This window comes from Panicum virgatum, chromosome 9K (assembly GCF_016808335.1).
Source record: "Panicum virgatum strain AP13 chromosome 9K, P.virgatum_v5, whole genome shotgun sequence".
NCBI lineage: Eukaryota > Viridiplantae > Streptophyta > Magnoliopsida > Poales > Poaceae > Panicum > Panicum virgatum.
The window spans coordinates 51,516,915-51,589,003 of NC_053144.1; the positions used below are offsets into that span (position 1 = coordinate 51,516,915).

The window sequence follows — 72,089 nt, forward strand, 5'->3', positions numbered from 1 at the left end:
CCCGATAATTACTATTCTGAAAGTTTTGAACTTTTTAAAATGTTCCCAAATAATTTGTTCAGAACATTTATTGATGTTCAGAACATTTTGTGGTGTTTTAGAGAAATGTTCCAATCTGTCCACAAAATGTTTGAGAACAACTAAAAATGTTCTGGATAATTACTAGAAATATTATGAAAGTTTTGAACTTTTTAAAATGTTCCCAAATAATTTGTTCAGAACATTTATTGATGTTCAGAACATTTTGTGGTGTTTTAGAAAAATGTTTCAATCTGTTCAAAAAAATGTTTGAGAACAACTAAAAATGTTCCTGAAGATTTGGTTGAACACAACTCAGAATGTTCCATTAGAACATTTTAAAATGTTCCTAAATATTCAATGTTTTGGAAAAAATGTTCCAAAAATGTTCCAAGGTTCTGGGGATTTAAGAAGTGTTCCAATATTGGACAAGAGTGTTTCGAGGTGCCAGATATGTAAAGTGTTCTATAATTCACTGGAAAAAAGTATAAACTAAGTGACGCAGCAATTACAATTCAGAAAAAAGTTTCTGAGCATCAAAATAATACACTAAATGAGCATGTAGAGAAATATTTTCATTTGAGGCTATGAACTCAGTCTTCAAGATTCTTCCGCAGATTGTAGTCAAAAGCTTCTCTGCCAACAATTGTTGAAACTGATCTTGAAACTTAGAAGAAGCCAACGTTCTATAGAAAAGCAAATGAAGATAAATTAATACATGTTGCATTCAAAAAATTATAAAAATACGCAGAACGATTTTGGAAAAAAAGAAAAATGGACTAACATTTTGTCTCCTAAACGTTGTAATTATATCTGCTTTAGCTTTATTCTCCTTGCTGAAAATCAAGTGAAATAGCTTTTTCTCTCTTAATTTAGGGCCTGATGCATGTTCTTCGGCGAATATATCAAAATTTGGAAAACCCTGCTGCAGATCAACTTTTGTCATAGTTCGGCCAAGCAAAGCTTCATTCAATGATAAGCCGTATTTGGGTCCTTTGATGAATGTTCCACTGACTGATTGGATACCAATTCGTTGGTTACCATCATTTACAGGTCTCGGAATGTCCATCAGAACATTGGCTTGTTGGGGGATGAAAGAATCCAGTAGAACTTTCTCTTCAGGAATTCTTTTTTTGGCTTGTAAAGAATCTGGAGCAAACAAATGAAGGATTATTAGTAAAAATGAAACATAACAGCTGAAAGTGTTTGTAAGAAGAGTTAAATAATTTATGAGAATATTTTACCATTGCATTTGTATTGACCAAGCTTTATCAAGTCAACAATTTCTTCATTACTGAATAGATTATAATCAGATTTCAGCTCATGTAAACCAGAAATCAAATGATCAAAACTATCATAAGTACTATCGAGAGTACTATCAAGATCTGTGACTTTTGGAAATTCAAGAATTTCAGAACACAGTTTTGAAAAAACTTGTTCAACAATGCTTGTGTATTTCACTTCTTCTTTGAGTTCAGGGACAGGCAACATTTTGAAGTCAAGTTCATTTCTCTGCAGCTTTTGCCTCTTTTGAAAATGAGTCTCATGGACTGAAAGATGAGCATGTTCACATTCTGAATCTGAATCTTCAAGAAATTCCAAAGTCTTCTCTTTGGTTTTCTGCAGTGTTTTCGATGACACTACAGAAAGAACACTATGAACAAAGTCTGAGGTGTCTTTCATGATTCTCTGGGATATAGAATGTTGGAACTTCTTTGAAAGTGTAGATATTTGAAGCTTGACCTATTTACATAATTTGTTAAGATGTTAAAATGAAATATAGTTGAAGAGTTAAAACAATACTAAAACAGAAAATGGTTAGTAAAAATGAAAATATAAGAATATGATCTTACACTTTCAATTTGATCTGGTGGACAATTTTCTTTTATGATACCTTCTAAATCATTTGCAAAAACTGAGTAATGATTCTCTTCATTAAAACATTCTTTGAAAGGGGTGCAACAGAGATGTTTTACCTAGCTGAAAAAAAGAGGAAATGAAGTCAATGAACTGAAATGTAAAAAGAGTAACAATAATTATTAGTAGAAGACAATGTTGTTTGGCTTACTGGTAATCTGCCAAATTGATTATTTGAACCAGGCTGTGCATCAAGTAGTGTGAATGTTTGTATGACAGTTGTTGACCAGAATTTCAATCTTGGGGGTGCCATTCCGAAATTGAATTCAGAGGAATAGAGAAACTCAAGATAAGCCACCTAAAAACACACAGTAATTAAATTTTTTGCGTGTGGAATGATTTATAGATCATTGTTAGGAATCTGTATTATTGTTCTCTAAGATGTAAGTACTTACCACTAAGAGAAGGACACAACCACCAGTTGGAATGCTTTGTCCGTTACTCTCCATATTCTGATACTTTTTCAAAGAAGAATTTAACCACTGCAGAACCAATGAGCACCAGTCTAGTTGAATAATTTCATCAACAACAATGACAGCAGAGTAGTATTTGGAGCTGCAAACATTCTTAGTGTTGGGGCAAAGAAATGAAGACAATGCCAACAAGACGAAAGCTCTGGTGTTATAAAACTTGCATTCAAAGAGGGAGACGACTTGATTTGCACTTGAACTAAGAATGGCACGACTCAAAATAAATTGGACTAGCAGACGAAGAAATGAATCGGAACAAAGTCGTCTCCCTGGGACTTGACCTAGAGAAGAAGAACAAAGGGAACAGCCAAGAGAAGCTGGGAACGAACCTAGAAAGATGCTGCAAAGAGATCGAGTGCCACCATGAAGACGCGCAGAGGAAATGGAAATTCACCAGAAGAGAAACCCTAACAGCGAACCCGGAATGGGGGAGGGGCGGCGGATGAATCGAGATAGAACGACGACCGGGTAAAAAAAAAATGGGCCAACCTGGTTAATGGCCCGTGAGGGGTTAAAGGGCCACGGGGAGGCTCAACGGTGACTAACTGCGAGCGGACGGAAAGCCCTTCTGCGATGGATTGGAGCGCAGAAGCGCGCGCGATGAATAGACACGCTGGAGGAAACGTCCAGAGAGATTCCGCTCCACGGCGTCACGATCACTTCCTCACCTAGCAGTCAGTCAGTAAAAAAAAAAAGATCCCAATTCTCCTCGATCCCCATCGGCAACCTCCTCCTCCGATCCAAGCTGCCAGCCGCGCCAGAAATGTCGATGGATCATCTACCCATGCGTGAGTACAGTAGCAGACTCCCCCAGTGCAGTAGGTATACTTGTACGTACACGAGCAGATGGGAAGATCCAACCCAACCACCCTCCGTATGGAGTATGGTGCCATGGTAGATGCGTCCATTCAATTATTTGTTGCTTTGGGGGAAAAAGAACTCTCCTCTTCCCCAACCCAACCAGATGCAGCTGCTTGCTTACCAGGACGGGCGACGGCAGGGACCAGGCGGCCATTATGCTCGATTAAAGCAGCTCTAGAGCTTCTGTTCGGGCAGGAAAAACAAACAGAGGACAGGCGCAGGACCCTCGTTCATCGGAGCGTCAGATGAGATCTCTGAAATCCTACTGCCATCTCTGAAATCAGTCGCAAAAAGTTCATCTGGAACCGGATGACATGCGAGCGCTTGCTTTGGCCTTGTTCGGTTAGGTGTGAAAAAGTTTTGATGAAATTTTTTTCTCCTTTAATCACTAATTAGAGGTATTAAGCGAAGTCTAATTACAGAACAACTTCCACAATTATAGTATTGTAGCATGCGATGTAGCTAATAAAGCATTTGACGCATGATTAGAAGATGATCTGAGGTGGTTACGGTAGCATCACTGTAGGCAATTATGATGAAACTAATCATTAGATTAGTCTTGAAAAGTTACACATATCCGTGAAAAAAATTCGCAAATAAATTTCATTTAATACTCATACATACATTCATCTTGAGGGTGGAAACCAAACATGCCTTTCATGGAGTTCTGAGGTCAGATTTTTTTTACACTACTTTTCTTGATGAGAAGAATAAAATAAAGCTTCTTCGCCATACGAAAAGGCGCCGTTCAATGAGATGGACCATCTTTGATGTGATTCATACAATCAGAGCTCTTTCTGAACGACATGGAACGGATTGAACAAAGGAGGACAGAAGGTGATTGTTATTCATTTTGAAGACAGTGGAGAAACAAAAGGGAAGCAACAATCCTTGGAAAACTTGCCATCATCCCCTTCCCTTCCCTCCTGCTGCTGCTTACAAAAACATCCCCTCCCCTCCCCCCATCGCATGATCATCATCATCATCATAGTAATATACTACTAGTAATACAAAAAAATCAAGATCGAATAATAGTACCAAAACCCCGTGCTTCCTCCTCGCAAAGAAAGAGAAACGGCAAAAATTTCCCCACCCCCATCTCTCTCTACACAGACCCACGCACGCACCCTTATTTTCTCTTCGTTTTTTTATTGTTTTTTATTGTCTTGTTTATGTTACAGCCGGCCGCCGGTTCCTCTCTAGCTTCTTTTGCTTTGGTTACTAGAAAGATCCGTCGTCCGTCAGGCGGCGACGATGCCTGTGGTGAAGAAGATCTGCCCGCCGCCGGCGGCGCCGCCGCACGGCGACCCGGACATGTCGGCGGCCGCCGACTTCCTGGGCAGGCCGTCGGCGGCCGCGGCCGCGCGGCGCTTCCGCTCCTTCTCCTCCTGGAACTCGTCGCTCACGATGGCGTGGTACCGGCACTCCATGCTGCAGAAGGCGCGCTCGCCGCGGTACATGAAGATGTCCTTCCCGTCCAGCGGCCGCCGGCACATGTTGCAGCACGACAGGAACTCCGCCACGCGGAACGCCGCGCCGGGCGGCGCCGGGAGGCCGCCGCCGCCCGGCGAGGAGGGCTTGCCGCCGCACAGGCTGGTGGCGCAACGGCCGCTGCACCCGAGCTCCGACACCTCCAGCCGCGCGCGGCGCGCGATGGAGACGGGCGCGGACACCCTCGGCACCGCGGCGGGGGCGCCCGCGGCGGGCTGCGCCTCCAGCGCGGCCAGGATCCCGAGCCCGACCCCTCCGACGGCGTCGCGGTGGCGCCACCCCCGGGGCGACGCGCGGTCCAGCGGGCTCGTGGGCGACGGCAGGCCGTCGGGCGCGCCCGACTTCCACTGCGGGATCTCCAGCTTGCGCGCCATGGCCCTCGCCTTCTCCACCATGCCTCGCTGCTGGACGCCGGAGAAGAGGAAGAGAAGGCCCTTGTTTGCCGTGCTCCTCCCTGGCTGGCTGCTCGCTCCCCCCTGGCTTGGTTTGTCCTCTCTGGCTGGGTTGTCCAGAGGAGGAGGGAGGGGGGTGAGGGAAGTGGGAGAGAGGCCGGAGCGGTTTCCTGTATTTGTAGCCCCTGCGAGGGCGGTTCGTGGGTTTTGTTTCCCTGCATTATTTTTTGCTATTTCTATTCCAGAAAAGCTGTTTTGTTGGTTTCCTTGTGCGGCTAGAGGAACCCGGAGCAGTTGCAATTATCTGTACGCCAACTGGTAAAGCCAGCTTATTAGTGCTGCTGCACTGTTTTTTGTCTCGATTTGAGTTTTAATATAGGAAGGATTTGTCTTAAAACAGTATGCAAATATAAAAAAGTTGTAATATAATTTTGTTTCGTGAGTTGTGAGACGGATGAATCAGCACTCAAAATATGATCCTAGCTAGTTTTTGAGAAACAAGATTGTCACATCTTTTTTTTCTGTCTTCTGTTCTTATTACATTTCTGTTCTTATTACATTTCTTAGGCTATACGTGCATATTGTATAGAGTGTAATATGAATATTTTAGTATTTTATTTTTAACTATAGTGTAATAGCTTTTTTATATAGAGTATTTTTCAACTTTATTGTTGGAAAAGGCAATATACAAACAAATCAAATTGAGCTGGATTACAACAATGAAGCTATACATAATATTTCAATGTAAGCTGGCATCCTATTATAGCCATTTCGGATCTCATAAGTGGCTCATGTACAGATAAAAATCTCATACAAAAAATCTTTAATAATCACACAAAAAGTAATATAAAATTCAGCCAATATGATACACCGGTAGGCACATGGCTTTTCCTCTGGCGAACTTTTATGAATCATCAAATAAGCAAGACAACTTCATATAATTCTAGAGTTTAAGAATTTAGTTGATAAATTCATCAAAATATAACTCTCATGTATTTCAACCATGTACATGTACAATTGAGTACATATACTAAAGCTACAAGAATTGGAGCGATTCCGTGAGCCGTGGCCCCACATGGGGGTCGTGCACTGTTTCATGCGGGCCTACGTGGGCCTGTGCACTGTTCATGTGGGACCATGTGGGACCCGCGCACTGTTCATGCGGGTCCCACGTACTATTTAGGTGGGGCCCACATGGGCCCACGTCCTATTCAGGTGGGCCCCACGTACTATTCAGACGGGACCCACATGAGGCCGCGGTTCTATCAAATGAGCCTCTCTATCTTAAAAAAATTATTATTATTTCATTATTTGACAATACAAAATATATTTAACTACTTCCTACATATAAAAATAATAACTAAATTTTGTATACTACATTCACATGTAATAGTTGTACTACTTTTTGTGTTTGGGTTTCCCTCTGTAAACTCACAAAATATAATTAAACTGTTCATTCATTTCTAATCTTACTTTTTTTTCCTACTAAAGTAATTAAACTATACCGACTGACACAAAAAAAATAATGACTTCATAAGAAAAAATTATCTGTACCTCTATACTAGAATGCTTGAGATTGGTGCGCTCTCAGACTGTAAACTACTATTCCGCTTTACTATAATTTTTAAATTTAATTCAATACATCGATACGATGTTGTTTCGAACACAGTAGCGGATAATATCTTTCCATTAATATTATCCACATACTATTCAGACGGGGCCCACGTACTATTCAAGCAGAACCCACGTACTATTCAGACGGGACCCACGTGAGGCCCCGGTTCTATTAAGTGAGCCTTTTTATCTTAAAAAAATTATTGTTCTTCCATTATTTGACAATACAAAATATATTTAACTACTCCCTACATATAAAAATAATAACTAAATTTTGTATACTACATTCACATGTAGTAGTTGTACTACTTTTTGGGTTTGAGTTTCCCTCCATAAACTCACAAAATATAATTGAATTGTTCATTCATTCGTAATCTTATTTTTTTCCTACTAAAGTAAACTATACCTACAGACACAAAAAAATAACGAATTCCTAAGAAAAAATTATCTGTACCTCTATACTAGAATGATTGAGATTGACGCGCTCTCAGACTCTAAACTACTATGCCACTTTACTGTAATATTTAAATTTAACTCAATACATCGATACAATGTTGCTTCGAACATAGTAGCGAATAATATCTTTCCATTAATATTTTAGATTAATATTTTTGATATAGGCGCGCGTAGCGCGCCAACCAGACTAGTTCATATAATTGCTCTCGTGGATACACATACACTGTGCGAAAAGCATTGTGTAGGATGTTGGCGTACGCATAGCGCCTGTTGTGGAGCAGTGGGGAGCGGAAAGCGGTGCGGAGAGAGAAAGGGGGACGATCGGGGTTCGCTGAAAACCATGGACTTGGAAAATGGTGTGCTGGCAGGTGCAGCAGCAGCATGGGAGTCTGCCACGGCCAATACATCACGTTACATCACATCGTCCTTATTTCTTCCCTCCGGTTCCTGCCACTAGGTGACTTATTGGGTGGCGAGCATTTGTTGGCGAGCGAGATGGGAATTATTGGGTGGTTTTTGTTACCACTAGTGGAGAAGTGTGTGAGGCGGAACTTGGAGAACATTCCAAACTCTCCGGATGCGTTGCGAGCGAGCTCCATGGGTAGTAGGAGTAGATCTACTTCTTGAGATGTATGCGTGGCGGTGGCTCTCCAGTCTCCAGTGAGCAGTAGGCATATGGAGCTCCATGGCGTTGTGTGTCATATGGCAGTGGCCGTAATTTGTTGTGATCGGGCCGATCCGACGACTGAAAAAAAGACGGGTAAAAAGATCAGCCGTCCATGTCCGACGCCCCTTCTTTGGCGGAGCAGCGCGGCCACCAAAAACCACCCATAGCAGAGGCAGAGCGACGGGAGATGCGGTAAACAAGGAGAAAAATCTGCGAGCGCGGGAGAGTAAAAGATAAACGTGTCGCTCTCCGCGCTGTCGATTGCAAATACTAGGCGTCCACATCCGCAATGCTTAGCCAGCCAATAGCGTCATTAGCGGCCTAAACAAATACCCTAATCCACCAGCTAATCCCTGATTTTTTTTAAAAAAAAGAACAAAACGCTCCCAGGTCACTCACCCCACCGTTGAACCTTCTAGAGCGTGGTAGGGAGAATGGGGGAGTGAGGAACGGGGGCGACGCTGGCGCGGGAACACCGGCAGTGGGCGACCGGCAGCTGGATCCCGGCGGGCAGCCGCGGGCACACGCACGCACTCCGCCGCCCGGGCCAACCAAGCGAGGGGATGGGAGGCTCGCGGCGTGGGAGCCGGAGCCCTGCCACGACGCCCCCGTGCGCGGCCGGGGCGGACGCGTGTGAGGACACGCGGGCGGCTCGTGTCCCCCTCCGTGCACACACGGCATCGCATGCCCGGATCCGGGCTGCCACGCAGGGGCGTGCGGTGCCCTCGGGAGGCGCGCCGGGACACGTAGTACTCGGAGTGCCGCAGGGGCGGAGGGCCCCACTCCTGCGGCGCGGGTGGGCCCCGCATCTTTTATTCCCCTCGGCGAGGGTGCGCCCCGTGTCTCCTTCCCCTCCCTCTCGGTCATGATGGATGATGGCGTTTTGGAGGGGTGCGGGTCGCGAGGGATGGACGGAAATGCCCCCGAACTTGGGTCCACTCCTTCCAGCGCCGGTGGTAGTACGCGTGGAGGGTGGGCTGGTCTGGGCCGGTGGGCCGGATTCCGGGCGTAACAGCATGCCAAGGCCGTCGGATTGAGCGCAAGGGTCCAGACGCATTGATTCGAGCAAAGGCAAATGATGCGCTGTACTACCGTACTACGCTTGCTGAAATTGTCGAGGCGTGTCCCCTCCCCTCATCGTACTAGTAGCACGGTTCAGTTGCAGGGCTACGCGTAACGTTTACACAGCAACAACCACATTACAAGGTTTATCTAGGGGGAACGACAAATTTCCAGCCACGATATTTTGAGCTTTTTTTTCTTTCTTTCGCTTCGAATCGAAATCTAGACCAATAATGCCAAGTGTAGCCTGTACGTACGACTCTAGTGTTCGTGTCACGGTGTTAGTGTTTTGACCTGGTCAAAAGGAATCTTTAAAGCGCGTGAAAACTTATCAATGCCAAACAGCGTACTAGCAGCACAGTAGTGACTCCACACACCTGTTGACGGCACCACTATTTTCCCATCGAACGAAATGGACCGGGTGCGAAATTCTTATAAGGCGGGAGTTCGTTGCTGGCCGCTAGCAACCAACGGACACGTATCCAAGGAATAGGCATCCACGTGCACGAGGGAGTATGCAGACTCTTTGTGTACTCGTTTATTTCTCGTGACTCGTGAGGCCTCCATCCACATCTTTTTCCTTCTATCAGTTTCTCTCTCTCCAATTCATAGGTTATAGGTTCGTGATTGTTTTATTGTATTGGGGTTGTAAATAAAATTAATCTGTTCTACGTGTTGGTATTTTGTTCAATTAATCCTGCTTTTAGATTTGGGTTTTCATGGTGTCCCACATGACCCATATGAATATACTTAAGTCTGGCTAATGCTAACAAAAATGCAAGCGGGAATGTGTACCACCTGCCACTAGGCATAAGTGTATTAGCAATGTATAATAAATATAAAATATATTTGCCGCAAGCTAATCCGTATGGGTGCACGCCGCTAGCAACCACCAACGAGCATTCGCTAGTAGAGCACAACAGTGAACCGCGCGCCCATTATCAGCCCCATATTCAAAGATCATAGTTTTATATTTTAAAGTTTTTGGAACTACAAAGTTTGTTAGTGTGCTAATTCAAAGTTCATAGTTTCGGATTTCAAAGTTTGTGGAAAACTATAAAACTTTTATTACGGTGCTAGTACTAAGTATATAAATTCAGATTTCAAAGCTTTGGGACTACAAAGCTTATTAGCGTGCTAGTATAAAGTTCATAGTTTTGGATTTCAAAGTTTTTGGAGCTGCGAAGTTTATTACTGTGGTAGTATAAAGTATATAGTTTAATATTACAAAGTTTTTGGAGTTGCAAATTTTATTACTGCGCTAATACAAAGAATATGATTTCAGATTTCAAAGTTTTGGAAGTACAAGATTATTTGTGTGAGGGTACAAAGTTCATATTGTCAAAGTTTTGGAACTATAAATTTATTAGTACTCAAGTACAAAGATCATAGCTTCATACTTCGAAGCTTTTTGGAGCTAAAGTTTAGTAATGTGATAGAAAAAAGTTAATAGCTTCAGGTTCAAAATTTTTCGAACTAACACATTATTATTGTAGTATAAAGTTTATAGTTTTAGATTTGAAAGTTCTTTAGAACTACAAAGTTATTAATGTGCTAATACAAAATTTCACAGTTTTTTAGATTTGAAAGTCTTTTAGAACTACAAAGTTATTAATGTGCTAGTGCAAAGTCATGTAGAAATATTCTCACCCTAAAAGTTTTGGATATGAAATATTTCAAATACAATTTAAAATTTTCAATATAACAGTAGTAATAAGGTTTTGACCTACAACCCAAAGTTTTCCGTGTATATATGAGAAGTTTCCATATTCATAATGCAAATTTTCGAATTATGTTGTTTGCAAATTAAGAGTAAAATATTTAAAATCTGCATGTAGTAAGTTCCAAATTTGTAGTGCTAAGTTTTGGATCTAGGAGTACAATGTTTCAAATATGCTAGCAAAAAGATTATGAATATGTGATCATAAAGTTTTTGAATTCTAGCTACAAAGATTTTAGATTTGTGGTTCAAAGTTTGAGAACAGTTAAAAGTGGGGATATGCAAAGTTAATTATATTTTATTTTTTATGCCTGGTGAGAAGTTGCATGTATAAAGTTCTATATATTTTACTAGAAAAGTTTTTAACATAGTGGTATAAATTTTGAAAACATTCCGTTGAAAATACGATGCACAAAGTATTTCATATATGAATTTGCTGTTTTCAAATTGTGGTGTATAAAATTTTGACTATGTTATTTAAAGGTTAGTGACATAGAGGTATAGACTTACATGTGGATGCTTTTAATTTTTTGTATCTATTTGCAATTAGATTACAATGTTTTATTTTCTGTGATCTTTTTTATATAAAGTTTTAACTATATTATTTAAAGGCTAGTTGATCCATAGGCTCTTGGAGATGCTCTCACATCTCCGACTTCTCCTGCTTTTGTTGAACCTTTTTTTCTTCTTTTTTATATTACTAGACAATTATGTCCGTGTGTTGCTACGGACAAATTTGGTATACGTACTGGATAAATATTGGTACCCATGTATTAATTTGTAAAGATCTACGTGATCGTAAACGGAGAGGGTTGGTACGACTCGTATACGAGACAGACTAAGACCCACCTGTAAATAATACAGGCGGACCGAACCAACGTACCAAATCAAAATTTTGGTTGAAAACCTTACTCGATTTAGTAATAGGTATAGATTGCACCATTATATACCATTTTCTGGAGATTTTTTCACGTGATGCAGTAAAAAAAATAACACACGTTTTTCCTGCATGCTTGATGTTTTTATTCGTCGAAATCCTAAACTTCATACCATGCACGTCTTTTTTTTTCTTGTATTTTTGCTTTATTTCGATATTTTTTTCAACATATAAACTTTTGGTAGGATAAAACAACGTTCATCTTCTGCTTCCATATGTATGTGAAAGCAACACTCCCGCCCGTATACTTCCCTCACCCTGAAAGAAAAGTATGAAAAAATTTAATGCTAGAGCCAGAGCAGGATAGTACTAGCTGATTTCGTGTCCGCTAGGACCGCTCGCGCGCCGCTAGCGTCAGTAGCGATTGCGCGCCGTTTGCATGTAGCAGCGAACGCTCGTCTAATATGAGCCCCCGACCGGGTGCGCCCCACTCCAACGACTAGGCTAGCTGATGACGATTTCAATCGGTCCAATCCATACGCTCGCTGACCGTGGGCCAACGCCATACGAATGACCAGCGAGCTGCCGCACATAGTATATTCGATTTCCTGCATCTCTAAATTAAACCCAAAAATACTAGATCTCAAATCTCAAATCAAACCCGTGGACGCCGCTGCACTCCGGCCGCTGCGGCCTGCGGACGCGGATCCCCCTCCTGGCCTGGGTTCGTCTCCCTGTTGTTAGTTGTTACCCGTAGCAATCGTCACAGTAACTTTTGGGAACGGACAAGTGCGTACGCGATGCCTTTGGAGCCATGCCGCCACGCGCCAATCTGTGCACCGGCAGCCCACAGATTTTTCTCTCTGACGAAACGCTTGAGCCCCCCTCTTGTTCCTTTTCCTCTCTTTTTTTTTTTGAAACACATCTTGTTGCTTTTCCGTGACAGGGGGCCACGCCCACGGGGGGAGTCGCGGTCGCAGCGGGCAGGGGCATTCTGGTCCGCCCGGCGGAACAGCGACGCGCCCTGCCTTTGGCTGGGGGGATGTCCACCCCCCGGTCACGTGGCCCGCGCCCCCGTGGGCGCCCGCCATTCGCCGGCGCGCTAGGCCCGCACGCCCCCCGCTACGCGACGAGCCGGGGCGCACCACGTCACGCGGGGACCCTCCCTGACGTTGACGCATGCTCCCCACTAAATGGGCCTCTCGGGCCCCACTGCTGGGGCCGCCAGCGAGCTACTTTTGCCACCGAACCCCCCCCCCCCGGGGACATCTCGTTCATAAAAGCCCTCATGAACATCTTGTTATTACAAGAACGCCCCCCACACGCCACACCCAAAGGAGGAGCTGTGAGGGAAGTGGAGATGTTAGCTCGCAGGGGCCTGACCGCAAAACGCAGCGTGCAGGACGACGCTGCGGGGCCCGCGTGGCGGTGAGCGGCTAGGAAAGCGACAGGCGTAGGAGGTGAGGGTACTACGACTACGTTCACTGTAGGAGTACCCAATAATTTCCACTGCGCAGTCCTCACGCGTGGCTGGGCCCCACGGGCCTTGAGGCTCTGTTTGGATGAGAGTAGTAACAAAAATTTTGACCAATAATTAGGGATACTAAATAAAATTAATTTACAAAATTAACTCCACAGCGCTGTACTACTTCGTGAGACGAACCTAATGAGGCCTTTAACCGTACGATTAGAGGATGGTTACTGTAGCATCACTGTAGCTACTCATTGATTAATTACTATCATTAGATTCGTCGTGAAAAGGTTTTGCAAATAAACTTCGTTTAGTACTCCATGTATTAAAGATTCTTTTCTCAAAAAATGTGTGGTATGCTATGCTGGTGAAAAACAAACACTGCCTGAATCCGCGCACTGTATACCAGTCGTTGTCAGCGACGGGCTAGCCGTGTGATGGAGCCGACGGAGACGCTGCCGGGGGCTGGGTCCCACCGGGGCTTTCCATCATCCAATCCCATCCGTCGAGTCCAGGTCGAGCTCATTCATGCGCACTTGCGCAGCTCTATTTGGAGGGCTTAAACGATATCAAATTTGATCAATTTTTTTGAGATTCAAATTTGATCAATTTATAGAAAATATAATTAATATTTATATTATAAAATATATTACTAGAAAAGCCCGCGGCAAAGAAGCCCGTAGCCCGCGTCTTAGTTGCGGATTAATTCGTGTATTTTGTAGTAGTTGTGTTCAGGGCAAATGTACAATCTTTTAAGCAATATATAGTTAAGATAATCTCATTGTTTCATTATTTTCGCATAAGTGTCATGGTCTATAGCCGCAGTTGCACTTGGTATAATTTTGGGCACTCCATTGTTGTGACATTATTATTTAAGTAGTATATTACTTTGGGCATCGAAATAGAGGTATGACATTTGTTGCTATATCTATTGTGGTGAAAGAAGGAGTAAAGTAATTTATTAGGGAGGGCAGAGTATAATTAGTCGTCGGATACTTAATGTATTTGTAAAATCATGAGGCTATTAATAGACGTGATGGTTATTAAGAAAATAGTGGTTTTATTAAAATATGTCGTGTTATTGTGGAGGTCACATGAGAAGCCATAGAAGAACGATAGTACAATATTATGTTTTCTAGCAAAATAAGATGCTATGTTTTTTTTGAGATCACATAGTACAACTCTGACACTCACAACGCATGCACACTCACACCCTTATGAACACACGTACGCAAACCCTACCCCTATGAGCATCTTTGAAGACTGAGCCGGTAAATCCTCGAGATTGACAAAGTGACCACAGGCGTCTCGCTGTCGACGGGAACGTCGCCTACCACTGAATGCACAACGTCGATAAATCCCAAAATATTCGCTCCCATAAGGAGTCGAACCCAGAATCTCAGGTGCTACCGAGACTCTTGTAACTACTAGGCTACATGCCCTTTCGCAAAATAAGATGCTATATTGAATGACTGACGAAAATATTTTAAATATACAATTTTGTTGTGTAGCAAAGCTTGAGGTTTTTAAATTTTAGGCAATTTTTGAATTCAAATGTTTTAGAAGTGTTTTGAATTTGAATTTTTATTATATAGTAAAGACGTAGATTTTTTTAATTCTACGTGACTTTCGTATTGACCATTTTTCTATTTGAAGACGTTTTGGTGGAGAAATTGTAGGTACAACGGGTCGCATGTTAGCGTCTGTGCAAATGAATTGCGAAAGTGTTTTGAATTTAAAATTCGCTCAATAATAAAGTTGTAGATTTGAATTCTCGATGAAATTCTATGTTTGGCAACTTTTAATTCCAACGTATTTTGGTATTCAAATTGTACGTATAATATTGCTCGTGTAGACATTACGGATAAAATGGGTTGTAGTTTGATTTGATTAAAATCTGAGGATTTTTAACAATGCCGAGAGAGGACCAAGATGGAGGATTGATTTTATTAAAATTTAAGGTTTTCTTTGTAAATTTTCTTGAACCTGAACTATTGGACTGCAAGTTGATTTCAAGAAATGTTAAGGGCTTTTTCGCAAAATTGTCTGAGAGAGGAGGCCAGACCGTGGGTTGATTTCTCTAAAATTTGAGAACTTATTTGCAAAATAACCGAGAAATACACAATATGAACCATCCACCCGGCCAATTCGATGGCCGGGAATTGCCGGTGACGTGGGCACGCTGGGAAGCCTTCTTTTTGTGCGTGAATAGTATTAAGAGAGTATATTATTCATGTAATATGTTTTTATGCCAAATCTACATGGAGATATAAATCTTAGTATTTTTTTACAAACTTAGTTAAATTAAAATTATTTAACTTGTTAAAAGTATATATTCTTTCAAAGATGGAGGGAGTACTATCGCTTTTTCCCTGCTGCCCGAAAAGCGGTTCGAGCCTCCATCATAATTCGGGTGTACGTGTGTTCCAAAAAAAAAAATTTCGGGTGTACGTGTCCCTCTTTTTTTTCCTTTTTCTCCTTGCGGTGCAATTTATATGTGATATATAAATGTACAATACATACAGCACAACTGATCGCCCCACCCGACGAGAGCTCTCCAAGGAAAGGTGCGTTGCATGCCATACACCGGAATGCTCATCTTGGCCCATGGCACGAAAGGACGCGCAATTTTGCGACTCGGTGATGGTAGCCGACTAGCCGAGTGTCACGGGTTAGGAAAGTGACGTTGGGGCAAAGAAATTTAAGAGACTCTCTGTCAGGGTAAGGTTCGATGATTTGGATTTAGGCTTCAGATCGGACTGAGGACGCGTTAAATGGTTTTCGGACGTCAAGCAGTGTTTCAGTCCGTACGGTCGCTGCCACTCTACGTACAGTGTGGGCGATTAGTGCGTTTCAGTGGAGCTGTTACGTAGGTACTACGATGGCAGAGCCGCAGAGGAATCCAAGATGATCATAACAGCAAACGGTGACGCCGGTGAACGGGGGAACAAACGATAGAATCATGGAAATGCTCCCTTCATCCAAAACTTAGCACAAAAATGCTGCATTATAGTATTTTTATATATTTTTTATATGCTGGTCCATCAGCTGCCGAGGCTACAATATTATAAATCTAGGACCAATAGTTAATCAAAATTACTTACTTCTATTAAGTGGCAAAAAAAATTGTTAGAAAACTATAAAAAGAACCCATGAGAAAAATATAAAGAAGAGTAAAAAACCCTCATCGAATTAAGCGGAACACTTTGAAATTGTTGAATATACTCTAGTGTGAAGACACCTTACTTACCTGTGGACTTTATTTTCAAGAATTAGTAGAAATTAAATCTCACATTTTTGGTATTGATTTTTGCCTAAATTAAATATTGATCATTCCGCGTTATTCCAATAAATAGAAACGAGCATCAGCTAGAAAGTGACGTGGGGGTAAAGAAAATTAAATAGACTCTGTCAAACCTCAATGATTTGGCTCAGACAACGTATTAAATGGTTTTGAAGCAGGGAGCAGTAGTCCAGTCTATACGGTCGCTACCAATGTATACTCTGATATAATGCAGCCTTCTCCTAATAGTATGTGACAAAAAAAAAAACATCAAGGGCTCAACATACAGAACTAGAAGAAATGATTAGATTTATATTGTATAGCCCGTTTGCAATATGAATCTAAGTATCTAACCACCACTACGATTCTCTCCAGTCTTAGTAGATGAAATCTTGATCGGAACGAAGTGAAGGAAAGGGGCAACCAAACCACTAGCTCCGCCACCGGCGAGTCCACGAATTATTATCTACCCATCTCGATGATATTGCTCCTTAATTGTTTTAGTTAGCGCAATTAAAGTAGAGATAGCGATTCGATAGAGTTGATCGCCATGATGGTACTCATTGTAGTGGGTGACATCTTTTTTCCTTTCCCTTTGGTCGCCTTTCTATCCCAACACAACTTTTGGTTCTGTGCTAGAATGGCTTTTCCCTCCGTCCCTAGATTATATGCTAAACTCAGATTGATCTGTTTCCACTTATTAGTGCTTTCAATTGATCAGTAGGCGACCAGTTGATGGCCCGTCGATTTGAGGCCTGATTATAATAATTAGCTGTCGTTGGAGGCCAACTAGTGAATTATATTTGACTCGGCTCCAGATCGATCGATCGATCTAGTATCTCCTTAGTTAGCAGAGCAAATCTGCAGAAGCAACGTCTGGAAACAAGTGGCGGCCATGGCATTCCTGGGAAATAAAAGCACAGCACACAGGGGAGATGGTGATGGTTTAAGATTCCCACTTGCGCAGCTTTTGTTAGGGTTTATGTTGTTGTCTGAATGTATTCCTATGGAAATGCAGCAACACCTAAATGACTCCTTCATCAGGAGGCAGACGGTTAGGTTTTGATCAAGCGGAATGAATTAAGTTTAAGTTTGTGATCGAAGGACGACTGAAACGGGAATTCACTTACATGGAGTTAAATAGGAAGATAAACCTTGCAGTTCGGTGTCCAAACTATATAGCTCCGAATGGCATGCGTGATAGCACAACGCCGGGAATCAGAGCAATGCTTTCCCCAAAAGCAAAATCAACCGGAATTCGAGGAAGAAAAAAAAAGAAAGAAAGCAAGCAAATCAATCAGAGCCTGCATGCAAGCCAGCTCGATCGCCTATATATAATTGAGCGCCTTGATAATTATAATACTCTAGTAGTACTCTCGTGGACGCATACGCACCGAGTGATGCCGTAGCCCGTATGCAGTACAGGCATTAGCATACGACCAAAGCAGCAGTTCAGAAGATCTCGATCATGTATGAGCAATCAGCACTCGGCCGCGCGATAGAATAGAGCCACCGGATCAACTTGGGGGGACTAGTGAATCCAGGCCTCATGATAGCCCTGGCTGGCGGTCTGCATAATGCATTGCATGCAGGCCGCCTGTCTTGCTTTCGCACAGCAGAGCCTATATTCTATCCCTACTCGCGCATCACAATCACGATTAACTTAAGAAGCAAGCTCTGATCGGCGGTTTGATGAATACAATACAGTCGATGGAGAGGGCACCAGCGGAAGCATTTGTATACTGTGTGATCTCATCAGAGGCAAAAAAAAGAAGAATATTTGTGTAACCTGTGTACATACAGACATACAGTACATTCACTTGGAGCAGGTTGGGGGGGAGTACGCGCCAAACCTGTGCATCTGCCTTTTCTCGCGGATTCGCAACATGGAGCCGGGAGGGCGCTGGCACACCCTCCTCCTCTCCTCCATTCTCCATGTGTTTCTCATTCGTTGCTTGCTCTCTCGCGCACATCTTTTCATGGCGGCGTGCGCGCGCGCGCATCGGATCCCTCCCCCCCCTCCGCTCTGTCGGAAAGCCCTAGCATTCCTCCCCGCGCACGCGGCCGTGCCGATCGCCGTTCGAGGCCAAATTGGCCGGTGCTCCGGGCTCTGCATACCTTTTCAGCTCGAGCGACAACGCGCGTGCGCTCCTCCTTCCCCTTTGGCCGGCGAGTTCGCGATGCATCCGGTAAAAGCGGAGCCTTGACACGGGCACAACGAGGCCCTGCAAATCCGAGAGCTGCTGCCCCTCACCTCACTGTAATCATGATTCATTAACGATTGGTACAATACAATGCCGGCTTGCTCGGGACTGGCCTTGTTGCTTTCTTGCACGATAAAGTCGGGCCCTTTGGCCTTTGCTTGCAGGGGCAAGTCATTCTGCACGCGTACTGTTGATACCGACTAGTGAGCTGAGCACTCAGTGTACGACCAATCTGAAAGAAAGAGCAAAAATACCGATTTCCATGACTTGTACACTTGGTTTCCGTTTTCTTTCGAGATTGTGCCAGTAGGTCCAAACCCCGTGATCTTTGGCAAGCAAGTTCCTGAACTGAAGCTAGCTGCACGGGCAGGAGGAGCTCGCGGCGTGAGTGCTCGAAAGCTTTAGCTGCCTGTCAAGTCTGTTAGGGGTCAGTTGGCAACCAAGTTCCTGAATCCTGATAAACAAAGTTTGCTTTTTTTACTATATGCCGTTTGCTTCAAACTTTCTGATGTAGGATAGAGTTCAGCTCCTCCGTGTCACTACTCTGGAACCACCAGCAGAAAAAGACCATATGCTGTAGAGCCTCGCTCTGAGTTAATGGAATGATTTTTTTCCTTTTCAAACAGTATTCCAGCTACTGATTAAACTTTTTTTCCTCCAGTGCTCTTCTTCAGAAGGATTCCTTCTATGATAATGACAAGCAGAAGCAGTAGGCCTCTCTTTCGCTTCGCTTCATAACGTGTCTTCTCTGTTGCAAGGACAAAGATGTCTAGTGCGAAATCAGGCACATACATTTTATTGGGCCGAAATTGGTTGTTGTGTGGCCCAGAAGGGAGGAGGAGGATACATCACGGATTCATAGATCGGGCCGAATTTCAGATGGGCTCGGGCTGTTCTGGAGAATTGATCTGCTAGCTCTGGAGAATAGATTACTCGATGCCTTTTTTTGCCTGATCATTCTGCTTTAATTTACAAATAAGTATCCTGGCAGTGGCAGTGATCATCCTGATAAAGTATACTCCCTCCGTCCAAAATTTTAGGCGTTTTAATTTTTCTAGGTGTATATTTTTTTATACATCTAGACATATATTCTATCCAGAGGACAGTAGTGCAGAGCCTTGGACCAAAATATAATCTGGGTCCTTGAGATCTTATTAGATGCGTAATGTACAAGCTAAAGGAAATTTTGCGTAGCTAGACACCTCTTGTGCCGTATACTTTCATCATATACATACTGTACTAGGAAAATTGGCGCGCTAACGTTGCGCCTGCAGGTTACGTGTGTATGTGCTGGTATGATCTGTGGGATACGTTGGTGAGGCTGACCATGGGAGGTGGACGAAGGTTTTAAGCAGTTAAGAATGATGCGTTGAGGCCTAGGTATACTACATGTAGGCCACTGCCTAAATTAGGTCCATATTGTATGAATTGTTAATGTGAGTAATTAAACAAAGGGGCAAAACTACTACCATAAGAAGGAAGGAAATTAAGAAGACAATTAAGACGCCACAAAATGCGATGCCAACTAGTAAGCATTGCGAAGACAATTAAACTGGCAATTAAGGCAAATAAGATTACTTCGAAATGTACAACTATAGTAAGTCTATAACTATAAACAAAGTTAAAATAATTAAGAAGAGAGAAGGAAGACGAAGTAAATACAAACTGGCATCGTTTTATAAGATCTTCCAGATTCTAGAATGCGTTTGGAAGTAAGCTGTGACGCAGCCGTCGTACTACGGACAACAACATAGCATTGAAAAGGCTAACTGTGAAGCAGAGGAAGTACTATTGCAATTGCTGAAGACCTGTATACACAATTGATGGTATAAAAGTAAACTGTCAAATATTTGGAGAAATAATGGTGTTGTTAGCTATGACTTCTAAAAGTTTGATAGAGGTAAGAGGCATTACATAGGACTATAGGAGTATGCCAGCATTTCAGTGAATTCGGTGTGGCATGTAAGTCCTACAATGAGGAAATCAACAAACAATAGGATAATATTTGGACTCTACATTTGCATCATTCATCGAGGACCTAAATAGTTCAAAGAGCATGTCAGGTCTCTGAACATTCATGACTTGCCCTGTGAAATAGAGAACGCAATGGGTGCTTTAGAAGGTCATAATGATGAACCATAAGATGACCAAGAAAAAAAATGCTTCATCAGCCATAATGAAGTCAAGGTATCATGTGTGTTGTGTGGGAGCATCTGTCACTAATATAGTGAGAGGCTTGTAGATGATGCTGTTGAGAGAATAAAGAAAAACAGCAATGTGTAGGCCAACTCCCAATACTTATTTTCCCTTTTTTATTAAGACCTTTCTATTGCTGTCACATAAATAGAAGACGACAACAAATTATTGACGTAAAATGGAGTCAGTGGCTTAGTTGCAAGTTGCACGTTTTTTCCCCTAAATTTCAGAAAAAATAAGAGACAATGCCACCTTGTCTCATTTTTGCCAAATACTTCCCATGATGAGTCTTTCAAAATTAGCAGGAAACCTCCCAGAAATTGGAGGGTTACTCCAAGACTAACCATAAAACAGATCACATGTAAGAGACAAACATATATATTATATCTGGAAGAGATTTGCTATCTATCAAATTAGAATGAAAAAAATAGTGAAACCATTAAACATATCGGCTAATCTATGTAGAAACTCAAAGGGAAGCACTACCTCCACCACAGCTGTATCTCAAACTAGGTGATACTCCGCGCGTTGCTGTGGGATTTCTTAAATTTTAACGTGAAATTTGAAAGTAGAAAAATTAAGATGATTGCATGACAACATTGATAAAAAAAATCGATGGAAAACATAAATAGATGGCCCTAGTGGACATTGATGTGGCATTTGCTATAATGGATTCCTATATGATGCGGATAACTTGCTTATTAAGAGAAATAGAGTTAATGACTTTAGTAGGTGTCATCTATACAGACTATATAATTGATATGAATTTTACTTGCATGTTATTTTTTATCAAGATCTGGTAGAAATCGATAAACTAACATCAATAGAATATTTGATCACATTATAAAAGAATAGGTCCTCAAAGAAATAGAGTATGTATATGAGTCTTTACGTTAATAGATTAAAGATTAAAAGTATTACAAAAATAGAGTTGTATATGACTTTACGATAATAGATTAAAGATTAAAAATATTGCACATAGTAGAGATCGTATGGACATTTTCTTGTTTATTGAATCTTGTAAAAATCGATAAGCTAAAAGAAGAAACACCAATAGAATATTTGATCACATTATAGAAGAATAGGTGATGAAAAAATAGCATATGTATATGATTTTACTTTAGTTAATTAAAGATTAAAAGTATTGTATATTGTAGAGATGATATGGACATTTTTTGTAATTAATAAGCTAGTTGAAAGTTAGTGGGACACTTAGTGGACAATGATGTGGACACCTTGTATGAAGAGAGAAATAGTTAGTGGGTGCTATCTATATAGGATATATAGATTCCTATATGATGCGGATAACTTGCATTCTAAGAGAAATAGAGTTAATGACTTTAGTAGGTGTCATCTATATAGGCTATATAATTGATATGAATTTTACTTGCATGTTATTTTTTATCAAGATCTGGTAGAAATCGATAAACTAACATCAATAGAATATTTGATCACATTATAAAAGAATAGGTGCTCAAAAAAATAGAGTATGTATATGAGTCTTTACGTTAATAGATTAAAGATTAAAAGTATTACAAAAATAGAGTTGTATATGACTTTACGATAATAGATTAAAGATTAAAAATATTGCACATAGTAGAGATCGTATGGACATTTTCTTGTTTATTGAATCTTGTAAAAATCGATAAGCTAAAAGAAGAAACACCAATAGAATATTTGATCACATTATAGAAGAATAGGTGATGAAAAAATAGCATATGTATATGATTTTACTTTAGTTAATTAAAGATTAAAAGTATTGTATATTGTAGAGATGATATGGACATTTTTTGTAATTAATAAGCTAGTTGAAAGTTAGTGGGACACTTAGTGGACAATGATGTGGACACCTTGTATGAAGAGAGAAATAGTTAGTGGGTGCTATCTATATAGGATATATAGATTCCTATATGATGCGGATAACTTGCATTCTAAGAGAAATAGAGTTAATGACTTTAGTAGGTGTCATCTATATAGGCTATATAATTGATATGAATTTTACTTGCATGTTATTTTTTATCAAGATCTGGTAGAAATCGATAAACTAACATCAATAGAATATTTGATCACATTATAAAAGAATAGGTGCTCAAAAAAATAGAGTATGTATATGAGTCTTTACGTTAATAGATTAAAGATTAAAAGTATTACAAAAATAGAGTTGTATATGACTTTACGATAATAGATTAAAGATTAAAAATATTGCACATAGTAGAGATCGTATGGACATTTTATTGTTTATTGAATCTTGTAAAAATCGATAAGCTAAAAGAAGAAACACCAATAGAATATTTGATCACATTATAGAAGAATAGGTGATGAAAAAATAGCGTATGCATATGATTTTACTTTAGTTAATTAAAGATTAAAAGTATTACATATTGTAGAGATGACATGAACATTTTTTGTAATTAATAAGCTAGTTGAAAGTTAGTGGGACACTTAGTGGACAATGATGTGGACACCTTGCATGAAGAGAGAAATAGTTAGTGGGTGCTATCTATATAGGATATATAGGTAGCTTATCATCTACCAAGGCAATAACAACATATACTGAAAGAAGGAGCAACAATTTTTTTTCTTGAACTGACATTTCCTGGGACACCTTATGTGCAAGCAGCAGTAGCACAACAGCAAGCATTAAAAAGTCACCTGGGCATAGTGACCAAAGTCGGCGGCCGGCAAGACCAGAGCAGGAAGAGGGGAAGGTTCCAGTTGGCCCTCCAGGAGGTCCTTCTGAATTCTGATGCCGCTGCTGCCGCTGGCCCCTCCATCTCCTTTTATCTGGCTGGTGACCCATGGGCCATGGTATTGAGTTGGCGATCCAATTTAGTGTGCAGGCCACCCCTGCACAACAACAACGTGTCCGCTTCATCCAGCAGGAGAAGCCGTATCGCCCCACACACGGCGAACAGAACGGCGCTTAGAACGGAAGCAGGAGGCTCGCTGTAACAGGTATAGGAGGAGAGGTGCGAGGGCCGGGAGGCTCGCCGCAACAGCTGTAGGAGGATAGTGAGGGAGAACGACGCGGCAAGATGGATGCGGTGGTGCAAACGACGACGAAGCAGAGCCCACAATGGCGACGGTTGCTCACACAGGAAGATGAGGGAGGAGAGAAAAGCAGCGAGGTGGTTAGGCACGGCACCACCGGCGCTGCGCCGCTCGGGGGACCCTGACGTGGTCACCGCGATGGAGGCTGGCGACGGCGCGGAAGATCGGGGGCGGAGCGGCCGGGGCAGCGATTTGGAGAGAAGAAGGCGCAAGAGGAACCAGGCGGAGCCGATTTTTTCTGCGCACAAGCGCGGGGAAGCAAAGGAAAGGAGGGAGAAGTGCTGCTGCTGCGGAGGACGGAAGAGGAGGCTCGATTTCTTCCGACGAAGCCCACAGGCAGCGCCAACTGCTTCTCACCGCATCAAGCGCACGCAGCAAGAAAGCAGGTGTCGGGCCTTCGTGAACACGTCGCGTCACGCGTCAGGTCATGATCACGCAGAAGCAAGGTTTAGAGCAGCCGATCTCGCGTAAGAGGCACGCGGTCCGCCAACCGAGCCGCGGAACATCGGCAAAAACAACGGCCAGGAGTTAATGTTAAAAGGTCGAAATAACGTGCAGACATGGACGAAGCAGGGGTCACCGGCTCAGTTAACGAAGCCAACTCAAAGCATTGAGCAAGAGCGGTGCACATCATGCATGTGTCCGTTGAGCCATTCGACAGCGCAGAGGCCTCCGGAGGCTTGGTTCAGCGATGTAAGTTTACATACTAGTGAGTATCTTGTGTCCATGGTGTTTTTCACATGATGAAGCACGCCTCCAACCCTGAGAGTGGACCACCTCCACCTGGCTTGTGGACGCTGAACAGCAACTCCGCGCCGTCCGCGTCGATGGAGACGCTGCAGCCGTCGCCCAGCTCCTCCTGCACCACCATCCTCGAGATCCTAGTCATGACCACGTTCTGCAGGCACCGCTTGATTGGCCTGGCGCCGTAGGCGGCCACCTGGGCGCTGCACCTGGACAGCACCGCGTCCACCGCGGCGTCGGTGGCGTGGAGGCCGATGCCCCTGCCGGCGAGGCGCGCGGCGAGGCCGGCGAGCTGCAGCCTGACCACCTGCCGCACGGCCTCGCCGGACAGGGGCCGGAACACCACCATCTCGTCCAGCCGGTTGATGAGCTCCGGCCGGAAGCGCCGCTGCACCTCGGCGATGACACGCTCGTGCGCGTCGTCCGGGCAGGCGGCGGCGGCGGCGGCGTTGAGGTGGTGCGAGGTTGGAGGTCATGATGATGATGGTGTTGGTGAAGTCGACGGTGCGGCCCTTGGCGTCGGTGAGCCGGCCGTCGTCGAGGATCTGGAGGAAGAGGTTGAAGACGGAGTCGTCCCCCTTCTCCACCTCGTCGAAGAGCACGACGCTGTACGGGCGCTGCATCACCTGCTCCGTGAGACGCCCTCCTTGCAAGTACCCATGCGTCCTACATTAATTTGCAGGGACCACGGTTAATTAGAGTTTTAGAAAGAGCTCAGTGCCAACGTGCATCATGGGGCCGTGCGTAGCGTACGTACCCTGGAGGTGCGCCAATGAGGCGGGCGACGGCGCCATGGCCGCCGACGTACTCGGACATGTCGATGCGGACGATCGAGCTGCTTCTCGTCGCCGAAGAGCCGCTCGGCGAGGGCCTTGGCGAGCTCCGTCTTGCCGACGCCCGTGGCGCCGAGGAAGAGGAACGAGCCGGACGGCTGCCTGGGGTTGCCGAGCCCCGACCGCGACCGCAGCACCGCGTCCGCGACGGCGCCGACCGCCTCGTCCTGCCCGACGACGCGCTGGCGCAGCCTCTCCGGCAGGTCCAGCAGCCTCCGGCGCTCGTCCTGCCCCATCCTCGTCACCGGGATGTCCGTCCATTTGCTCACCACCTGCACGTACGTACGGCTCATGCGTGTGTGTGGGTGTGCCGATCGACCTAGCATGCCATTGCCATCCATCCAACGTACGTACCTGTGCCACGTGCTCCGGCTCGATGGTTTGGTCTTGTTGGACTTGGAGCTGCGTCGTCTCCTCGCTTCTGCCGCCTCCTTGCTGGCAGCTTGTCCCGGAATCATGCAGCTGCATCAGCCTCGCCGTGGCGCACGCCTCGTCGACCAGATCGATGGCCTTGTCCGGGAAGTGGCGTCCTGGGATGTAGCGCCCCGAGAGCCTGACGGCGGCGACGAGCGCCTCGTCCTGGATGCCCATGCCGTGGTGCTCCTGGTACGACGCCCTGAGCCGGCGGAGGATGGCCAGCGTGCCGTCCTCGCCGGGCTCCGCGACGCGCACCTCCTGGAACTGCCGCTCCAGCGCCTTGTCGGCGGCGAAGCACTGCTGGTACTCGTCGTCGGTGGTGGCGCCGAGGCAGCGCAGCCGGCACCTCGCCAGAGCCGGCTTCAGCATGTCGGCCACGTCCCTCTTGTTGCCCTCGGTGCGCCCGGCGCCGACCAGCATGTGGATCTCGTCGACGAACAGCACCACCTGCTTCCCGGCCTGCTCGGTCGCCTCCGCCTCCCAGAGCACGCCCGTCACGCGCTCCTCCAGCGTGCCGACGTACTTGGTGCCGGCGACCATCGACGGGATGTCCAGCTGCACGAGGCGCGCGCCGGCCAGGGGCCCCGGCATGCCGCCGCGGGCCAGGCGCTGCGCGAGGCCCGCGGCGATGGCGGTCTTGCCGACGCCCGCGGCGCCTACGAGCACGGCGCTGTTTTTGGACTTGTGGGAGAGGATGCTGACCACGCGGTCGATCTCGTCGTCCCGCCCGACCACGGGGTCGCCGCCGAGGAAGATGATCTTTGTGAAAATCTGAGTTTTGCTCGGGTTGTCGGCGGTGGAATCAAAGAATGCGTCGTGGGTACGAGAGTTAGCCGATGCGCTTGGGAGGTAGTGTACTCGGCTGATTCGCCTAGAAGTAAGTCCTCCTCTGCGGCCTCCACCTTGTAGAGATTGGCTTTGGTGCCCGGCGATAATTGGGAAGCAGCTTCGGCAACGGTGACGAACGGATCTTTAAAGTCTTCGAGGAAGATGAACATGAGTTTTGGACTTCCTTGTAATTTTTTCTTTAGGGTTCTGTTTGTGAAAAAACCGGTGTAATACGCTAAGATGAATGCATTTTACTTAGAGCCGCCAACTTGGTGAGGTCGCGCCCGAACCTGCTCAGCATTGATGATCCACCACTGTACATGGTTGCCATGGGCAGCCAACGAGCGGGGTCTCGAGGGAGCCTGGCGGCGCAACTCCGCAGGCGCAACAAGGCAGACGCCATCGTCTTCAACTTTGCTTGATGGATCAAGCTCCGGGTTTCCAAACAATATAGGGGTTATTTCAATCTGGCACGCACGACTACTCTTGTACATCAACTATCGATCGAGAGAATTCGTGCTCAATCCACGCTTTATTCGGTAATGATGAAGTTACGACCATGAACAGCAGAACTCTGTTTTTGTTTGCCAAAGAGATCGGACGGAACTCTTCTGATTCAAAGATTCAAACTATCCGAAAAAAAATGTAGTACGCAGGATTTGCTGCTAGAGTCCACGTAGCAAACGGAAAACACGTTTGAGCTTGCGAGCAAAACGAAGCCTCCCTCCCCCGCGTCGCTCTCGCTAGCGACCCAGGGGGCGCCACGCGCCGCCTGCTACCCCTCCCCTGCGTCGCCCCCGGTGGCCGCCGCCGCCGCCGGCCTCCATCCGGGCGGCGGCGGCGGCCCGTGGCTGTGCCGAAGTCGGCGCGGCTCGTTCCCCCTCGTCCTCTCCTCTCTCTCTCCCACCTCCTTCATCTTCTCGCCCTTGGGACCTTGCCGTTCCTTTGCCGCCGCCGGCCGCCGGGGCCAGTCCCGGCCTGCTCCACACGGGATCCGGGCCCCCAAGGCCGGATCCGCCGCCCCGGGTTGGATCACCGCCGCCTGGGCTGGGGGCTATGCCGCGCCGCCGCCGCCGCCGCCTCGGTGGCCGGGGGGCGGTCTGTGGCCGCGCCGCCGCGGTTCGGGGAACTGTGACGCGCCGCGGTCGGCGATCCGTGTCCGTGCCCACCGCCGCCTCGGGGTGGCGGCCGCGCCGCCGTCGCCGTCTCAACGTGGCCGTGGTCGTGGCCACGCCGCTCCTGGGTGACCGCCGCCTAGGGACGCCGCCCTTCCCTGCTGGCCGCCCTGCTTGTGGTACCCCGGCGCGATGGCGTCTGCTGTCGTCAAAGAGCTGGGCTCGGGGTGAATGTGAAAGCCTTGGTCCGCTTGCGGGCTGGTGACAGCGACGCCCGAGGGCGTCACTTATCTTGTTGAAGGCGTCACTCTTTCTCCCTATGCCTTCCTCTTCGGTGAGCTCTCCAGGTGAAAACCTAGACCATTTTGGTCAGACGACGACGGTGCCTTTCGCGTCACTCCCTTCCTGAATGCGTTGTCTTGGAAGCTCTTGCCGGTGGTGGTCATATTCTCTTCTCGAAGGAGATCCACTTCTGCACCTGCCTTCGCTTAGTTTTCTCTACATCGTCCAAGTCGCAATGGTCGTTAGTTGGCGGATGCTTTGCCGCCCCTCTCTTCGTTGGCGGATGCTTTGCCGCTGAGCTGTGCTGGCGGATGCTTTGCCGTCGTCGTCGCTGGTTAGAGTTCTCTACGGACGGATGCTTTGCTGCCGTTGTTGGTTGGTCGGGTAGATGCTTTGCCACTTTGCCTGTGTTACAGATCTTCGTACCTGTGGTGGTGTAGTTTTTTTTCAGGTTCATTTGTGTGATTTCGGCTAGGTTCTTGGATTCGGGTGTTGCTTGCTGCTGTTCTTTATTGTTGTTGTGTTTTTCTCGCTGGTGTATGTGATTTTTCGGTGTTTCTCTGTTTTTAGTCCTTTGTGCTCTTGTGTCGGTCAAAGCTCTATTTGACGGCATCAAGATTGTGTCTGTAATTGCTTTCTTCTTGATGAGAAACGTGCTCAGGCACGGTCGCGAAAAACTTGCGAGCAAAGGAAAAATATAGAGATGATTCGCTAACATTTAGCATAGATAGATCATGATGAACTTGCATAATTTAAAAACCGTGACAACATTTGAGTTGTAGATTCGAGTTTTTTTTTTCCATTCATCTTCGTTAAATTGAAAAGTCATCCAGAAGCATTAATAGCGATAGGAAATAATTCAATTTAATACATATGAGCAAAATGACACTACATAGGTCATTTTTACTTAACCAACCCTAGCCTTTTCTGAAACCTGTGTGCACACGCAACAATACAGAACATAATCAACAACTACTAAATAAGGATCAACTTTACAAATCAAGCAGGGTGATGTTCATTAGATGTCGTAAACGGGTAAAATGATGCATGCTGTATATATATTAGCAGAAAATAAATACAAAAGAAAGAAAGAAGTGAAAATGCAGATAATTCCAAGAGAAAGTGGCGCCTCACATTTACCCCACAAGATGAACTAACAGAAGACCATAGCAATCGGTACACGAAAGCAACAAGAGTGAGCACAAGGTCTGTCTGAGTTATGTACTGCCCAGTATGCAAGTGTTCAAAATAACATGTAGCCATTCTTTTAAGCAATGATATATTATAGGAGCTCTTTTACAATGATTGTAAAGTATAATTTTAGATACTTTCTCCTTCAATTTTTTCTGACCGTTGATCTATGGAATGTATTTTCAAAAATCAAATTAATAGCATTAAGGGTATGCTGGTAATTTGGCTTCTTTCCTGTAAACGAACGGTTCCGTCATCTGCTCTGTCCACCGTTCTTTTGTGCCGCAGTAGCCTCTTGGTGATCACGATTCACGCCGCCTCCGCCGCGCCTCAGCATTGCACCGCCGTTCGCCGCACAGCTGCTCCACCCTGTGCCGCCCAGTTTAATCTGCTCTGACGCACCAGATCGACATCCCCGGGAGTGATCTGCTGCCGATCCCGCCACCGCCGAAGCAGTGGACCGAGAAAGTGCCACTGCATCCGTTGTAGGCGTACGTGTACTTTCTCCGACGCGCTGTGTTCCTCACATGCTCCTGCGGGCCGTCCTCGTGCTGTCTGCGCTGCTCGCCGCCGCGCGCGCTGCGTTCGTCCTGGCGGACAGCTACCCCGTCCTCTGCGCGCGGAGTGGCGCCGAGCGCGCCACCGTCGACAGCCGAACGTTCGTCGGGGATGCAACCCTGCCGGCCTCTGTTCTGTTGGCGCACCAGAGCGCCGCGGCAAACGCGTCACCGGGACCGGCCAACGACTGCTAGGCGCCGAAGCCTCGTACCGACTAATGAACTCGACGAAGGAGACGGAGGAGATAGAGCAGTCACGGCTAAAGAAAATAGCAAAGTGCAATTACCCTAATACCCTTTCCAAAAGTTGAAAATTAGGATCCGGTCCCACACTTTTTGGTACATGCTCCCATATTTTGGAAGTACCATATACTTTATCCTAGGTACTTCCTACCTTCATCACCGTACAATTTTATTAGATGGACGGCTCCTATTTTTTTCGATCATTGTAAAAATTCTCATATTATATATATAATAGTTATATATATATTCAAACAAATTTATACAAGCTACTCCTTTGTCTCAAAATTTATGGAGGCACAAAGATCTACGCCACCCTTTCTTTCAGTGGTAGGCAATGTGTTTGTCGATAGCAAGGTGACTGTGTTTACTTCGTCAATTTTGAGGATGTGCAGGCTCGGTCTCTTGGAGGTGCTCGTATTACGTGCATGTATTTATAGAAGTGTGCATACGTGCATATAAGAATCTGCATCTGGATTTTGTTTTGAAAAAAAAAAGAGTTCCGTTAAAGAAGACGCTCTATATCTGTAAAAAGTGAACACTATAAGAGCATCTCCAAGAGTTCTTGTATCTTGGGTGAGTTTTCTAAAAAAAAGAAAAAGAAGATAAAAAAACTCATATCCAATAGAAACTCTATCTACCTCGTCTTATATCCTCGTTTTCTATCTAGGAGGTGTCGCTAGGTATCTTTGCCTAGCGCTGAGCGCTAAGCATTCCTTTTTGGATTTTGGAGAAACTGTTGGATTTCATCCTTTTTCACTAGCTATTTTGATTTATATAATAGATATATCAGAATTTTAACTATTCATAGATATAAAAGCTCTTGAAGATACATTGATCGGGGAGATGGCCGCATTACGCCCCTTATGGTGTGGGATGGGGTGGGGGGATGGGGGGTGTGGCAGGGCGAAAATATCCTGGATTTGGAGTCCTCGCCTTCACACGCGCGTGCGTTGGGAGTATAGTGGACTTTTAGGCCCAGCCCAAGTATTTTTCTCCCCTTTTTAACTTATTATTACTCCTCTTCATGTCCAACACGAGATTTTCTTAGTGAACTTAAAGTTGAATTATTACTTAAAAGAACTCGTCGTTCAGATGAAATCGAAGTAAATTGTAGCATTTGTTAATTATAGAAGTATTTCATTCTTCGACACCTGCTGAAACATTATTGTTTAACAAAATGCCTGTCACAAAACAGTCCAAATAATACCGATCAAGTGCACTAATCAACTATTTAAACTTAATCCTCAGTTATTGCACTCAACCAGTACACCCAGACTGCCTATTGTAACCAGGATCGATTACACGGGAACTCTCGCCAAAAGACGAGCACAGGTGATTACAAGCAAAATCAGAGTTCAAAATAATTTACAATAGAGGTTAACACAGACTTCTGAAATAATTCACAATAAAGTTTTACAATCCAGGGTTACATTTCAAACATCAGAGTTCAAACACAGCGGAAATAAAATGGAGTTTAAAACAGAGACCCAAAATACAATACGATAACTGCCATCGACGATAAAATACGAGCTTCACATCTTGCCCGCTGATGTGAGGCCAATTTGCCCGTACTTCATGGAGAAGACAGGACCCACTCGACAGTCCAACCCGGAGGAAGAGGTACAACCAAAACCCTGAGTACTCTAATACTCAGCAAGACTTACCCGTCTATGGGTATACTTATCCCATTACCTAGACATGCAAAGCTCTTTGGCTCTGGAGTTGTTTTGCGGAAAAGCTACTAATACTGAATCCTTACTTTCAATATTTTAGCTCCAATTGATTTGACAGCTCCAAACTAGGTTCGCCTATTTCTCTAGAGCATACCTGGTTGATCATATTATCTTTTAGTAACATACAACTCAACATTTCCATTCCAGTCTCATTCCACTTCTTTACTACGATGTGACAGAGAGATCAAGGTTCTCATATCCGCGAGTCATGGCGAATCGATCCGGTTTAACCTTGCAAGGTGGACCTAACTCACACGCCAAGTGCGACCCCGTCGAGTCACACCGAGCAACTGTTCCCACGATTACCCCAAAGCCTGAATCAAGCCCGCCAGCACCCGGATGATGAGCCCCACACGTGCGAACACCCGGTGAACCCGTGGACGACTTCACCATCCGTCATTCCTATCCAGTACCGCAGGTCGAGAATCAGAGTTCGACGCAATTTAGATAATTAGCTTACCGGTTTCGACTACCTCCTACTCCCGGCATGTGGTTAGTACTGTTCAATTCTCGATCAATAGTGCCAACAACGGTACGGTCCTCAATCGACAGAGGTGGAGTCTCAGTTTTTCCTTTATTCCATAGTCATGTCCAACTTTCCTCCACTCGGTCTCCACTTTCAATCATACAATACTCTTTTCCCATAACCTTCTGAAATAACAACCCTATATCTCGCGGGTGACAGGAAATCATCCGTCTTCTACCGAATCTTATTTACGCGTAGCAGTGCTATCGTCCTGCACATACTAGTAGAGGCACTGGAGTAATCTAGAGATTATGCATCTAGGGTTCCATACAACTCCTAGAAACTTAATACACAAGTACATAATTTAATAACACTTTGTAAATTTAAAGTAAGGGTTATGCTCCGGGGCTTGCCTTCCAAGTCAGCGGGGTTAACAACGTCTTCCGGAGCTTGCTCAATGGCTTCCTCGATCTGCTGCTCTCCTGCTGGTGGCTCCTGGATCGGCTCAGCAACTAGCTCGTAGACGGCTTCGTTCGCGGCATCTACTCGTATGAAAAAGGAAGCAGTGCAATACTTAAAATGGTGCCATAAAATGATATAAGTGTTCATGATGCAATGATATTATCGAAAGAAAAATTATTTGACAGCGCAAAAAGGAAAACTGCGGCTACGAGCGAAACACGTGCAAGAACACGTGCAAGAACACAACTTGCAGTCATGAATAAAGCAACAAAATTTTACTAGCATGGAGATACATTGGTGTCACATGGAAGAAAAAAATTTATTAGCCTTTATCGCAAAAAGAAAGTATTTATTTTTGCCCCTAGCCACATAAACTGCGCATAACAAAGATTTGCAACCTACACAAAGCTTTTACATATGAAAATTTTTTAGTGAACTACACAAGTGAAGAGTAAGCTACTGCAAAAATTTCATAATTTTTAGAGCAACAGAACAACTGGTATAAAGTAAACTAACTTAAATACAAATCAAAAAATTTAGCAGAGGTAAAATTGACATTTTACATGCATAAGTATTTTTTCTCTGAAAATCTTAATCTAAGCAACCCAACAAAATTTAGTTTGCATTTTTCCATATTTTTCTACAAAATTTCAAAGTTTTCAGCCAAAATAAACAAAAAGAAAAAAACTACCCTTAACCCCCCCCCTCTCTCTGACCCGCGGGCCCCACCCGGCAGTGGAACAGAGAGAGAAAAGGGGGGGGGGCTCCCCTGCTTTGCCTGCCTGCCCCGGCCACGCACGACGGCGGCGCGCTTGGCACGCGCGCGGCGGCCGTGGGCCGGCCGACCGGCGGGGCAGCGCGGGCGGGCTTGCGCGCAGGGGCCAGCGCGCCCGCGGCCCGCGCAGGGGCATCACGACTAGGCGGCGGCAGCGCGCAAGGGCAGGGGCAGCGGCGGCTTGCGGCGGCGGTGGTGGCCGGGCCGTTCTGGCCGCGGCGGAGCAGGGCGGCCGCGGGAGGGAGCGGTGCGATGCTGAGGGAGGCTAGGCGGCCTTGGGGCGCGTGGCTGTGGCCCGCAGGCTTGCGCAGGGCAGCCCCGCGGCGACACAGCGGCGGCGTCAGGGCGGCCACGGCGGCGCGGCAGTGGTCCAGCGCCGGCGGTGCTGGATTCGAGCGGGGAAAGGATTGGGAAGGAAGAGGGGGTCACGTCCGAGCTCACCGCGGGCTCGATTTGGGCGGAGGGTGGCCGGAGAACGAGGATGGACGGCGGGGTGGAGCTCCGGGCGGCCCAACATTGGCGGCCGGCCGGCGTGGGGCCGATTCGGCCGGGGGACGACTCGAACGGGCTCGGGGAGGGGCGGTGTAGCTGCGGGGTGAGGCGAGGGAGGTTGGGGTGCAGCAAATCGACGAGGGACGGCGAGGGGCGGTCGGCGCAAGGCCCGTCGGCGGCAGCTCTGCTCTGGCGCGGCTTTGCTCGACCCGAGCTGGAAGAAGGAGAGGAAGGGGATGGATAAGGGCGGGGGATGGATAAGGGCAACATGGCCTCGGGAAGGGATAGGGACGCGTCCGCGCGGAGATCGAGGATCGCCGCCGGCCGACGCCTGGAGTCGCCAGCGGTCGGTCGCGGTATGAGCGTCGGCGACACAGTGGAGCACAGGAGATGACCAGTGAACCCATTTGACTCAATTTGACTCGAGTTTGACCATCCAAAACTCAAATTTTCGTATGGGAACATGAAATTTGGCCAAAATAGAAGTTGTAGAGGAAGAGAATATCTACAACTTTTGTTTTGGGCGAAAGTTGATTTGAGGCTTGGATTAGGGAGAAAAACGAGAGCGAACACAGCTAAGTCGATGTTTACTATGCAAACTCGATTAGCACTAATGACAGTGATTAGCCTTAATTAGCAATTAAGCACAATATTAGCGTCAAGATTAACACCGGGGTGTTACAATACCGAACTAAACAACTTCCGTTCCCAATAAAGAAACAGCCAAATCTAGCAGCTTTCGGTGTTGGGATGATCCTGCTGCCTGGAATGACCAAGTATTTCCTTCTTTTTTCAGGCAAGCTAAGTGATATCAGCTTCCAGATCCTAATTATACATATTGCATGATCAGTAATAAAGACTAAGTGTAGAGAAGCAACTTTTCATTGAACAAAAAGAAAATAGATTAGAAAGTCTCCGCACTTCAATTTTCTAAGCTTATTATGATGACATTTGGCACGGGCAAGTTTGAGCATAATAAAATATAAAGATTAGCCTTAACCTAATGAAAAATGGAGACAAATCTAGAATCAAGACCACCAATAGATATCCCTCATCGAAACTATCGAAATGAACATATGTATCGCTTAAATCCGATTCCAAATGAGAGAGTTTTGGCAACCGGAAGGTGACATGAGCTGAAAGCACCAAATAAGTCGGTCCATTTTCTGTTGCTTTTGAGGGTCAACTTGGAGAATGGAAACAACCATTCGATAACTCTCGTCGAGCTGATCGAATGGACATGTGGATGATCCAAATTGGACTTTGGATGAGGGAGTTATGGCCGATGCAAAGTGAAGTGCTACAAAAGATTGATTTGGTCAAAAGTGTGGTGATAGCACAAGATGAATCGTTTGCAGAGCGGAAACTGAGCTGAGGACAAGTGAGCTGATTGATTCGGTCAGAAGGGTCAGTCATAGCAAAGGATGAATCAGTAATTTCAAAGTCAAATCTGAGCCGAGTTTGAGCCAAGCCGAGGAGCACGGATTGATTCAGTCATGGGCATTTGGCATCACCGAATGAGTCTGTCATTGTCCGAGTTTGTGGATTTCAATGAGTTTTTGAGATCTACTCGGATTTCCTTAGCCTGTGATTTGTTTGCTTAGAACTCTTTGGTACACCTTTAACCCTTGCTGGACAAGTCCAAACCGCCCCATATAGTTGAGGGGTGTATGTAGTCCGATTGAATCAACCACAATCGAATCTATCTAACACAATTGCTCCTTTTTTCTATTTGCACTTACTTTTCTAACCCTAGCTCGTTCTTCATCTCGACGGCGATAAGCGCCACGCCCTGATGGGGTCCCTCCTGTGCGCGGCGTTCTTCGGATTCAAGTCCTTTGACGACTTGCCTTGCGCATCGCGCTCGCTGTTGAGGGCACACGGTGCGTGTTCATAAATGCGGCTTTGACAAATTACAAAAGTAATTGTTGTGTGACTTGTACAAATAATAAATGCGGCTTAACTTTTGGTCGTTTACCAACACAGAAATGTAAGTAGCAGCGCAATTCTAAACACCATTTCATTGGAAAATTTGTGCCAGTTCTTGAAGTTTTGAAGAAAACACTAGTTTGCATAAAACGGTTTTGTAGATTTTCAGAAACGCAATTGGGTGCAGTTCTAGTACTCACTTTGGAGTTTGGATAATAAAATTTAAAGCAAAAGATGCTTAGGGAATGCAAATATTGGCTGATAACCAAGATTAATTAATTTCTTTGACCACCAACATCTTATCTTACAATTACTAATTGGAGGCTACTTTTAAGCCTCCACGTGAAGACACCTAGAATCCTAGGTGACAGTATAGAAAAATAGAGAATTCCTAAAAATTCTCACAAAAATTAAAAAACATCTGGCTATCCATCTGACAAATTTAAGTCATTGGATCTATTATCTTTCTTAATAATTTACCCACATCTGTCATTATAAAAATAGACTAAAGTAACCCCCTAAACATATTTCTAAATTACCTGCCTCTGCTATTATAAAAAAATCTAAAGTAACCTCCTAATCCTTGTATAAATTACCCACCTATGCCATTATAAAATAATACAAATAACCACCTTAATTCACATATAAATTATTCAATTGTGCCATTATTAAAATTAACCTCTAAATCTGAATCTAAATTATATAATTATAACAAAATATTATAGTTCAACAATATAAGAATCTAAATATTATTTGTATCATTATTAATATATTATTTATGTTATTGTTTATATAAAAGTACTACCCATGATATGTGCCACCATGTATTCATAGATGATGGAAGAGATAATAATGCCAGTTCGCAAATAAATAATTCAATTAAATATATATCAAACACACATGGAGGTGTGATATAAAATGAATTCTATTACATCTAGATAATGATAAATATGTATTTTAGAGTATGTGTTAGAATATTGAATAGATAAAAAAACATATCAGGTGCAAACTAACCCTTCGTAGAAACTGTGCAAAATGTGGGTTAGATAATTATAATTATTAGCTATAAGTTTTATTTTTATATTATTTTAATTATCTCGTGCGCGAGAACGGGTTTCGATAGGCTAGTCATCAGCTAAGGGGCATGCCAAGAAGGTACCGCAACATCCAGTGCCAATGCCAACGCTCAGCAAATATTCAGTTTGTTGGTTTGTTAGACGGATTGTTGGCTAAACTAGTTTGTTGCTTCAGATCGATACACGCCGGACATGAAAAGTATTCTGGATTATGTTTTTATTAAATGCCCTATTCCTTCCTTCACCATCCGGTGGAAGACCTCGATGAAAAGACGAAACCCCCTTCATTTCTCTCCTGGTCTCCTGGAGAACACGGCGGCTCCGGTCATCGTTCTCGCCTATGGCAGTCAAGAGGCTAGGACTCGTCATCATCAATTCATCATGTCTCATTAGCTCGACGACGTGCACCAGTCGATCACGACGAGCACTGCTGGCTCGATCGGCACGTCACCGTGAATGCGACGGTGAACGGCCGGCACAGCACGGGGATTGATTCCAACTTCAGCCATGCGTCGTCTCGGTGAGTAAATTCATTTTTCTGATGTGCATCGATCCTGTATTCATGCTGAGTGTGGCTAGCTAGCATAGCTGCTACTAGCTTAGCTACCCTTTGGTATATATAGATCGTCACTCTCTTCTTCTCTCTCTTTCGTTCCACCCACGTAGAGTTGTAGACGAAGCCCCAATCTAGCTCACGTATGTAGGGCGTAGACTTTTGCTGGGTGGATGCTTCTGGTTTAGCCACCGTCCATGTAGCCAATCACACTGCTTTCTCTCTCTAAATAGATCATCCCCAGTGCAGAGAGAGAGAGAGAATCTCTCTGAATGTCGATGGCCGTGCTGCTGCATGCTGTGTCGTAGTCGTTGAGGTAGTGGTAGTGTGCCATTTGCTCATCTCTCCATGCATGACTCCATGGATCTCTTGTCACTCTGGCACATCTGTCTCTTAAGTGTTAATGCCTCTTGGTTATACTCCCTCCTTCCCCGTTTATAAGGCATACACGTATATCAAGATTCAAACCTTCTCATTTTTGACCAATAATTTGACTATTAAATTTTGTTTTTATAATGCAAATTTCATATGATTGGATTCATAATCAAATATAGTTTACAATGATTATAAGCTTATAATCAAAAGTGATATAATATATGATAAATAAATGGTCAAAGTGTTGTTTAGAAGACCGTGTCATGTTCCACCATGCCTTATAAACGGGGAAGGAGGGAGTACATGTCATCGATAGGTCGGCTCTACGTGTAGGCCGGTTTCAGCCTACGTCGACGACTGGACTCCTTGATAGCCTGCATGCATGCGACTAATGGATGTCAGATTTGCTTTGAGATCGATGGCTTGCGAATTCAGCAAACAATATTTACTACTACAGAATAGGTCTTTGTTCCAGGCCATTTGTCCCGGCTGCTTTTGGACCCGAGACAATAGGTGGCTTTTGTCCCGAGTCCAACGGCTAGCCAGGCCAGCGGGGGGATATGGGCATTTTGTTCCGGTTGGAGGCACCAACCGGGACAAAAGAACCTCCTTTTGTCACGGTTGGTGGCTCCAATCGGGACAAAAGGCTCTGGACATTTAGTCCCGGGTGGTAACACCAACCGGGACAAAATGACCCCATTTTGTCCCGGTTGGTGGCTCCAACCCGGATAAAAGGGGTCTTTTGTCCCGGTTGGTGGCTCCAACCCGGACAAAAGGGTCCTTCACGTGTTAGTTTAACAGGAATGCATTTATTCTAAAGTCACATGTGGTGTGTAGGTGGGGTGGTAAAGAAATTGCACGCGAGGCAAGACATCTCGAGTTCGAGTTCTGGGTTGCACATAATATTTTTTTATATTACACATGGCCTTTAGTCCCGGTTATTTCACCCGGGACTAAAGGGTCCGGGTCTTTTGTCCCGGCTTCATTGTCCCGGTTCCAAAACTGGGATGAAAGGGGGATTTGGAAGTTGGACAAAATCTTGTTTCTGTAGTAGTGATTATTTTTGGACACCAGGACGACGAGTATTTCAGCTTGCCAGCTCATGCTGTTCCAAAACGCATGCAGTTCGTCATGTTTGACATCAACACCGTGTTTGGCCGTCACAAGGGGGAAAAATGAAAGAAGAAGGCCGCGTTACAACACAATCATGATGATTCGATTTCTGTTGGACAGTGAAATGATAAAAGCTCTCATTACTACTGGAAAAACGCACATTCGTCCGCGGCCGTTAGTACCGGTCACGTCTTTGGCCGGTACTAACGTGCAAATTTAGTACCGGGCCAAAGGAACAGTGGCCCTGTGAGCCTATTAGTACCGGCTGGTGGCTCCAGCCGGTATTAAAGTCCGCCACCGACAGGCTCTAACATCCGCCACCGACAGACTAGTGATAGTTTAGTACCGGCTAGAGCCACCAGCCGGTACTAAACTGCCGCGAGGAAATTTAGTATCGGCTGGTGGCTCCAGCCGGTACTAAATGTGGCGCGTTAGTACCGGCTGGAGCCACCAGCCGGTACTAATGCGCCCACTATAAATTGGCACTCTTCTTCCTCCCCGAGCCCGAGCTAGTGCCATTTCACCAGAGAAGCTCGAGCTCGGGGTTGTTCTTCCCCTTAGAGAGTTGCCGCCATTTGTTCTAGTTTTAGTGAGTGTTCTAGTCATCCAAGTGCGCCAAAGGTTTGCAACTTCATCCTCTCTTATTATTGATAGTCTTTATTCTTCGTTTTATGCTCCATAGTTAGAAAAATTTGTGACTTTTAGAAATGGTGAGGATGAGCATGATTTTTTTATTTATACAATGATTTGAGATATATAGAACCGATGACTTGAATGTGGGAGTAGGTTTATTGTCTAGGTTGAATATGAAAAATTTATAGACATATTTTTCAATCATTTTCTATATATTAGAAATGACCGTAGCACAATTTTTATTTTTAGATTCAGATGAGCATGTGGATAGTAGAAATTTTTAAAATGAGTGTAGACAAAACATGTGATTGTAGTAGATATGACCATAATGTGGATAGTTATTTTTTTTATAATGAACTAATGAAAGAATTATAATATATTTTTTATTATGAATTGATTATTTTGACACTCTAGTGATGTATTTATTCAGACTCACTCTAGTGATGTATTTATTCAGGCTCACATTGAAACTATCTAGAAGCTAAAAAAATCTTTAGTTCGAAACAAGTATACGTCGTTAATCTCCATCCAATAGTGATGACACTACCTTTCGGGGAAACACTATGCGCTATATGGACGTCGCGAATCGGTTGGTCGCATCACCAGCACTTCCGATTGATACGAAAACAGCATTTGACGCAGTCAGCGTGGCCGTTGTTGCACTGAGAGCATATCAACGAGCACGCTGCCTGTGCCTAGTGCTGTGTTCCTATTAACCGGAAATATTGGTGCTGCGACTGGCCGATTGGTGACATCCTTGTACTGCACCGTGTCCCCCCGAAAGACATTGTCATCACCGCAGGGTCGAGGTTACCGACATATACATTTTCCGAAATAAAGTTTTTTTTCTTCTTCTAGATGGTTTCTGGATATTGAAAAGAGTGTTCTCCTAGAACCGAAGGGTGTCAAAATAATTAGGAGTCATCATCCTCTCTTGTTTGATGGTATTTATTATTTGTTTCATGCTCTGTAGTTTGAAATATTTGTGATTTTTAGAAATATATAGAATGAGCACGATTTCTTTGATTTATGCATGGATTTGAGATGTATAGAATCCATTACTTGAATTTGGAGAAGGTGTGTTGGATAGTTTCAATGTGGATAATTTATAGGGATTTTTTTTAATTTTTTTTCAAGTGGCATGGTTAATTAGTTTGGTATTTGTTATGTATTTAGTTGTATTATTTTGGCACTCTAATGATGTATTTATTCGGGGTCATATGGAAACCATCGAGAAGTTTAAAAAATATATGTTTCGGATCATAAATATGTCGTTAACCTTGATCCTGCAGTGAAAACACTGCTATTCGGGGCTAGCATCGATATCCACGATACAGTGCGGTATATATGAGGACGCGATGAAGGAGTACGGTCTTGGTCTCAATTATGAAATCCACACCTTTTGAGCCAGTTAAGAATGAAATTATCCGGACCAAGGCCGTACTCCTTCATCTGGTTCTATTGTACCGCACTATGTCGTGGATGTCAATAGTAGCCCCGAATGTCAGTGTTATCACTGCAGGGTCAAGATTGACGACATAGACATGTTTCGAAAGAAATATTTTTTCTTCTTGATGGTTTTAGAGAAAGTGAGCCTGAAACAAAGCCGCGAACATTGATTGCGCATCCCTTGTGGCGTGGAACGACGTGTTCGCGTTGAACTGAAGAGTGTCAAAATAATTATAGCTTATAATTTATGTTTTCATTTTAATTCTAATAATTTGTTCAGATTTTTTTTTCAATTTTTTTTCAAGTGGCATGGTTAATTAGTTTGGTATTTGTCATGCATTTAGTTGCATTATTTTGTCACTCTAATGATGAATTTATTGGGGCTCATATTGAAACCATCGAGAAGTTTAAAAATTGTATGTTTCGGATCAGGAATATGTCGTTAACCTTGATCCTTTGGTGAAAACTCTGCTATTTGGGGCTAGCATCGATATCCACGATGCGGTGCGGTATATATGAGGACGCGATGAAGGAGTACGGTCTTGGTCCCAATAATGAAATCCTTCATCGGGTCCTATTGTACCGCACTGTGTCGTGGATGTCAATACTAGCCCCGAATGTCAGTGTCATCACCGCAGGGTCAAGGTTAACGACATAGACATGTTTCGAAACAAACATTTTTTCTTCTCGATGGTTTTAGAGAAAGTGAGCCTGAAACAAAGCCGCGAACATTGATTGCGCATCCCTTATGGTGTGGAACGACGTGTTCGCATTGAATTGAAGAGTGTCAAAATAATTATGGTTTACAATTTATGTTTTCATCTTAATTCTAATAATTTGTTCAGATTTTTAGATTTATTTGATTAGTTTACTGAAATTAGTTTCGTTTCTTAATGAGACATATAATTGACATGTTATTAATATTACTTATTAGAAATGCCTTTGCAACATGATGCCATTGAGCGCCGAGCTGCGGCTCAGGCGGCGGTACGCAATCAATTGGAGCGCACCGGTCATTCGCTTGAGTTCCACCCTGCAGAGCATGTTGGTCTTGTTAGCGGTCGTATTCGTCGTTTGATTAAGAAATTTTTTTATATATTCTCCCTTGGCAAAGAAAGCCGTAAATTTTGTCGTGAATTTAATGTCGAGTTGCATGGTACTGATGATGATCGTGAGTTGATGGCTCTATATAATGCAAGACGTGAAGAGTCGGGGTTGGCGAAATATGACCGTTCCGTGTCAAAACTTCGCGAGGCAGTTCACGAGGCATTGGTCCAAAGATCTCATGATGAGTAGTTTGTATTAGATAGCTAGCATGTAGTGTAATGTATATATTAATTTGGACTTCTATTTTCCATGTTCTATAATTTAAGCATGTAGTGTAATGTATCTATTAATTTGGACTTCTATTAATTTTGTATTTCAATGTTAAATTCGCAAAAATGGTTTTTGTATTTCATTATGTTATGTGCCAATTTAAATGATATGAATACAAGTAAAATAATGTTGTTACTTAATTCAAAATTGTAGATCAATGGATCGACAATGGATGTACGGCGACCGGTGCACCATGCGTGGATTAATGGTCTAAAGTCTTTTCTCGATGCAGCGGAGGCCCACAAGTCATCGAAAGGTTTTATGTGTTGTCCGTGCCGTGTTTGCCAAAATAAAAAGGAATACTCTAAGAGGAGCACTCTACACGCCCACATTTATGAAAAGGGTTTCATGGATAACTATACTCTTTGGACCAAGCACGGTGAACCTGGAGTTGTGATGCAAGATGGTGAAGGAGATGATGATCATAATATTGCAGACTGGGCTCATCTATATGAAGCAGGAGCCTTTGAAGATGAACCCATGGATGATGCTGAAGAAATGGACGAGGCTGGAGAAAATGCAGCAGAAGACCAACCAACTGATGAATTTGGTCAGGTTCTAGTGGATTCACAAAGAGACTGTGAAACTTTAAAGGAGTCAAAGAAGTTTGAGAAGATGTTGGAGGATCACAAAAAAATATTGTATCCAGATTGCAAGCAGGGGCTTAAAAAGTTGGGTACCACACTTGAAATGCTACAGTGGAAGGCAGCTAATGGTGTCACCGATAAGGGATTTGAGGAGCTACTTGGAATTGTAAAGAACATGCTTCCAGAGGGAAATGAACGGCCCTCTACAACATACGAAGCAAAGAAGGTTGTTTGCCCTCTTGGATTGGAGGTACAAAAAATTCACGCATGTCCTAACGATTGTATTCTCTATCGAGGCAAAAAATATGAGAAACTGGATGCTTGTCCTATCTGTGTTGCAAAACGGTACAAGATCAGACAAAATGATCCTGGTGAGGTCGACGGGGAGCCCGTCAAGAAAAAAGTTCCCGCTAAGGTGATGTGATATTTCCCAGTAATACCACCTTTGAAGCGTTTTTTTAGAAATAAATCCAATGCTAAATTGATGCGGTGGCACAAAGAAGAGCGTAAGCAAGATCAGATGCTGAGACACCCTGCAGATGGGTCCCATTGGAGAAACGTGGATAGAGATTTCCCATATTTTGATAACGACCCAAGGAACATAAGGTTCGGTTTAAGTACGGACGGAATGAATCCATTCGGCGAGTGGGGCAGTAGTCACAGTACATGGCCTGTGACCCTCTGTATGTTCAATCTTCCTTCTTGGCTATGCATGAAGTGGAAGTACAGGATGATGCCGGTGCTTATCCAAGGCCCAAAACAACCGGGCAATGATATTGACGTGTACCTAAAACTGTTGGTTGATGAACTTTTGCTGCTGTGGAAGGAGGAAGGTGTACATGTTTGGGACGAGTACAAACAGGAGAATTTTGACCTGCGAGCATTGCTTTTTGTTACCATCAACGATTGGCCTGCACTTAGCAATCTGTCCGGACAGTCGAATAAGGGATACCAGGCATGCACTCATTGTCTAGAAGAAACCGACAGCTTGTATCTAAAAAATTGTAGGAAGGTCGTGTACATGGGTTATCGTCGATTCCTTCACCTCAACCACCCCTTAAGAAGAAAAGGAAAACATTTCAAAGGGGAATCAGAAACTCGTGCTAAGCCTATATTCCGAAACGGGAAGCGTGTTTTCTCGATGGTGAAGGATGTCCATGTCGTGTTTGGAAAGGGTCGTGGAAGCAAACAAGTTTCGAATGATGAAAACGGCCATGCCCCAATGTGGAAGAAGAAGTCCATACTATGGGAGCTCCCATATTTGGATGTCCTGGAGGTCCGCAACGCAATCGATGTGATGCACTTGACGAAGAATCTTTGCGTGAACCTGCTAGGATTCCTTGGTACGTATGGGCAATCAAAAGATACACTAGAAGCAAGACGTGATTTGAAAGAAACAAGACAACGATAAGACCTACGTCCTGAGAAGAGAGAAAATGGATAGCACTACTTACGTCCTGCTAGCTACACTCTCAGCAAATAGGAGAAGGAAAGCATGTTTGATTGCTTGAACAGTATGAAGGTACCGTCCGGTTACTCCTCGAATATGCAGGGAAGAATTAATATGAAAGAGAAAAAGTTCACAAACCTAAAGTCTCATGATTGCCACGTTTTGATGACCCAATTTCTTCCAGTCGCGTTGAGGGGTATTCTACCAGAAAATGTAAGATTAGCAGTGGTGAAGCTCTGTGCCTTTCTTAATGAAATTTCGCAGAAGGCAATCGATCCAAATAAGCTCACAAGGCTACAGAATGATGTGGTCCAATGTCTTGTCAGTTTTGAGATGGTCTTTCCACCTTCGTTCTTTAATATTATGACCCACCTCCTGGTTCATATTGTGAAAGAGATAAACATTTTAGGCCCTGTATTCCTACACAATATGTTCCCTTTCGAGAGATACATAGCAGTCTTAAAGAAGTACGTTCGGAATCGTTCTCGGCTAGAAGGATGTATCGCCAATGGCTATGGAACAGAGGAGGTCATTGAGTTTTGTGTTGATTTCATTAATGAACTTAGTCCGATTGGGGTCCCCATGTCACGCTATGATGGGCGATTGGAAGGAAAGGGCACACTAGCTAAGAAATCTAATATGCACATCCCTGAAAGTGAAATCCGCAAAGCAAATTTCACCGTTCTACAGAATTCATCCCTCGTGACCCCATATATGGATGAGCACATCAATATTCTCCGATATGAAAACATAGGGAAGTCTGAGGCATGGATTACACGTCATCACATAGATAGCTTTGCGGTTTGGCTGAGAAGAAAACTCATAGGTGACAGCACGATTGATGTACAACTACAATGGCTTGCTAGGGGACCATCGGCCATAATCATGCAATACCAAGGATACGAGATCAATGGATATACGTTTTACACAAGAGCCCAAGATGAAAAAGAGCACGAACCAAAATAGTGGTGTGCGTATTGATGCAATAGGCCATGATGGAAATAAGGACAGCTACTTTGGTGTCATAGAGGAAATATGGGAGCTTGACTATGGCCCCTTGAAGATTCCTTTGTTTCGATGCCAATGGGTGAACCAAGCAGGTGGCGGTGTAACGATAGACCGGTATGGAATGACAATAGTGGACTTCAAAAAGATTGGATATAAAGACGAACCATTCATCCTCGCCAAGGATGTGACACAGGTTTTCTATGTGAAGGACATGGCAAGCAAACCTAAGAAAAATCAAGGCAAGTCCGACGACGAGCCAAAACGCCACATAGTTCTTCCAGGAAAAAGAAAAATCATTGGAGTTGAAGACATTTCGGACAAGTCAGAAGACTTTGATCAGTTTTACGACCGTCCTCCATTCTCTGTCGATGTTGACCCTAGCATCCTGTTGTCCAAAGAGGACGCTCCTTACTTACGCCTCGATCATGATCAAGGGGCATTCGTAAAAAGAAAGGTCGTCAACGTTCCATTAAACAATGATGTGTAATCATTATGTTATACTTTCATGTTCATGTAACCAAGTGATTGATGTAATATATGGTGTATGAAATAACTTATATTTTAATTTTTATGCATTTATATAATAGTTTGCACAGAAAACACAATTGAAACAGATATAAAAAAAATTAGACTCAATATGATAAATTAATTAAGTGCATACTCAATGTGATAAACATAATTAAAACAGAAAATCTATTTAATTAAGTGCATGCACATATATGATAAAACACGCAAAAAAACAGAAAATCTATTTATTTAACTGTTTAATTAACATGTATGAAATAACTAAGATTTAAATTTTTTATGCATTTATATAATAGTTTGCACAGAAAACACAATTGAAACAGATATAAAAAAATTTGGACTCAATATGATAAACAACATGTAAAACACTCAAAAAGAAAACAGAAGAGCTATCTAATTAGTTGTTTAGTACCGGGCTGAATCTTAGCCCGGTACTAAAGAGCTACGTGAAAATTTTCCCACCAGATGGGGCAGGTTAGTACCGGGCGATTCCCTTGACCGGTATTAAATTTTTAATCATTTATTGAATTTATTGCACATAAAACATATTTAAACGAATTGAAATTTGAAATTTAGTGTCAATACTTTGAATTTAGTGCAAAGACTAATACTATTAGGATTAACATATGTTTAACAATAATAATATAATTTTGCATGGTGAAAATAGTACATATATCTATTTTTTAATCGTTTATTAAATTTTATTGCACATAAAACATATTACGAAGAATTACAAAATAATTACAAAACAATTACAAAAGTGGAAAAGATAGAATCATTTTGGGAGTTTAGTACCGGGTCATGGTTGTAGCCGGTACTAAACTGCCGCCCAAAATTTTCCCTCCTGTTGGGGACGTTTAGTACCGGCTGGTGCCACGGCCCGGTACTAAACGTCGCAGTAGACAGTTTAGTACCGGGCGCAGCCATGGCCCGGTACTAAACTGCCTCTTCTATATAACTGGGGGGCTTTGGCGTTCGTCGCCATCCCCCTCTCCCCGACGCGAGAGACCGAACCGCCGCCGCCCGTCGCCGTCGCCGCCACCGCCGTCCGGCCCCCCGCGTGGCGCCTGAGATCCTCCGCACCGCATTGCACTGCTCGCGTCGGCCCCGCGCCGCCCCCTCCGGAGCCCTCGCACGCGCGCCGCCGCCGCCCGTCGTCGTGTCGTCCCCTCCGGTGCCGACCTCCGCGCTGCGCCGCCACCCGTGCCTCCTCCGCGCCGCCGCCCGTGCCTCCTCCGGCGCCGAGCAGCCTCCTCCGCCCGCGCTTCCCTCCGTCCTGCCTCATCCCCGCCGCCGCACCGAACCGGCGCCGCCGCCTCGCACCTCCCCGACGTGAGGCCTCAGGCTGACGTCAGCACGACTATGTGCTGACGTCAGCCATTTTTTTAATTAGTTTAAAGCAGTATTCTATTTTGTAAAAAAATGAAGAAAAGTTGTATAAATTTTAGAAAATTTGTAGAAATTATACATATTTTTTCAAATTATAGTAAATTTGTTGAAATTTGTAAGAAATTGGTAGATATATACGTAGAAATAATGAAAATAGTAGGAAAATGTTAGGAATCGATACGCACTAGTGAAAATTGTAGAAAATTGTTGAAATTTTTAGAAAATTATAGATATTTGTTCAAAATGTAGTAAATTTGTTGAAATTTGTAGAAAATGTATGGAAAATTAAGGAAAATGTAGAGGAATTATGAAAAATTATGGAAAATGTAGAGAAATTATGGAAAATTTTGGAAAATGTATGTAAAATTATGAAAAATGTATGGAAAATTATGGAAAATGTAGATAAATTATGAGAAATTAAGGAAAATGTATGGAAAATTATTGCTTAGGTATATTGTACAGAAGTATGTATTTATATCTTGAAGTAATTATGGATATTGTACAAAAATATTATATATTGTAGAAAACTTCATGTCTTTATGAGCTTCACATTTATTGTTTTATTTGGTATTTTTGAATTGTGTATGTTATGAAATGTATATAATGTAAATTTTGTCTTGTACAGCTTTATCTATTGAACTTCTAATTTTCTTTGTAAATTTTAGTTTGCTATACTATAAACAGGTGTAATTAGTAGAAAATCTTAGAAAATCCAGAGCTCATTTTATAAAATTCCAGGGCACATTGTATATAAGATGTATATGATGTAAATTTTAGAAATTTTGTCCATGTATGCGTTGTGCGGCTTTGTCCGTGATGACGATGAGGCCTTTCTTGCGGACATAATTGGTACGGGCACGCACCACAACGAAGAGGATGCTGCCGAGGACGATGGCAGCCAATACCTTAACGATACTGGCGATGGCGATCATAACCAGACAGAACAAACGACTATGCAAGATGATAGCGCAGAGGTATATACAATTCGTGCTTATATATATAAACATACAGCATTAATTCTGTATGTAAGTACAATGCGTACTAAATACATATTTTTTAGTCATCCGGATCGACTAGGAAACCAAAACGGAAACGAGGGTCGAAGAAAATCATGGAGGGGCACACTATTATCACTTCATTGAATCCTGACGGTGAACCAAAGTCTCCGAAGGGTATGAAGACGACGGTGGTGAATCAATGTGGATGTTATGTCAGGGACCACATTCCCATTAGCTTCAAGCTATGGAAGAAAAGTAAAGCCACAGATATCGATGCTGACGTTGTTCCCGAGACCGAGAAAGAAATGTTATGGGCAGATGTCAAACGGCACTTCACCTTTCCGGAGGACAAAGAACAACTGTTTAAGGATTGGGTCATGAAGAAGATGGCTATTGCTTTTCAGACGTTCAAGAAAAATTTGAACAAAGATTATGTTAAAAAGGGACTCACTGCCGGACTTCGAGAAAAACTTCAAGAATCAACGTCCTTATTGGGAGGCATTCGTGCAGTACAAGTCGTCCGGGGATAGCGAGAAGAAGACAGCCCAAGCCAAGGAGAATGCGAGCAAAAAGAAGCACTTCCATCATCTTGGGCAAGGAGGATATGCGTCGGCGATTCCGAAATGGCAGAAGATGGAAGATGATCTCGTCGCCAGAGGAATCGTACCGGCGACTTTCAACTGGCCGTTGCGAGCAAAACATTACTTCTACGCTCATGGAGGCTCATTGAATATGGAAGATGGGTCGTTCGTCACTAGCGATGCCATAAGGGAAGCGGCCGACAGGCTCGATGTGGCACTAAAGGCCGTGTCCGAAGGCAGCTTCAAGTCAGACAGAGAGAAAGACGAGCTGACGTACGCTCTTGGCACACCGGAACACACAGGACGTGTGCGAGGCATGGGCGTAATTCCATGGAAGCATGGCTTCAGTGGCGACATAGAGACGTATCGAAGCCGACAGAGAAGAAAGGCTGAAGTAGCAGAGAAGGTGCGTGCCCTAGAAGAACGGGTTGCTTCGATCAAAGGTGCACTTACAGCTAGCCAACAGCAGCCACCAGAAGCCAGATCAACGGCTCAGCTAGAGACTAGCCCCGTCGGCTCGCAGCGTCGTAGCAGCGTCGCTTCAACGGAACACCCAGCCGCAGATCGAGAGAAAACGGTTGCGGAACATTACCCCGTGGATGACTTCGCCGTGAGGACCCCCTGTGAGCTTCTATTTCCGCTAAGGAAAAATCTGAAAGTAGTCGCTCACGGGGTTGCTGAAGTCCCTGTTCAAGGCGGGACAATCCATGGCATGACGATTCTAGAAGGATATGCTAGAGTCATGGTTGACCGTGTCGAGAAAGGATGGGAAGACCTCGACCTCGAGATCCCTGGAGGCGATGGAGAAGAGGAACTAGGACAGGCCCTCCACACTTGGATCTGTTGGAAAAAACAGTACATAAAAATTGCAGGAAGGGATCCTAGCCCGTCTCCGAGGTCACCGCCAGCTGCTCAAGGGTCTCCGAGGCCCAGTGTGGATCCACCGTCACCGCACGCAGCCCAGGACCCCAGCGTTAGTCCATCGCCGTCACCGGCCACTTCCGGGGAGCCTAGTGTTAGTCCGCCTCCTCCATCTCCTCGCCCCGCAAAGAAGAAGAAATCTGCTTGGGTGCCGCCACCGCCACCTCCAAGATATAAGAAGACCCAAGAACGAAAGAAGAAAGAGAAGCCTGCGCCAGAGAAGTCAGGTTACGAAATGACTCTAGAGGAATTGGATGCTTGGGTGCAAGAAGACGTGCGCAAGCAGTTGAAGCCAAAGAAGCCTCCGCCAAAGGAACTAGTGGATCTGACAGCGAAGAAATTCTATCTATCCATGATGTGCCAACCAAAGCCTGCACTGATGTCGGACTACGACCGCTCGATTACAAAATCATGGGAGAAGAAGAGTAATCGGAGGTACAACCAAGTCCCCCAGCTCGGCGAACAACCCAAACAAAGTGTACCCCTTCTAGTAGTGCTTTCAAAAGAGGATGAAGCTACTGCTGAGTTTGTCAAGGAAACAAACCTCACAAAAGCTCAGCTCCTAGGTCAGGAAAAAATTCCGGTTCACCAAGGGGCAGGAAGAAAGCCATTTGTACTGGTTGAACCTCTGATGTGGCCAGAGTTGATTGACACCCTACCAACAAGAATGCGTGAGTTACATCAGTGGTACTTGAAAGTATGTGCAGAGGGGTATATAATGCTAGCTGCACGAATTAAACATACCCATTTCTATCGGGGAATGGATGACATTTGGATTGATTTTGACCATTTTTGGTTTATATTCCATCATGACGCCCTAGATAAGTCCCTCGTCAGTGTATGGTCTATGTAAGTGTTTTCTGTCAATTGTATACTCTAGCTCTACTAAGTCGTTTAGATTTCTCATTCCCTCCTTTTATTTGTAATCGTGCAGGATGAAAATGCAAGAATGCCGGAAGAGCGGGATTTACAACGTTGGCTTCATAGATCCGAATGTTATACATGAGGAGTGTGTACGCCAATATCCTAATTGGACCGAGAATAATTTAGTCATGTCCTTGGAAGGGCAGCATTATCGCACATTCATTCTATTGTCGTACAACTTCAAGTGAGTCCTTTCACTTTTTGAGTCACTTCAACTAGCCAATAAGTGTATATATCTAACATTTCTTGTATCCATATGTATGCATCAACAGTTTTCACTGGATCCTTCTTGTGATCGAAATCGATCGGTCCCGAGTTACTGTGTGGGACTCCTTGAATAAGCCACCAGAATTATATCAAAATCTCGTAGACATCATGCAAAGGGCATGGTCTCGGTTCCTCAAAACACAATTAGGAGTCGCGTCAACACCGACTGAGCTTGAATTCAACCATAACAAGCCGGTACGAATATCGCACATCTACTTTCATTTATTCAAACAGCATGAATATTTCATAACATGTATATATGTATATAGTGTTTGAGACAGAAACAAGGAACCAACCTCTGCGGATACTACGTATGTGAGCACATGCACTTTTTTTTGCAGAGAGACCAAGAGGGTGACACAAGAAAACTTCGAAGTACGTATAACATTAGTAACAATTTCTTGTATCTAATTCCATGCAGGTACTAAATTAAAATATTAGTGTTTATTTGTTGTTGGCAGATTTGGAGACTGAAAGAGAACCTCATCGAACCGGAAAGAATCAGGGCAATTCTAGAAGCACTCTGTGGATTCCTGTTGGATGAGGTGATAAATCCAAATGGTGAATTTCATTCCGATCCAATGATAAGTGTGGCTCGAGTTGATAAACTCAACAAACGCCGCAAGAAGGATGCCGGTGCCGATAATGATGCAGATGATTAAAATTATTGAAGAATTTGTCGGAAAAAAACTTATGAGAATTCATACTTGTAAATATTATTGTCTTTTATCCATGTATGTATATAATTTCTAACATTTCTTTTATCCATGTATGTATATATTTTTTTTATTTGCTTTGCTCCATATACAAATACGAATTCTAGATACGAGTACGAGTACGAATACACAAACCGCTGCGAGTACGACTACTAATACTAATTAATTGAAATTGAAAGGAAAAGAGAACAAATATAAAGCATCAAAAATAAAAAAATTGTTTAGTACCGGTTGGTATTACCAACCGGTACTAAACTGCTCGGCCTAGCTGCTGGCGTGGCCAGCAGTTTAGTACCGGTTGGTGTTACCAACCGGTACTAAACAGGCCGTTTAGTACCGGGCCAGCTGACCGGTACTAAGTGCGTGTGCACTTAGTACCGGAGGAGCGGTACCGGTTGGGAAACCGGTACAAACCGGGGGTTCCCGACGTACTAATGAGAGATTTTCTAGCAGTGCATACTTCAAATGGTTAGGGCAAATACGTTGCTACACATCAGCAGTCTTGTAGGTAGTCTTTAGACAACAAAAGTACAAAATGCTTTATTGTCATACTCGCCAACTGATATTTTTCCTTGCTTGATCGATAAATAAACTATACCAAGAAAACAAAAGCAATACATAAAAAGATAAAGATGGTATTTTATCTTTAAGAAAAATATTAAGATTCTTTTATCCTGTATAAAAAAATTGCTAGGTTCGGCTGGCTAGTGTTTCAACCTGTCGTCGTCAAGTTATATTATTATTCCATTTAATTTGCCAACTACATGATTGTGATGAACAGAACAACCCCTTTTGGAAAATTGACCATCGATCCCCTAATAACAAACAGAAAAAAGAAAAAAACCGAGAAAGCTTTAGCTGGAGATAGATCTTGCTTGCAAGCTACTATCGTCATGGGCTTCAAAGTACATAATATAATGATATAAAATAGGTATATATACCACGCGGGTGCAAAAAACTGCAATATTCTAATTTGACCGTGTGAAGATGACACAAAGATGAGTGAAGCGTATCACATTTAGTTTAAAACTTTTCTTTTTTTAGATAAAACAAACAACATTATCATTTAAAAAATCTTTTTCTTCAGTGACATTATTATCCATCCTCATTATTCCAAAATATGCGTGCACATATGAAGCCAACTTCTGAGTGTTGTTGATTCCTAGCTTTCTTATTATTAGTCTTACTTTATTTGCAGCAACTATTTTGTGAGTGAACCGAGCTAGGATATAGAGAGGCTGCTTGTTCAGCTAAAGGTAGGGTGTTAGCTAGTTTGTTACGTCCATCCCTGATAAAGAGCCATGCATGGCAGCAAAATAAATGGGTGTTCGCCTGCTTTAAGTTCCTTCATTCATACACTGACTGCACTCACATATGGTCTAAGGACCATCCTCTGGAGCACTAGATACGTAGGATTTGGAGGGCTGTCGTGTCAGTATAGTGCACGATGTTGCAGGTTCATATTGCGGCGATAAACGGTGTAATGGGTACTTCGAAGCGGTTGGGTCAAAGAAAAAAAATGACAATAATACACTTGTGAGTAGATTGGAAATTACATATGTTTCATTTAACTAATAATATGGGGAATGAAGCAACGGCAATATTCCCTTGGTGAAGGTGAGGAAACACGACTAAGTGCAAACACAACACCTATATATAGCCGATTATTCAACGGTTAGTATTTAAACGACACAAATGCTTGGGATTACAAGCCACCAGCCCACAGATATAGTCATTGCAAAATCATCTTTTTTACAAAAAAAATGAAAAAAATACGTTTGAAAAGTAGATCGAGCAGTCTCCCGGGTTTCTAAGGGCTAGATGTGAGCTCAAAGAAGAATCTAATAGTGAAACATAATTAAAATTACAGATGGCTTATTAGCTCTAAGAACATGAGCTAGTTCCTCCTTTAAAAACAAAAATCTTTCCAACGTATCTGACAGAGTGTACCAGTGCAAAAATGGTACTATTATAGACCAGCAAGCAAGCATAACAATCTCTCTCTGAAAATTGTTGATCCAAACATGCATGGTTCTTGCATTGCGGCGGGAATCATATATTAAATGGAGCAAGAGAACTGTCCCTGTGTATGTTCAAGAAACGCTGGCACCATTGTTGACTAGAAGAGGAAACAAGGACGTGCAGTATAATTGTGTGTGTTGAGGGTGGGAGGTGTGTGTGTGTGGGGGGGGGGGGGGGGTAGCTTTCTTTCACATCTAGATGGCTTCAGCCTCTCCTTGCAGTGCATCCATAACAAAAAATTATAGACACTACTACAGAATATGTCTTTGTTCCAGGCCATTTATCCCGGTTATCTTTGGCCCCGGGACAAAAGGTGGCTTTTGTCCCGGGTACAACGGCTAGCCGGGCCAACGTGGGGGACATGGGCTTTTTGTCCCGGGTGGAGCCACCAACCGGGACAAAAGGCCAACCGGGACAAAAGGTTGTCCCTTTTTGTCCCGGTTGGTGGCTCCACCCGGGACAAAAGGCCCACCCTTTTATCCCGGGTGGTAACACCAACCCGGACTAAAGGGTGACCCTTTTGTCCCGGTTAGTGTTACCAACCCGGACAAAAGGCCCCTCCACGTGATAGTTCAAAAGGAAGTTATTCTATACTGAGTCACGTGTACTACTTAGGTGAGTTGGCAAGGAAACCATACGCTAGGCAAGAGGTCTTGGGATCGAATCCCGTGGTGTGCAAAAAAAATTTTAACGTCATGCACCTTTTGTCCCGGTTCTGCCACCCAAGACAAAAGCCTCAAGGCTTTTGTCCCGGAAGCCTTGTCCCGGTTCCAAAATCGGGACAAAAGCCAGTTTGGAACCGGGACAAAAGGCTGAATCTGTAGTAGTGAGGGGGGGGGGGCTTAGGAGGGGCTTCATGAGTCCAACGGCAGTAGGAGAGGCTAGAGGCCTCCCAGACCAACCGTTGGATCCGCCCCTGTGTGCACCATAGTTTCTACCATATGGCTACCACGAGGATACAGTTGTATTCCCCTCAAAGAAAAAAGAGAAAAAAATTCCCCTCGAAAAAGGATACAGGTGAGATATATTCTTCATTCTAAGGAGATTACGAGCATTTAGACGATCCCGTAAAAGTAGATAGAAGAAAAACTTGCATCTTGGTCGAGCAAAAAAGATTGCTATAACCACTTGAAAAGTTGAAAGCTTGGATTGTGCCCATGAGGCATTTGATGGTCCGCTTCAAAGTGCACTCAGCAGATCCCCAAATGTAATTAAACTCTTTCATCATGCCCTGCATTTGCACATGCTTTATGTTGCACAAAACCATTTAGCACAGTTAACTCAGCCAATGATGAAGGATGAGCTTAAATAAATATCTGCTCGGATTAGTGTTGAGCACACACTAAAATTTCATGCGGTTTGGCCTAACACGAGTGTAATAAATAATCGTGTGAGAAGGTGTGGACCTGGTCGTCTCGCCTTCTTCCATTGTGTGACCGAGCCCACATGCCGCCGCCGCCCGTGCTTCTCCTCCTTGCCGGCATCCACGGTCCACGAGCCCGGTGAGCTCGTACCTTTTCCCCAGCCGCTGCTCTGCCTCACTGTTGCTTACCGGCCGGCTTCATCACTTCAATCAAGAAAATTTGATCGAGATCATGGATGGATTGAGGACAAAATCACTTTTTTGGAAACGGGAAGCTTTATTAATTTCAAGACTGTTACATCAAGGTGATACAACGTCCTGAAATCCCCTAGCCTCTGCCTGAAGGCACACAACCCACGGCCACCAAAATGTTCAAGGCACACTAATGACTATCTATACGAAGATTAGACTGCCACTCATATGCCTAAAACTCCTTGGCCACCATCGCCAAGTACCGAGAAGCCGCTTCAACGACCTCCTGTGAAGAAGACTTCTACGGGATAGCCCATGTACAGGACAAAATCACTGCGTGTCATTTTGAAACATTCAAGCTCAGCATAGAAACAATAATTTGTAACCAAAGTTTTCTACATACAACCTAAATGTGCATCACTACAATTTGCGATAGTGGATCCAGGTAGATCTTTAGACCGGCAGGTTTTGTTAGGACAATCTTTGACCGATAAATCTACCATGCATGCATATTATGAGTAGTACTGTAGTAGGTGCTCTCACCTTGCTCAGCGACGTACGACTCACTTAGGGCCACCTAGCATGAACCATGCATGCGTGATGATCTGTACGTGACTAGGACGCCGCCGTCGGATCATTCAAGCTCAAGTCTCCGGGGCGAGCGCAGTATACATACATCACGGGCATTCAATCATGCATGCATACTAGCTAGACTGGGCCAAGAAAAAAAATGGAGCAGCAAGCATTTGATCACCAGAAAATCATACATACCACCAGTAGAGGCAGTACTGCAATGTCATCGTCATGCTTATATATATCCGCTGAAAATCCTGTGCATAAATGTATTATTATGCATATCATCACTTGGGTTGTTTGGATTGAAAATTAGGTTGGCATACGCGGTAATAAATCAGCAGATTCTAATTCTACCTTTGAACCTCTGCATCATTTTTTTTGTCAGTCGTATAGAAATGCGATGACCCATCGTGAATATATGCAAAGTGTGAATTCAACAGCCAAAAATCAGGATAGGATTGGTTCATTCTTCAAACCAACACTACGGGAGAAAGCACACGGCAAACTCCCGAGCACACGGCAAACATTGAGTTTCCGGTAGCGCAAACACCCCCTCTTGACCGGCGCATGGCTAAGGATCATGCATAGCGGTCAGACTTGAACTGGAGCTACAGTGTCCTGCATGTATGTGGCCGGGCACCGCTCCTGTGTTCAGTTTTGGATAGGCACGTACTCGGTCGCTCATGTGCAGTGAATGAATTATGGACTTCAGTTGCGATCGGCCGGCACGCAGGCTCCTTTTCGGCCCTCAAAATTGATGCTAGCTTGCTCGTGTTTTGACCAAAATTCATCGCTAGCTAGTACCAGCAGAGAGAGAGAGAGAGAGAGAGAGAGAGAGAGAGAGAGAGAGAGACGACCATGCTCTGTTTGTAGCCAATCATTCTATGAGTGAGTAGGGTACAAGGAGAGATGGGACGGAATGCACTTGCGGCTAAAGATACCGTCGATCGTCCATAATATTTAATGCCCGGGGCCGTGTTGATCTCTCTATCGACCCCAATCGGTCGTGGAACAAGAAATCATGAACATCTACGCTAGCTGCTATCTGTTCTGTAGGCCGCCACCTGCTTATCTTTATGTGACTGATTGGTGAATCTTATCGCCTTCTCATCTGGTCCGTTAGCAAGCATGCAAGCGCAGCAGCAAGCAGAACAAAAGGGACGGAGTTACGTTGGCCATTTTTGAATTCCATGCACGACCACATTCGCACTCGAGCATGCATGCAGCATGATGCATCTGCACAGACCACTTGTGCAATCCTTTTTTTTTAGCTACTGCATGGTGCGCGCGTGTATTGACTGTACGTAGCTAGTTTTTTTTTCTTGTTATGAATTTTTAAATTGCTTCAGCAAAAAGAATATGAATCCTCAACTCCTTCCAATGGAATCTATCCAAACCTTGACCATGAAATCCAAGACCATTTTGTACACTATTCATCCCTGATATGTGGAGGAGACTTTTCAGACTTGCGCGAGTCATTTTTCTTCCTTTTTTCCCCCTCGCAACCTGCAGACTTGAGGGGCAAGAGTCAATGCTACCCAAGTACCCAAAAGATGACTCAACGTTGTGTGCTGTCTTTTTTAGCTACACAACCTGACAACCTACCACGCCACAAGACCATATGACATGCATTGCCAAAAGGATAACATTGCATCCTAACAAACTCTATGTGCTTCCTAGTACCACCCTATTTATATCACCCCATCCCCCTGGCTTACACCCTACCCTTCTCACACACATCTCTCGTTTCCTTAGCGAGAAAGAGAACCTGATCGATAGCTATAGGGAGCGAGATGAGGAACCACAAGCTAGCTCCTACCCCTTCCTCCTCCTCAAAGAACAACAAGGTGGAGCAGCCACACCTCTCAGGAGCTTACATTAGGAGCCTTGTGAAGCAGCTGAGCTCCTCATCTGCAGCAAGATCCAAAGACCACAGCACCATGGGCGCCAAACCACATGCCCAACCGCAACAAGAAGATCAGCAGCAGCAAGCCCAAACAGCACCACCACAGCAGCAGCAGCCACACAAGAAGCAGGTGAGGAGGAGGCTGCACACAAGCAGGCCGTACCAGGAGAGGCTGCTCAACGTGGCAGAGGCCAGGAGAGAGATTGTCACGGCTCTCAAGATCCATAGGGCCTCCATGAGACAAGCCAAGGAGCAGCAGCAGCAACAACAATTGATGCAACTGCAGCTGCAGCAACAACAAGAGGTTCATCATCTAGTGGAAGAGCAAAGCCAAGCAGCGACTAGAGCTTCTGCTCCTATAAGCTACACTTCCTATTCCGATTACTTGTACAACTCTCCATTTTCCCATTTCAGCAGTCCTAGTAGCTATTCATCCCCACTCACTTACCAGCAGACACCAGTTGCGCCCATGGTTAACTCTGAGCAGCATAATTTAGATCATCACTTGGTCCCTCTTCCTGCACAGCCACTAGGTCTAAACCTTAGCTTTCAGGGATTCAATAGTTTTGTCGGTGATGATATGAAGAACAGCGCTTGTTCCTTTGATCCTCCGTTGCTCCAACCATCACCTACTTCCTCCTACTCAGTCTACTCCTCTCCGTCCGTGACGATGGCAAGCCACGACCTGTCGGCTGTCACCATGGAGAACACTTCACTGGCAGAAGATGCATCACTACACCGAGTGCTTGATGAGGAGGAGATGGCGGCGATCTACTCGATCGGGCAGCAGCACGACATCGAGTGGAGCGACACCATGAACCTGGTCACGTCAGCATGGTGGAGCAAGCTCCTTGAGAGCATTGAGGACAAAGGCAACGCCACACCCGGGCAGGAGGTCGGAGGCGGTTCTGCGAACACGATGGAGGATCCATTGGCGCACATACCCGGTTTGTTTGGAGATAACCTTGACCATGAGGCTAACGAAGAAAGCAGCTCTAACGTCCCCGGGATGCATTTGAACGACTACTACCATCACAACGTAGATGTCTCCATGCCCGGGTAAGTAACTGACACTACGGGATGCCATGACATAGTTTTACTATACCACTTATTAATAATGCTGAAAGTTGAAGGAAAAAGGCCGTATAAAAAATGTAAAAAATACTGTCGTTTTCTCTCTTTCTTTTTAAAGATCCAGCTAGGCTATACAATTTAGTCAACAAAAGTGATGATGCTTCTAAGTTCTAAGTATTGTTGTTGATAAGTTATATATTACTAGAAAGAACAACATTATTTATCGTAATCTACTTTGCGGTCTAGCTATAATAATGATCATTCTAATTTTGTCCTATAGATAGGTATTATATTTGAGGCATATATGCTTCAATAGTTTCTGTTGGAACCATGATTTTAAATAGCGGGCTATGGCCTTTAGCGACAACACTCTAAAACAGCTAATAGCGGAGCTAAATCAAGCTATAGTAGGCTATAGCGGCTAAATTGTACATGAGACATGAATTGCATTAGATGCTTCAAAAGGCTATAGAAACAGGTATAGCCGGAGATTTAAAACTTTGGTTGGAACCAATAGCCATATATATGTAGATACACATATGTGAGCCATTGGTGTGTTTAATAATGAATGCATCTTATTTGCAGTATGGAAATCGGAGAAATCGAAGGATGGAATGCAGAATGGTTCTCTTGATCCTCATTGGTCTGTCATATATGGAAGGCAATTTATCGAAGTTTTGAGCAAAATTGCTCCCGTTTTCTGACTTGCTTTTGATGTATCTCTAATAAGAAATGGTTTGTACTAGTAGTAACATATTGAAATGTCAAAGATTTGATCCCAAGGATTGTGCATGCTTGATGTGCTCAGTATCATTGATCTGAGGACATCTTTGGAGAGCATCAACCTTTTGTAAGGTCCCTGCTGATGTACTTACAGTGTTATCTATGCTAATTAGCAACCGCAATATTTTTGTCATCTTATTTTTGTTGTGTCTCTGCTTCCTCTATCCATATATATGTGTATAATCATTTCTAGTTTATCCTAAGTCAAATTTTTTTGACTTTGACATGTCAATAGCAAAACAATTCATAAAGATTATCAACCTAAAAGTAGCGTATTGTTGGTCAAAGTAGCATATTGAAGACAATGTTGATATCTGAAGTTAGTATCATAAATTTGTGGAAGGAGGGAGTACATTTTAACTCCATTGGTATGTCATTTATGTGATATCTGAAGTTAGTATCATAAGTAAATTTTCTAATATGAATCGAATAACATTAATTTGTATCATAAAACCTATATAGAATAATTGTTAGTAAAATTGTTGTCTAAATAAGAAAAATGAAATACACCTCTTAAAGATAAATGGAAGGAGTATTACTCAACATTCAGCCGGCCTTCAATGATTCACTGGCATCATCCACCGCGTAAGCACTATCGTGGTTTATGACAGTCACCACACAATAGCATGCACAATGTTAGTTAACCATGTTCTCGGTCTTGTAATATCAAAGGTTTGCTTCCTTGATTATCCAAGACAAACATGTGCAACTCCTCTAGTTAGCACATACTATGTTCTAAACTTTACCAAAATATTTTAATTTTTTGTTGTTCCTGTTGTAAAAATCGTGTGATTGGGCTTCAATAATTGTCAAAGAGCACATTGTAGCCAACTGGAATAATCCCCGTAGAACTTGAGAAGTGCACGAAACACTTTCTTCGGACCGAAAGTGAAAGGAAAAAAGGAAAAAGAAAAGATGCCCTAGATCTTTTTTTTCCATTGTCGTCAAACAACTCGACCAGTTTTGGCCGCAACGTGCATAGGATATGTCAGCAAACAACTAGGTTTCGGCAGACTGCACCATGCCTCTCTGTAGCGCTCTGGTGACTTGGGGCACATGCATATGCATGCATGTCAATGCAAACACTGTTGTTGCAGTCGTCCAATGCGCCCTAGCAGCTGACACTGCAGATATTACAGCATGCCGTTTCAGGCTGGCTGTAATAAGTTGGTAAACACTTTAAAGCAGAACGTAGAGCCTAGAGGAGCAGATGCTGGCAGACAAATTCATGCAGAGGTGAAAACAGGGGCAGGGCTCGATCGAGGCGTGCTGGCAGAAGAATCTGCTGTAGCCCATCAGCTGATCAGCATGCATGATCAGAAATGCATGCATGCAGCTATGCAACGCCTCCATCAATATGATAGGTCGCTTTAACTCGATCGATCGCCCTCTTAAAATTTTGTATTAATTGTGGTTTTCTTTGAATCAATAGAGCTGCCTCACAAGTCACGAGAATGCAGATTTTGCTTGGCAATGTGGAGGCAAGTTTATTGGGTTTCAGTTACTTCCCACAAGATTGAGTTTGAGGCAATGCAGGGGTGGAGTGAAGGTTTAAGTTCCTTTTCAATTCTGTCTTTCCAAAAATAGATCTATTCGTTTTTCACTTTAAGCTGAGTATAAGGTTTTCACCCAAATTTTTTGTTTGGTACGTTGATTTGGTCCGTCTATGTTATTGACAGGTGGGTTTCATCTCGTATGGGCGTCGGACTAACCCCCTCCGTCCACGACTCTATCACGTAGATTCCTGCAAATTAATACACGAGCACCAATACGTATCCGTACTTATACCAACTTTGTCCGTAGTGCCAAATTGTTATTTTAGGCCTTACTTCCTCTATCCAAGTTACGTATACATTTGAATGACGAGGTTTAGTACATCAACATGCCGAAGTAGGATGCGAGAGTGCGTTGTTTCTTCCCGTAAAAAAATAATAATCTAAAGACATCTCCAACACTATAACCAAATCTATAAGAGATGTTCGTACCATGTATGGATAGCACAACCTTTTTATTGAGAGCTCCTCCTGCTTCTAATTCACTGTGAAAAGTAATTATTTGAAAGAAGTGATTCTCTATATTGAATTTTAAGTACTCTCTCTGTTTTTATTTAAATGTCATATTAGATTTGTCCTAAGTTAAACTATCAATATATATTTCATGGTGAATTTAATAAAATAAATTTGGTATTATAACTGTTATCATTTTTTTCTATAAATTTGGTCAAAGTTTGCCAAATTTAACTTTGGACAAAACATAATATGACATGTATATAAAAAACAGAGGGAATATAAAGTAATTCTGAGCAGGGAATGAATAAGAAGAAATTACTTTTTCAGTTCAATCCCTTGGTCTGGAATACTGATTTATTCATGAGCTGATTTCTTTCCCTTCCCTTGGTTTCCATGCATGAGCTCAATTTTGTTTTTGGTGGTTGATGACAGCATGTTTTTTTATGAATTCATAGCTCGTCAGAATGTTTTATGCATTCATAGAAGAGATGCTGCATCTTGTAGTCGGCAACGGATAGAGATGCACAGCCATCCTGGAAAATTAATGCAAAAAAAGATTAATCAATAAGCCGTGCTTGTATTTAGTATAAAACTCAATAACGTTGCTCAATAATCTTCGTCCTCCCAACATGCCATGCGCGCTGGCTCAGAGAATAGGAAATCAAAATAGTGACTTAGAGCAACTCCGACCCACCTCTCTTCCCATCTCCTATCCTGCATATAGGAGAGAGAAAACAAAAAAACACCTCTAACCCAACTCTCATCACGTTCCTAAGATAGGAGAGCTCTCATCCGAGAGCTCAGACCTCCTACATCTACATCTAGGAGTGCCGGTCTGGACTCTCATCCAAGGGGGGAGCAACCGTCGCCACCTTCCCGCGCCGGCACAGACGCCATTCCCGCCAGGTACACTCCTCCCCATTGTCTCCATCTATTTTTTGCAATTCACGAAGTGGATCTAGGGTGAGAGAGGGCCGGCAGTGCTGGCGGCTGGGGTATTGAGCAGCAGGCGGCTGGATCCGTGCTCGCCAAGCCCCTGCACCGTGCCATGCCAGGAGATTGGAGAGGCATGGGAGAGGGCTAGGGTGGCCGGGCTGGCTCCGCTCCTGCTGCCTGGAGATACTTTTTTTTTTGAGCAGCTGCCTGGAGATACTTGATATGAATAAAGAAATGAGGAAATTGAAGATATAGGAGTTAGTATGAGAGGCATGTTGGAGTTCATTGTGAAATAGAAGAGAGAAACATGATGAGAGACTCTCATATGGGTGGAATAGGGGGTCAAAAGTAGATGTGTTGGAGTTGCTCTTAGAACTCATGTCGCACCGGATCGCTACAGTTAACAATACATCACTACAGTGTAAAGCCACAGCACCTGCGTGCTCTGCAACAGAAGATGGACTAGGCAGCATGTGCTGGATCTGTAAGCAAAACCACTGTATCTGACGGGCAAACGGCTACACCAAATATACCGCCCCCAATCAAGTTCCTATATGACAAGTATAATAAGCATCCAAAACAAAATAGAATGAGCCAAAAGGCATCCGAAACAAAATAGAATGAGCCAAAAGGTACTAGGAACATCTGAATGGATGCTCTTCTGGCTCGGGATAATTTTTTCTTTGCTATTACAAATGAACCCAACTGCTATTTTCCCTCGGTTGTGTGGCATTATATCCTACTAAGCTTTTGGATTTCATCTTAATTTTGAAGTACAGGAAACGTTTGCCGAGCCTGGTGGTCTTATAAGGTCTCAATTTTTCGACGATGCATAACCACAAGAAAATCGTCAACAAAAATCATTTGAAGGGGGCAAACAAAATCGACGAGTTGTGCCCACCAAACCCAAATGAGTTCGACAGTGCCACCTTGACATCGCATCTCTCCTTCTGGGGACCCACCAGCAAGCTGACATCCTATGTCAAGATGAGAAAAGGTATTAAAAATAGAATGTAAAATAAATGGGTAAAAGAACAGCAAAAACAGGTTTATGTTAGGCTTTAATCAAACAAGTTGATGCCTCAATATTAGAGACTAGCTTTAATAAACAAGGCTATTGAATTGAAAATACACTTTTTGAAGTTAAAACATGATTTGGTTCAATGAATTACAACATCATAGATTCAATAGGTTAGTTCTTTCATTTTCAACTTCATCGAAACAAGAAGACCCCAACTGAACCACATCAACCTGGCACCAACCATTCCATATACCGATGCTCCAGCACATGTTAAATTTGGTTATAAAGAAAAGGGTCAAAACAGATTCAACATTCAGAATGGAAAATTCTCAGTGAGAAAGAAAATTACCACATTTTTCTCCGGATTATCCAAATTGATATTTGGATGTACCCAACCTGTTCTTATAGCCTGCATGCACACAAAGCAATAGAAATTGCATCAAGGCTTATGATAGATCCAGTATCCTGGCATGGCTGTTCACTGAAATGACTCTTAGCTGATTTCTATAATAAAAATGCATAAGTAATAAAACATAAAACAACCGAAGGTGTAACAAGTTATCGATATTCATAATGTGGTTCTATCAAATACCAACATGCTGGTTGTTGGCTATCACACACTAGGTTTGGAGTTTTTAGAAACAGCTAGCTTAGTACATCGTCATGACAACCTAATAAATGATCTTAGTAAAAAAAGATTATTTAGATAGCTATGCATTGTACCAGTTTGCTTAAATGATAAGGAAAATGTGCAAAGGCATTCCAAAGTAAGATGCTAGGAACAAAAGTAAACCCAAACCCATAAGAGTTGAAAACCTCCATTTGGAGGCATAAAATTGCACTTCTGATAGAAGCTCAAACAAGAAGTCACATGGAAAAAGGTTCCCCATACATCCTCTACAAGGCAAGACTATACAATGGGCCCTGGCAGTAACCTTGGTACTTACTTTGGAAAATAGTCTTTTCAAGAACATAACATCAAAACCCTTGTACTTTGGAATTACATTTGTCAAGATGACTCAGGACATCATGACAAATGATGAACTAATAAGTATTATAAGTCAAGGTTTTAAAAAACGCTAGACGCTAGGCGAACGCTTGCCTATGGTTTAGAGTTTTTTGTGATTAAACGTAGATTGAACATGATTAAACGTGTTGTGATTAAACGACACTGTGATTAAACGCAACGCTTGGCCACCGTTCAGCGTTTAATCAAGATTAAACGACGTTTAAAAACGTTTTTTAAAACACTGTTATAAGCTAGGCACTAAAAACAACTGATGCTCTCAATATTGTTCTCAAACAAGCCGAAAACAATAAAATGTCATCAAAATGCAAATGAAGCATTGCCTCAACTTACTAAATTTAAACAACTGCCAAACAAAACTTTTTCAATTCTTTGCATCACTTTCAACTTTATAGATACAACAAAAGAATTGAAGCTGGTTATTGACACTACTGCGTGTCTACCTTAAAGGTGAACATGTGACTGGTGTGACATGGGGCTACCCAATTTTATCCATGGCATCACACAGGCAGTCAAACTTTAAGTGCATGGAACTTCACAGGTTTCAAAGGCGGTTTACTTTGATAATAATTAGTAGAATCCACATAAAACAGTCCCCCCCCCAACCACCCACACACAAAAAAAAAACATTCCCCACCTTTTTCAATTACAGCATCCTACTTCCACCCCATTTCCAATTAGTGCATCTTGCACAGAAAATGAAAATTCAAAGACCAAAATTCCATGGGGCAACCACATCATTAGTTTATCTATTATGAAACACGTCATTAAGTTATCTATTGTGAAACCATGGTGTTAAATCAGCTTTGTCACACTGCTTATGTTATCATGTAGTTCTAGTTGCCACAAAGTCTGATAAGAATTTATGAATATTTGGGGGGTAAAAGTTTACAATATAGTCTAAAAACACCTGCAACTTATATGGAACCCCACATCGCCTGGTACTTGAGTAAAAAGTACCCCTCCATCATTATTAGATGTTTTAGACAACCAAAACAACCTAAAACCAGTTTTCTGTCTGGAAACATCATCCGTCATATATTAATGACTGGATGTAGTAAGTATTTAAAAAACAGTCCTATCCAAAAGTTCTCAGTAGAGACTAGAGACTGAATCTAGGTACTTTGTGATTTGTGAGCCATTGTGAATTCATGCAGAGTCTACTTGACCAGGAATTGTATGACTAAGGAGGGAAAAAAATGCTATAATGTGATGCTTATGCCACAGTTTCAGCACAAATACTGCCATTTAGGTAGCTTATCCGTATTGGACACCATATAATATAAATAATAAACCACTGCCACTATATTGATGCTAAAGAAAAAAGGGATACTTCCCCAAGACTCTTATGCACGTGGCATACTCAACATAAATCAATCTTCAGGAGTACAATGTGTAAAACTCAAGAATTAGACATCCACCTTGTGTTTTTTTTATGTAATATATAGCCTAGGTCATCCTATTGTGACGCACTTATTATGCTGCCTAGTTGTATCAGTTGCAATTGAGAGTTGACACTTAAAATTATCTATCAGGGAATCAGGCTATCAACTACCTTTTGTCTTGGAAATACATAGTGACTGTATAACTGTATTAGTGAGTGGTAATTTTGCATCTGCGCACCACCCTACTGCTACCAAATATTCGTGCTTCCTAAGTTTGTACTCAGATTTAATACAGACAATATTAACTTGACTCCATTGCACAGTGCAGAAACACCAAATTGGCTCAAACAAAAACAAATGTTGTAGTCTGGATACGTGCAACAATAGCCCATGATAAATGGAATAGTAGATCATATGTCAGCATATAGCGCACTAACATCTTAAAATTGTGGACCCTATAAAGGCGTAGACAACAGTTACAGAACCTAAAACAGTCATTTTTCAGTGATAAAAGAATAAGAAAGCAAACAAATAACCCTGATAGAAAAAGCTGCACTAGCTTCCTTACTTGTATAGCAGCGACAGCTTCTATTCCACCTGCAGCTCCTAGAAGATGGCCTGTCATTGACTTTGTTGAGTTCACTCTTAACTGCAGTATATATAGGCAAATCATTTACTCAGCTAAATTGAGAACAAAAACATAAGGTTTCTGGGTCTGAAACATAAAATCCTGAAATACGGAAATTGCCTGAGGATTCTGGCCAAAACAACGGGTGAGAGCTTCAAATTCCTTCAAATCACCCATCTGTGTAGATGTTGCATGGGCATTGATATAGTTAATGTCTTCCTTTGTTACTCCTGAATCTGCTAGTGCGTTTTCAATACAAAGAATAACCCCTCTCCCTGATATTGCATTTGCATGGACAAGCTATTAGCATTAGACACGACAAGATGATGATAGGAGAAGGGAAGACAAATGCACCACAACATTAAAGAAAAATAGGACCTTCTGGATGAGGCTCTGTCATGTGGTACGCATCACATGTGAAGCTTCCTCCCAGAAATTCAGCATATATTTCTGCACCTCTTTGCTGCAGAAATCCAATCAAAATCAGAAGCTCTTAGGATTTGAACAATATCAGCCCAAAACCAACAAGAGAATGGACTCAAGAGCATTGCATAAATGAAACCTTTGCATGCTCAAGTTCTTCCAAAAGAAGCACACCAGACCCTTCTCCCATTACAAATCCATCACGATCCTGTGACAAGCAAGATAAGAATACTGAGACAAATAAGAACCATGTTGATTCCAAAAATTCAACAGGTACAGATGCACCAAACTAAAGTATAACTGATAAAATGTCTAGCATACTCAATTATTTGGCTAGAAAGTAATATTTAGTATTCCTTAACTTATAGCTACTTACCACATCCCAAGGCCGAGAAGCTCTTGTTGGATCACTGTTTCTCTGTGAAAGAGCTCTGCAGGCCACAAAACCTCCCAATCCTGCATTTAACAGTTTTTAACAATCAAAACAGTGAATTCAATACATGCATAAAAAAACTTGAGGTTCATGTCAAAATGAAACAATAACAATCAGAGTGCACCTTACCGATAGGGATGATCGGTGCATCAGAACCACCACAAAGCATCAGATCCTGTATGTTTAGTTTACAACTGCAATTAGTAGGCACTATTAATTCCAGAAAAGATCATAAGAAAATGATGTTACTTACAGCTTCCCCTTTTCTGATATGATTAGCAGCATTCAGAATGCAGAAGTTGCTAGTAGCACAAGCAGTAGAGATAGAATAATTTGGGCCCATCCAGCCCTGCATCCAAAATGCAATTTCAGTAATCAAGAATCATAATATATATCAAGAAACAAGGGAAGCAATGAAATAGAATGAAAAGATGAATCATATAAGGTACCAGGTCCATAGCAAGTATTGCAGAACCCATGTTTGTAGTTGCAAAAGGTACACAAAATGGATTCATCTTCTTGTATGAAACCCTTAATGCTTCAATCGCATCACTAAAAACCTGATCAAAATAGCATCAGAAGTAAAGCTAATTAGAAGGGGGGCGGGGGTGAAAAAAGATATGTTCTATCATAATGTACTGCAAGAATCTGCACCTTCATGCCACCCATAGCAGACCCAATGAGAACCCCACACCTTGACTTTTCCAACTCATTCATGATTTCTTCAGTGATTCCAGCATTGTCCAATGTTTTTTTTCCAGCCATTATCAAATATTGCATAAACTTGTCCATTCGCTTAGCTAGCTTTGGTGCAACCCACCCATCTGTTGAAAATGATTTGATTTCTCCTGCAATTCTCTATGTGAAACATATAACGTGTCAAAAGAGTACAACATTTCCCAGCTGCACAATGAGCCTTAAATCATTATCCTTAAGATGAAGGAAATAAATACCGTGGGATAGCTGGAGCAATCAAACGCCTCTATCTCACTTATTCCACTCATACCCTGTAGAAGGTTATTGTAGAATTCATCAGGGTCATGGCCTAACGGTGTAACTACACCCATGCCGGTGACAACCACTCTCCTTTGTTTGACATCAGTTTTCTTAGTTTCCACAACTCCCCTTTCAGGATGCAAGGCAACAGCCATGGACATTCCTGCAGTTCACAAGAATTTCATTCATACAGTGTACAACTATCAGAAGTCAGCGTGTATGACAAATAGAAGTGGACAAAAGAAAAGGCAGTGTTACCAACAAAATCCTTTATATCAATTAGATCCTTCTTCCAGTACCACCTATTGGTCATCTAAGTGATGGACTGGGAGAAAATGTCAAAATTAACAGATAATATATAGGTTGGTTTGTAAACAGTTCGCACATTTCATTTGGTATGCTTGTGTGAACTAACGGTACCACACAGGAGCAGACTACAGCAGGCACGACTTCTAAAATATTAACAGTTAAAGAACGCAAGCTAGTTGTAGTTCCAGAATGGTCAATTCCCTCGTCAAGATTTAAGTTTTCTTTATCTTGTCAACACCAGGTTTTGCAACGGGTTCTGAACTCCCCAGCAGGCACACTTTCCTCTTCCTGATAAAAAACATAGGTTTATGGCATCCAAGCGTAGCAATTGCAAACCCATCATTCACTCAAAAGCAGGACCTGACGGCGAGCCCGAAACCAATAAAAATACTAGCCCAAGATGCCAGGATCAAGCAGGGTATAATCCTCTCTCCCCTTACATCCCGGGCGCGCTCGTGTGCGATGACACCTGGAACCGTATAAAAATCGCACCTTTAACCCTCCTCCAAATCGCCGTGATGACACTACCGATGCGGTAGAACCCATCCATCGCATCGAATTTTCACAGTTTTACGCTCGTGCAAGCAACAAAGAAAGTAGCCTTTACTTTGGCAAGAGGAAACGGGAAATGGGCTCACCAGAGCGAGCCCCGCCACGGCGCCGAGAGCCGGGGCGGTGGCGCGAGCCGAACAGACCCCCGACGCCAACGCCGGCACCGCGGTGCCTTCGCTGCTTCTCCTCGCCAGCGCTGCAGGCCGCGGAGAGGCAGGCGGCGACGAGCCAGGTGCACAGCGGCGGCGCCACCGGCGCCGCCATTGCTCACGGCCTGGATCCTGACGGCCTGGATTCGCGGCGCGGGTGGGGTCGGGGACGCATCCACCGGCCCAAGAAACGGCGGCGTCAAGAACCGGGGAGCAGAGCACGAGATGCGTACAGCGCCCGAACGAGGGTTGCGGTGGGTAGGGCTGGGAGTTCGTGGGAGTGGGGGACGCGGCGGGCGGTGGGTTGGCTCTAGTAAGAAGGGCGGCGGCTTGGGCGCATCTGGGAGGTGGCGGACGGGGCGGAAGCCGCCATTGCCAGGTGCTCGGCGCTATGCGTGGTGTGGTGAAGGGGAGGGGAAGCGGAGCCTAGATGGTTTTAATAGAGGAAATCTAACACAACCAGATGGCAAAACTTTTTGGTGGAGTTTTTACGTTTTCTTGGAATTCCTGGATTGTTTTCAGGGATTTTATAAGAAGTTCTCAATTGGCCTGTAGTGTGGTATTGGTACGTGTGTGGAAACTTAAACATTGAGGATGGAGGCAGAGAGCGACTGGGTGGCGAGGTTTGTTTGGGATTTTGATGCTGCCAGCTAGGGCTCTGGATGCTCCACAAAATTGCCTTGAGATGGATGGATTGAAATTAGATAATCTCCACACCAGAGAGAGGGCGAGAGAGGAGGGCACACCAAAGAAAGAAACATTAGTTAAGCTATGCTCAATTCTGTGGATGATGATAGCATCTGTTTCATGAGCCTCTTGCAGTACATTTTTTAGATAACAATTGTATTTTGCCAAAAAATATTTTTTTTCTCTTTTAATCTCGCTTTTAACCCTTTCCAATGCATGATTAATTGTAGAGTCAACACTGATCAGCCTGTTCGGCTGGGAAAAACCGGTTGGGCTGAAACAGCCTGCCGACCAAGCTCCCGCCATCCCTAACCGAACAGCCTAGCCGAACAGGGCCAATGATTTCTAAATTTTATATCACTAACATTAATATCATTATAATCAGTTATTAATAATTTATTGGTGCCATGACACCAACAATTGCAGTGATTGAAATTGTTGGATTATATGTATGGATATGCATTTGACCATTGTAGGTTTCCACCATCCACATTTTTGGTACCTTCTAATAGCAAAAGTTCACTACTTCATCCGTCCTAAAATAAGTCATTCTAGGATTCAAAATTTGTTCTTAAAAAACAAGTTACCCTACCCTATTTAGAAAGTGCACATGTGCATGCAAAAATTAGTTAGTGCCAAATATGGGTAATAAATAGGAGCAAACATAGACATTTTACTTTCTTATTAATTTGTCTTAGAATTTCTAGGATGAATTGTTTTTTTTGGACGGAGGGAGTATATTCTATGGTGGCAAAAGGTTGGAGGAGGAGCCCTACAAAAGGTTTATGCACATGCATGAGGTAAAAAAAGAACAGTATAATTCACTTTAATGAAGAACACTATATCTATTTCACAAGACCTTTTGTAATTCAAAAGGGGACATGAATGATATTCTGTAATTAAAAATTGGCTTTGTAGAGTCATTTTCAACTGCAACTGAAACAACCAGTGAAAGGAACTCTCAAATTCAATAGCAGGCTAGCTGTGCAATACAACAAAGGAAAGAAATTATGACATCTTAGCACCAGGAAAGTAACCGAAGGGTACGCAGCAATAGAAGCTAGCCAAGCGATCAAAAAAATACTACAATTCCTCTTCATTTTCATTTGTAATATTTGTTAGCTACATGACTACGTCTCAATTTTGCCCCAACCCAGCAGTGGCTCTAGAGTCGAATCATACCTTCCGTATGCTGCGCAAACTTTTCAGTCATGGCAATTCAAATCCCTTTTTCTTTTGTGAAAAAATACGACATCCTTTTGACGACTTAGCTATGTCTTTTACTACCGTGACAACGAACTATAAAGCTGCAGCTGCAGCTGCAGGTTTCAAGTTGTGGTTTGTAATCCTGTAGGCATCTACTATGCATTTCTTTTTTTTTTACCTGCAAAAAAATGCATAGTAGTTACCGAGAAAAGTAAAAAAACAAAAATCAAAATTAAAGCTGCTAAAATACTATCACCTTTTCCTCTCAAAAGCATGCGTAGGTCCTAAATATGTGATTACACTGAAATTCGTCAATCGATCTATGATGGCCCGAGGTGGCTACAACAGCGACAAGAGGTCAGCATCACCAACACAACACCATTTTTTTAGTGAGAATAACAGAGTGCTTTGCAGTTCTTTTTTTTTCATTACGGGGAGTTATGCGCCCAGGCTCTAGCTTATTTCGACGGCATATTTTTTTCACAGTAATTATCGACTTTATGTCTTTAAGCCATATTTTTGTGGCCTGACATCATTCATTGGAGTGAAAAACGACCTTCCGATTTTTTTATGCAAAATTCCCACCTTCTTCAAAAAAAAAATTTCCTGTTGTACTTTTCTTGGGGATTGAGATTTTCCTCTTGAAAAAGAAA

The 72,089-nt window shown here is 43.4% G+C and overlaps 2 protein-coding genes, 1 long non-coding RNA gene and 1 pseudogene across 3 annotated transcripts; all 4 read right to left on the reverse strand.

Moving 5' to 3' along the window:
- Positions 1–417: 417 nt before the first annotated feature.
- On the reverse strand, positions 418–888 carry LOC120648781. The gene is made up of 2 exons (XR_005665084.1): positions 803–888; positions 418–704 (listed from the first exon to the last, which is right to left on the reverse strand). It is a non-coding gene; the product is annotated as an uncharacterized LOC120648781 (long non-coding RNA).
- A 3,194-nt stretch (positions 889–4,082) lies between these two features.
- Positions 4,083–5,312, reverse strand: LOC120652110 (FCS-Like Zinc finger 13-like). The gene has a single exon (XM_039929824.1). It carries the CDS (start codon positions 5,150–5,152, stop codon positions 4,508–4,510), a length of 645 nt encoding a protein of 214 aa, XP_039785758.1. The 5' UTR covers positions 5,153–5,312; the 3' UTR covers positions 4,083–4,507.
- Positions 5,313–24,486: 19,174 nt separating this feature from the next.
- On the reverse strand, positions 24,487–26,903 carry LOC120648104 (annotated as a pseudogene).
- Positions 26,904–63,078: 36,175 nt separating this feature from the next.
- LOC120652111 (3-oxoacyl-[acyl-carrier-protein] synthase II, chloroplastic-like) lies at positions 63,079–70,140 on the reverse strand. Its single transcript, XM_039929825.1, has 13 exons — positions 69,481–70,140; positions 68,491–68,696; positions 68,192–68,395; positions 67,987–68,097; positions 67,791–67,886; positions 67,667–67,712; positions 67,481–67,560; positions 67,244–67,312; positions 67,060–67,144; positions 66,802–66,956; positions 66,622–66,702; positions 63,991–64,050; positions 63,079–63,597 (listed from the first exon to the last, which is right to left on the reverse strand). The coding sequence occupies exons 1-13, from the start codon at positions 69,656–69,658 to the stop codon at positions 63,481–63,483; spliced, it is 1,488 nt and encodes a 495-aa protein (XP_039785759.1). The 5' UTR covers positions 69,659–70,140; the 3' UTR covers positions 63,079–63,480.
- Between the last annotated feature and the right edge of the window lie 1,949 nt (positions 70,141–72,089).

Coding starts and splice junctions, on each gene's coding strand:
- LOC120652110 (XM_039929824.1), bottom strand. CDS start 5,152: ATGGTGGAGAAGGCGAGGGCCATGGCGCGCAAGCTGGAGATCCCGCAG.
- LOC120652111 (XM_039929825.1), bottom strand. CDS start 69,658: ATGGCGGCGCCGGTGGCGCCGCCGCTGTGCACCTGGCTCGTCGCCGCC. Junction 68,396..68,490: donor ATTGCTCCAGCTATCCCACG/GTATTTATTTCC, acceptor TGTTTCACATAG/AGAATTGCAGGAGAAATCAA. Junction 66,957..67,059: donor GACAGAGCCTCATCCAGAAG/GTCCTATTTTTC, acceptor ATGCAATATCAG/GGAGAGGGGTTATTCTTTGT.